Source organism: Lactuca sativa, chromosome 7 (assembly GCF_002870075.4).
Source record: "Lactuca sativa cultivar Salinas chromosome 7, Lsat_Salinas_v11, whole genome shotgun sequence".
Lineage (NCBI taxonomy): Eukaryota > Viridiplantae > Streptophyta > Magnoliopsida > Asterales > Asteraceae > Lactuca > Lactuca sativa.
The window spans coordinates 118,999,659-119,071,747 of NC_056629.2; positions in this window are offsets into that span (position 1 = coordinate 118,999,659).

Consider the following 72,089-nt stretch of genomic DNA (forward strand, 5'->3'; position numbering starts at 1 on the left):
TACCAACTGTGACAACCCCAAAATCACGGCAAAAAAAGACCGGTTTCATTTATGCTTTTGAAATAATTTCAGAGTAAATCCATTGATTTAAAAGAGTTGCGAAATTTGTCCCCAAAACATTACATGATAAAATAAGATTTAGCAAAACATTTCTTAAAGAAATGTATTTTCATTATATATCAAAACTCGGGATGTCATGTTTCGATACAGACACAAAAGCATAAACAATAAAACATAGACCTTACACAGTTATATACAACTACTGGTCTATAAACAAAAAAACATCTTCACAAGTTCTCCAACTTATGCTCTCACGCCACTACTTGTAATACAAAGAAACTAAGTGGGTCAGGCTTGTGAGCCTGGTGAGCATATAGGGTTTTCAACCTACAATAAATAATTATATTTAATTTCACCAACCAACAATAACCCGATTACCCATTCCCGTTATCCTCACTTTACGTCCCTATGACAACAACTATTACAAGGGACCTAATCCAGGATTTTCATCAGGACAGACACTACTGCGGAGGGGTTTCCTCAACAATGAATGTCCTAAGGGAATCATGAGGGGATAGAATACAACGAATGAACACCCAAGTTCACCAACACCTATAGGTTATGAGCCTTCCATCATTCCACAAAACTGTCTAGAATAGTCTGTGGTCATCATCCATATTCTGCTGAATGACTAGATCACAATCACATCGAGGCCTCTCATCATTTTATTTCATCACACAAAAACTGTCTACCCATGTTCTACCCAACATATTAGTAGATAAAAATATATACATTTATATATAGCCTAAAACCTGTACAAATCATTCATTCAATAATTATTTCAAATAAGCAAATAATATACAAACACATAACACGTATTCTGTAGAGAATACTTCGTATCTATGTGTTAGAAGAAAAGGAACATACACTCACTTGATAAGATGATTATCGGACAACACTACGGCTCTAAAAGCAGTATTCTTTGGTGAAACCGAGATGCTTTCTTGAAAACTGGGCTTCTCGTGGGCAGAGTTTCGGCTCGAAAACTTTACTTCTCGGGATCCTCGGGGCTTCAGGACTTGCTTCGGTTCTCGGGAATGATATCGGGGCTTCGGGGTATAATTTACACACAAAACGAGGTAATACGAAGGGAAAGAGTGAGAAAGGAACAACCAAACCCGGCTGCCCCTTTGATTTCTATTTATAGGGCAAAAATGCTATGTTCACGTCGTGAGCCTCTTATACTCACTTCGTGAGCTCGATCATCATCCAGTGCATCATTGCAACTTGCCTGCTCACGTTGTGAGTTCTGACAGACCTTGAAGTTTGTGTTCCGAACTTCGGAAATGCATATCTTTCGCGTACATTCACCGTTTTCGACGTTCTTTATATCCACGCATAGGTGAGATTATGCTCTACAACTCTGTTTTAGACGCCATCGGCTAATTTTGACTTTATTTTTATTATATTATTTTAGTAGGCCGGGACAGGAAAACTCCGTTAGAAAATCATATCTTCTTTATCTGACGTCTATTTTCGTCTGTGTTTTTACCGTTGGACTACTATTGACGAGACCTTCGATTCTCGTTTAGATTGTTTCGGCTAGAAATCACTCGATCTAATATTCGAACTTTGGGTAGCATATCGCTAAGTCGAAACTTCAAAAAATCATAACTTCCTCATACGCAGTCAGATTTAGACGTTCTTCTTATGCATGCTCTCGGTTTAACTTATTCTATGACTTTCGTTTCGATCACTAAGGCTAGATATCGTTCTATCTTAAATTCATATTTTACATCATTCATTGTCGTGCCGATTCTGTCAGGAAACTTTGACAGGTCATAACTTCTTCGTTATAACTCGGATTTCGACATTCTATATATATTCGGAAACCTCGTCACGACCACTACATAGATATTGGAAACTTCGATAGGTCATAACTTCTTCATCGATATCGGGTTTATCTAACATTTTATTTTTAACACTTAAATTATCCTTAATTCAATTTAGTCACAAGAATTAGGCATAAATCACATAATACTCAAATAATACATTTCTATAGTTTCAAAATGAGTTACAAGGGTTAACCTAGACTATTACATCGACATTAATGACTTGCCCAGAAATATATATATATATATATATATATATATATATATATATATATATATATATATAGAGAGAGAGAGAGAGAGAGAGAGAGAGATGGAAAGTGGGTTGAGGAACCCCCATAATGAAGCAAACGAACAATACCACTCTTGGAGGGGCAATCCGCCAGTGGTGCCGCTAGTACTGCCAACCCAAAAATGACCCTCCTGAGCCATTCCAACCACCCTAAGGGAATATTTTTAGAAAACATTTCTGACGATCACATTTAATTTCTAAATTCAACATACCAATATAGTCTGGGCTGTCAGCTAAGCACTTCAGATGTCAGCACCAAATCATTTAGGGACCCATAGTGTAACACCCACTTTCAGGTATGAATTTTATGATTAATCTTGTGATGTTTAGGTGGCCATAACGTGATGATGATGGATCACTACAATGTGGAAGAGCTACTTGAATTGTGTATTAAGTCACCACGATGTGGTCATGTATTGGCCACGACATGGTGACGACAGAGTTCAAAACCGGAGATTTTGGGCCTTGAACCCTATTTAACGGATATTATGGCTAAGGTTTTTTCTCCACCCTTAGTCTTCATCACTCCTTTGAGTGCCCAAGATCAAATCCTAGCCCCCTTTTAAGCTTTTAAGCTCATTTTAGTGATTTCGTGACCTTTGAAAGAAGAATAAGAAAATTGTTGGTGCAATGATCTATCAAGTAACTCATCTCCGTGTTTTTTATCAACTTCTAGACCATTGTAATTACTCACGACCTAATCTTTATGGTTTATTTCTAGTAGATCTTGTTAAGTTAGCATGTTAAGGTCCATTGTGGAAGTTTGGATGATTGAGTTTGATAAACTTGACAAATTTATCACACACTAAGGTCCCTAGAGTATTATATCTTCTAGGTCTAGATGCTAAGAGTGTTTTGAAATCCATTCATGAGATTTAGGTCATTTTCTTACATTTTTACCTGGTTTGAGTGAAGGACATGCATGTCCATAAAGTTTGGACTTTAATGAACATTTAGGGTTACAAGAAGCATTATGGAAAGTTTGGATAAAGGACTAAATGGAATTTGAGCTTAATCAATTATGTTGTCTTCATCTAGGAACGACGATTTGACACGATGCCTACCACAATGTGGTAAGTAGATTTTAGCGATTGTTTTTCCAGGTTGGTGCCATCATGTGGGGACATGTTTACTACGACGTAGTGGCATAACTGGACACGTCTGTTTTGAGTAGTCACGATGTGCCTAGTAGTTGGCCACGACATGGTGACCGTTGAGCATTGACTTTTGACTTGGTTGACTTTCTGTCAAGTTGCTAGTTTTAAAGGGTAGACTATGGTTTTAACCTTGGATATTTCTTTAGGTGGTGTGTTGTAACGACCCAAATTTCCCTACAATTAATGAGATTAGTATTCCTTCAATTTTATTTATTAAATTAACCATTTCTTTTGTTTAACGTTAAGTTATGGGACTCAAAGTGTAATAAAAATGATTTTAGATAATATACATGGGTTAAAACATCATTTTGTGATACTTAGAGAGAAAAATATGAACTTTATGGATTATTTAAAGAGTGCTAACCCTAAAAACAGTTATGTAACCTTATTTCTATCCATCATCTCCTTGTTAGAGTGTGTAGAAGTGAGGGTTTGCATTGGACAAGTTGATAGTGACACAAGCAAAGGAGAAGTTCAATTTTGAAGCAATTGTGAGAATTTGATAATGGATTTCTTTCATCCAATCTTTAATATGTATTCCTCAAGGGTTCTAGGAGGTAATGAGAAATTACTCAACTTATATTATGTTTTGAGTAATTTTAAACATGAATAATTGAGTTTATGCATAAAAATGACGATTATGATGAGTGTTGAAATTCTGCACAACAACGTTTTCCCAAATTGCAAGGGCTTTAGCAACCAAACAGAGAAGAATTGGAGTGCACACTAGAGAGATAATATTGTAGGAAATTGAGTCTAGTTTCAAGGGATTCTAATATCATTATAATTGGAGATGTAAATCACTAGATCTTCCCGAAATACTGAACAGTGGTCAGGCTTGGAAATGAAGATTATATTGCACTAAAGTGGTGTTTTTATAATATTGTTTTGTTCTTTGCATTTCCATGATTTCCAGGAGGTTATTACTTGATCCATAACTTCTTTTTCTATATTTAGGTAATGGGAATTGATAGGAACGAGAATTTCTTGGAATTATAAATCAGTTGCTTTAGTTTGATGTCATAATTCTTGTTTCATTTCTTCCCAATCATTGTGGTTTTGGTGTATCTGTATAATAGACCATGTTTTGAGCCTTCAAAAAGGTCTTCAATATAGTATCTAAAGCTCTTTATATGTGGCTTCATGGTGGGGGAAACTATAGCCCTAAATGGTCTTTTCTTTGCAGCAATGTACTTTGGTTTTCCCTTGAAAGCAACGTACTTTGAGTCATGGTTTGTGATTGAAATTGTTGTTTTGAATTCATGCCATTTTTTTTAACTCTTAAGAACTTAATTTCCATCTTTATAGTCGATTTTGATCATGGATTAATGGGTTAAGTTTTCAATTAACCCTTAAAACTCAAAGTTAGGAATTGTTGGAAGATTCCTATTATGTCCCTTTTTTTGTAAAAAAGATAGAAAAATCATCAAAGATTGGATTTAGGATCTGTAAACCCTAAAAGTTTAAATTTTTAATATACTTTGTCCCTAATTTTTCTCAGGACCTAATGTTATATCCAACCAAGGTGAAAACCAACATTTTCATTGACTAGTCGGAAACTAGCTACAAAGATATGCATTTTTTTTTTTAAAAAATTCATAGAAATTTCTAGAAAAATCATATGGACTTGTATGAGAACTTTCTGAAAAGCTAAAATCCTAATCTACCGGTGTATAAAAAATGATTTTAGTTTCTACTAGTATTAGTTGTGCTAAATTAGCCTTGAATAGGCTGCTATTTCAGGTCCAAATATGAGAATTTGGCCTAGTAAGTAGTTTACATGTTTGGGGTATAGAATAACTATATTTGTTCTTGTTGACTTCTAGTAATCTACTTTTTTGTGTTGTATTAGGGTAAATATTGATACCTTAACTATTACAAGATTTGAAGTGTGGAAAGGGTGCTTGTTCGACAAATGTGAGTCAATATTGGTGGTTATTTATAGTACTTGTTAGGAATTCCATATCGTATCAGAACTGGAATGAACCTAGGTTTTTTTAGGTTGTATGCACCCCAATTGTTAATGATATGTTGATGTTTCATTCATGCTATTCTTTTTGTTTGCTATTTTGATGTGAGGGATGTGACAGAAAGAAGGAATTGTGTTGGTTGTGCGTGGGATGTGCATGCTATGATTTTCTAGAAATACTTGTCTACGATGGTTAGGAAAATGCATGCTAGCGATATAATATGCCTTAATGATGAGGTGATGATATGTACATGATTATATAAAGTTGTAAAATGCCTTAACTTGTTATGTCTTGTTACATGTTTCCATATTATGATGTGTGGAAGTAGTATGTCGTTTAGTATTAATAGAAATTAAGCATGATTACCTAGGAAACTTTGTAGTCTAATCCTAATGTGATGAATTAATAATATATTAATTAAAAAAAGGAATACACTTAGTGGGGCATAAATGGTAGCAGCCTAGAATTAGGTGTGTGTACCTTATTCAAATGCTTGTGAGGGCCTTATGGGTTAAAAGATACCTAAAGAGAAAGAGCTTAAGCCGATAATGACGCATAGTGGTTTTTTCTAGACTACCATTCGGTACATGGTCCCTGGACACTAAGGTGTTAAAGAAATAGAGTGATATTGGTGTAGTGATGGCGCTGGATTAAATATCATGTTTGGTTGGGAAGTGTCTAGTGATGGGAAAAAATGATAAGTACCACTCTCGAACGACAATATGCATTCTTGTATGTGCAATGTCGGAGTAGACAATGCAACGAACTGGAAACAATGTTACCAGTGAGAATCACACGTCACTTAGTGCATTGGGTCAAGTTGGTCATGTTAGTATGAATGAGGTTTTTACCTTATGGGTTAGTGACGGACCCATGGTTAGTGATAGACCCAGTAAGGTAGGGTTGGGCCGGTCACTTAGGTGGTGTTTGTTTTTTATCCGCAGATCTTCCTGGCCTCTTTTATCTGCGCGTCACATACATTAGCCTTCACAAACTGTTTTTTTTTTTTGAAACTTGAAATATTCTAAAAATACGGTTTGGAAATTTCATTTTTAAAACATTAATAAAAACCATAATTCTCAATCATAAACACAACTCCTTATATCAAATCAGAGTATCATCTCAAAACATGTTCTTTTTATCAGAGTAAACATTCTAGGCAAAAACTTCTTAGTGTGTGTCATGCAGTCATCCCAAGCTCTTCCCCTTGCTACCGGAAGTACCTGAAACCAAAACTGAAACTATAAGTACAATGCTTAGTGAGCTCCCCTAAACTACCACATACCATACACATAGCATATCACACATGAATCAACTATGGGATATCGCCCAGCTGCATCGAGATGAACACGACATCGGACTCCTGTCCTGCATCGGGCTCACCCCGACATCCGACCGCATTGGGCATCAGGCTCACCCCGATATTGGGATTACCCCGACACATACATATCATAAAACATAATTTACATCGGGCTTGCCTCGACATCGGACCGAAGCACGGAACATATAACATATAACATATAACATACGAACTAGCATACATCAGGCTTTCCCCAGCATCGGGCCTACCCCGTAACATATAACACATAGCATATAAACTAACATACACCAGGCTTTCCCTAGCATCAGGCCTATGTCAGATACACATAACACATAACATATAATATACATGATTCACAAAGACATCACACATACATCACTACTTCTCGGGACCGCCCCGACATCGGATTGAAGTCCGGAACACATAAGTTGCATCGGGCTAACCCCGACATCGGACCGGAGTCTGGCATACTGTAACTACATAAATGGTCCAACAGTGGTGCCTTAGATCCATTCCTACTAAAAGAAAACTCACCTCGTATGACTGACTGCTGAAAAGCTGGGTGAGGGATCCCTATCTGCTGCTCTGGCGACTCTCCAGCTATAAATTCCATAACAACACTTAATCAAAATTTGATAATCCTTCTTAGGGTAAAATGACCATTTTACCCCTAGTCAAAGTCAACGTCCTAGTCATAGTTTACCTTCCAGGTTGACCTAAATCGCCGAGTCAGCCTACTGACTCACCGAGTTCTAGAACTCACAAACCCTAAAATTCGCGACTCGACTCACCGAATCTCCCTATGACTCATCGAGTTCCCAAACTAACCATCATCATGACTAAACGAACTAACTTTTTGAGTCGTCCTCAAACTCTTCAATTCCTAGCATAATCAGAAAAAGGGACAAAATCGCCGAGTTCCTAAATCAACTCGTCAAGTCCTATGAACATCATCAGGGTTTCTTCATCGGACTCGCCGAGTTCCCTTATGAACTCGTCGAGTCCCTTGTAGATCTAACCTAGATAACTGGTTTCACACTTCTACACCTCCAAATTACAGATCTATGTCATTTCCAAGGCCCTTTTCTATAAAGTTGGAGACTTGATGGCTTTGCACACTTCAAATGGACCCAAACTCAAGTTATAGCAATCTACTTCCATAAATATGACCATGGCTTGGATGAAAACGGATTCAAGATTCCTTTTATGACCCTAGAGGTTAAATACTATATGAAGAAGGTGTTACTTTGCATACAACCCATAGAAACTAACTCATCCTTCTCAAAAGGGTCTAAAGACCCAAAAACTCAATGTACAAAGAGATCTAAGCTATAGTTCACCAAGGTAAGAGCTTTTTACCTCAGAAAGCTACCAAAGATTAGTGTGTTCCTGGATCCTATTCTTTTTCCCCAAGCTTGATAGCTCCAAGCTCTTACAAGTACCTTTAATGGCACCAAAATACACTAAATCTAATGAACTAGGATTTCTGGAGGACAGGGAGGCTGATAAGGGAGGGCCAAAGGGGGTTTAAGATGTTTAAATAAGGTGCAAAACCCCAAAAAGAGGTTTTCCCTCTGGCATACCTAGTCGTCGAGTCCATGCTTGGACTCGCCGAGTAGACTCTTTAAATCCCGCGTCCTTTCTACCATATACTCGACGAGTTAGGGCTACCAACTCGTCGAGTAGCTCAACTAATTACTTGAATTATTTAAATAATTGTCTACCAGGAGCGGGGCGTTACAATTCTCCCCCACATGTCTTAGACTTCGCCCTTGAAGTCTATTGCGTCTTAAAACAACTCTAGGTAGTGCTCTCTCATTTCCTCCTCAGGCTCCCACGTCCACTCCGAACCCTTGTGGTGTTCCCACTGCACCTTCACTAGGTCGACCCTTTTGTTCCTCAACTCCTTAGTCTTGCAATCTAGAATTGCCACCGCTTTCTCTATCTAATTGAAGTTGTCATCAAACTGAATATCCTCTAAGGGTATGATTGCTGAATCATCCACCAAGCACTTCTGCAGTGGGAAACGTGGAATGTGTTGTGGATTTCGATGAGCTCTGCTGGAAGATCTAATTGGTAAGCAACCCGGCCCACCCGGGACAAAACCCTAAAAGGACCAATGAACCTGGGGCCTAGCTTGGCCCGCTTCCGAAACCTGATAACACCCTTCCAGGGTGACACTTTTAGGAGGACCATATCGCCCAGCTGAAGCTCCAAGTCCGAACGCCGCTTATCAGTGTAACTCTTCTGCCGACTCTGAGCAGTCTGAAGCCTGTTCCGAACCTGCTGGATCCTATCTGTGGTCTTGAGTACTAACTTTGTACTCCCCATGACCCTTTGACCAACCTCTCCCCAACAAATCGTGGTCCTACACTTCCTGTCATAAAGCATCTCCAAGGGAGGCCGGTTTATATTGGAGTGGTAGCTGTTGTTATACGAATGCTCCACTAACGGAAGATACGTATCCCAACTGCCACTGAAATCTAGCACGCATGCACGAAGCATGTCCTCAAGAGTCTGAATCATCCTCTTGCTTTGACCATCTGTCTGAGGGTGGAAAGCGGTGCTGAAATGGAAATGAGTACTCATCTCGTGGTGAAACCGCTTTTAAAACCTGGAAGTAAACCGGACATCTCGGTTTGACACCACCAAGACAGGAACTATGTGACGTGCCACTATCTCTTGCACATAAATCTCAGCTAGCTTCTCGCCCGAGATGCTCTCCTGCATCGGTATGAAATGAGCGCTCTTGGTCAACCGATCCACGATGACCCAAATCGAATTGACCCAACGTGTGGTCTTGGGAAGCTTAGTAATGAAATCCATGGTGATATCCTCCCATTTCCACATAGAATGTCTAATGGCTGCATCTTACCATGAGGCCTTTGGTGCTCTGCCTTGACCTTTTTGTAGGTCAGGCATCTCTCCACGTACCAAGCTACATCCCGCTTCATGCAGCGCCACCTATAATCGGGTCGGAGATCTCTATACATCTTCTTCACCCCTGGATGGATGGAGAACCGGGACTTATGGGCATCATCCCTCAATACTTGTCGTACTCCGCCCTAGTACATTACCCAGACCCTCCCATGCAGGGTCAAGAACCCTCAGCTATCATAATCAAAGGAAGCTACTCAGATCTCGCACTTCTGGCGATTCTCCTTCAGACCCTCAACCTGCGCCTCCATAATCTGCTCTAACAGTGGGGTAATCACTGTCATCCTCGAACAGATATCTTAGATCAGGGCCGCCACCACCTTGCAGCTCAGGGCATCGGCCACTACATTAGCCTTGCTCGGGTGGTAAAGGATCTCACAATCGTAATCCTTTACCATGTGTAACCACCGACGCTGCCTCATGTTAAGATTCGGCTGATCCATGAGGTACCTCAAACTCTTATGGTCTATGTAAATGATACACCGTACACCATAGAAGTAATGCCGCCAAATCTTGAGGGCGAACACCACAACCCTCAGCTCCAATTCATGTGTCGCATAATTAGCCTCATGAGGCATCAGCTGCCTCGAAACGTAGGCTATCACGTGACCTCACTGCATCAATAATGCTCCCATACCTGTGATCAAAGCATCACAGTAGACTACGAAGTCATCTACTTCCTCTGGTAGGGTGAGAATCGGTGCCTTACACAATCGCTGTCTAAGCGTCTCAAAGGTTGTCTGCTGCTCAAAACCCAAACAAAAAACCATCGACTTCTAGGTCAGTCGGGTCAACGGAACTGCTATCTTGGAGAAATCCTGAATAAATCTCCTGTAATACCCTGCCAGACCCAGGAAACTCTGAATCTTAGATGGAGACCTCAGAATCTCCCACCGCATCACGACCACAATCTTGGCCGGATCTACTAGAATACCCTTTTGGTTGACAAGGTGCCCAAGAAACTGCACCTCGCGCAAGCAGAACTCACACTTGGAGAACTTCGTGAAAAGTCTCCCCTTCTCAGTGTCTCTAGCACCTCTCTCAGGTGCTCGTCATGCTGCTCATGAGTCTTGGAGTAAACCAAGATGATGTCAATGAATAATATCACTGACCGATCCAACATCGGTCTGCACACACGGTTCATGAGGTTCATGAACATGGCTGGGGTATTGGTGAGCCCAAACGGCATCACCACAAACTTATAGTGACCATAGCGGGTCCTAAAAGCGGTCTTATGCACATCATCATCCCCGAACCGCATATGGTGATATCCGCACCGTATATCAATCTTAGAGAACCAAGATGCTCCCTGAAGCTGGTTGAACAAATCATCTATCCTCGGGAGTGGGTAACGGTTCTTCACCGTTTCCTTATTCAGCTCCCGGTAATCTATGCACATACGGTGCGACCCATCCTTCTTCTTTACAAACAGGATCGGGGCTCCCCATGGAGAACTGCTCAGCCTGATAAAACCCTTGTCTAGCAGCTCCTGCAGCTGTGTAGACAACTCCTGCATCTCGGAGGAGCCAAGCGATATGGTGCCTTGGCTATCGGAGTCGCACCAGGGACCAGGTCAATACAGAACTCAACTTGTCTCTCTAGAGGTATCCCAGACAAATCCTCCGGGAATATTGTTGGATTAGTGTCTAAGTCCATAACTATAATTGGTATATACTTGAGCCGACCCGGCATGGTCCATTTGGGTTGCATTCAATCTGAACATTTGGGTAGACCTTTTAATGAGAAGAAGATATTTGTGACATATTAATATATTATAAGTTCTAATATATTAATATGAAATCATATTATTTAATTATTATTGATCAAGAATTAATTTAGTGATCAAAAGAGACTAATTAAATATATGAGGATTGGTTGTGTAAATCATTGATTCTTATATATGTAGGCTTGTGATCCATGATTCCTTATGTTGGGTTTAACCCATGTGGTGGCCCATGGATACTCCATGGAGGTTAAAACCCATGGCTCATAAGGAATGGGTAAAGACATGGGTTACATGGTTTAACCCTAATGTGCACACTATATAAGGACCCTATTGTTGGTGAAATCGGCATTAGTGTACAACATAGAGGGCAAGCCAATTTCAAAGAGTGATAAGACTCATATCTTCTCTCATTGTTATTCCAAATGTTCATGGTGTTGTGTGAACCATTTGAGGTTTCACATTTGGGGCACTAGGCTCTTGAGCTCCATGGAATCAAGCACCAACAAAGAGGTATGTAATTCTACTAGATTTTATATTACATGTACTTCATAATATGCTAGTAAGGATAAATACCTTGGAAATTGGTATTTGAATATATAGTAGAGAAAACATAGATCCAACGTATTTAGGGTTGCATGTACACCATAGGAGTGTTAGTATGCTCATAACCCAACAATGGTATCAGAGCCTAGGCTTGTTTTCACTTATACTTGATGCAAACTTCTTAAATTCGAAGTTTTTTTTGCTGCTGGGACAGTGGACTCCTCGAGTTCACTGATTGACTTGACAAGTCCAAGGCAAAATTCAACCAACTCGACGAGTTGGTTCATGCACTCAACAAGTTAGACCCCCTGACAGCATATCTTCTAGTTTTGGTGCTGGAATTGGTCTAGAATCATTACCTTTGATTGTTTTGGACTTACAAAACCTGTTTTTAATGTGGTAATGATTATTTTAAACCAAATTCAATGATATAATCAAAGTTTCAAGTTTATATATGTTTATGTAATTCTTGAAAATTTTTGATTATGAATATTCATTCTTGTGAGTTTTTGTTAGATCATAGGAATTATGTGCAAATTGTTTTGTTAGTGTAATTCTTGATCCTAATGAAATTGTATGGACTCCATAACTTGTCCTCAATTTATGGATTGGCAAAAGTTTTGTGTTACCTTGTTTATGAGTTGATTTAGATTAATAAAAAAATGATGTGTTAGTTGTTTTCAAGCCATATTGATCTAAAAGAAGTTTATAAAGTGTGTTTTTGTAACTTGTCCTCAAGTTATATGAAAAGTCATATTTATGAATCTTAAAACTCATAAAAGTGTCATAGGTTACACAAAAATGAAGAGTCTTTTTCATTAAATTGTTTTATGACTCCATAACTTGTCCTCAAGTTATGGATTTTTAAGAGTCACTTCGTTAAAAGTGTTATTAAAGAATAAGGAGTTACATAAAATGAAGAGTCTTCATTTTAATGTACATTAAACTCATAAGTTATGAATATGAAAGGTTTTGAATAGTTTCAAAACTTGCCCTCAAGTTTTGGAATTTGTAAAGTCCTACACTCTAATACCTTAATTCCAAATTAAAACCTTAGAATTTTAAGAGCTTAAAATTCAAACTTATACTTCTATAATATTAAGAGTTTAATTATTATATATATATATATATATATATATATATATATATATATATGTGTGTGTGTGTGTGTGTGTGTGTATAAGAATAAGTCAGTCTTACTATTAGTAGGCCTCATTCACGAATCCGGTCTATAAGGGGGGTATAAGGTTACTTCCTATAAAATGGCGGTTTAATGGGTGTCCACTCTCACCCACCGCTTCCTTGATTGGTGGAGGGTTTTTAGCCGAACGGGTAGGATAGGACTAGAATTCTCCTTTCCTTAAAAGTATAATAATAAATACTAACTAACAAAACACTTATAAATTCCAAATCTTAGTTACTTAGGAAAATGTGAAAAGGTGCTAACCCATGTAATTGCACTTTGCACCTTGTTAAGTCGTTAGTGGAGCGTGTGTGGTTAACCGACACACTAACCTGGGATTGACCAAGTGTGGCAAAGGGTAACGTAAATTTATCATAGATTGGTGGAGCGTGTGTGGTTAACAGGCACATCGATTAGGTGATAAATACTAAGGGTACCAAGTATATTTGCATGGTTATTCACACCTTGTTTGTGATCCTCAGCATCCCAGTCACAAACTTGAGAGGGCACAATCGAGATTCAAACATGCCATTGAAAGTTCAATGTATCTCAAAAGATCTAGGAGCTTCAAATCCAATTAAAACTTAATTAGATTTCATTTTTCATGGTGGAAATTGGTAAATCGTCATTTACCTACCTTCAACTATTTTATAACTCAGATTACGACATCACTCTTCCAGTTATAAGTACGTTGTTGGGTCCTAGCCTTAATATTTCATATTGGGTGTTATATTAAGAACTTTAAATCAACTAACTTGAATTTCTCCCTTATAGATGTCTCCTTTAGACACCTATGGTCTTCCCAAGTCTTTAGGAACAAGCTTCCTAATGAAGATGATATCCCAAATGACAACCAAAGTGAAAGATCAATCCATTTGTTGTGCATTACTTGGACTGGAAATCATACTTCACTTCCTCCACCTCCTCCAACAAATCTCCCTATCGCACAAGTTTCAAGACTTGTTAAGTTCTAAGTTGCTCAATCCTTATTAGCAAGCAAAGTCAATATATGCTTACATCTTAGAGGTTAAGTCACATATTGACAAGCCAGGAGAGTCGGGTGTCGAAGTCTCGAGGTAGCTGGATGTTGACTTGGTTCTTCAGTCACTCCCTGATAAAAGATCACGACATGACCCTTAATGATCTTACCTATTTACTTGATGATGCTTAATCAACCATGATTTGGAGCGTTAGTAAAGCAAATTAGATTGGAAGATCTACTTCCCAAAATTTCATGGACATTAACAATGATAACACTAGAAGTCCAAAAAAACTTTCTCTTCCCAATGGAAAGGGATCGGCCAGGGTCAAGTCGTTTGAGCTAATGGTAAAGAGAAAGGCTAAGTTTGTGATGGTCTCGTGTACCATTTCCAAAGAGTCTATATGTTTCTTTTGCCAAAGGAATGGGCATTAGTTGCGAAGCTGCCAAATTTACCTAAAAGTCCATAAGGATATTAAAGTCAAATGTTTGACTCTACTTTAGGTAAAGCCGATTATCTAACTCTATTAAGATCCTGTTTGGAGATTTTTAATACATAATGCAATGTAATTGCATTTTGATGTTTTGGAAGAATCAAAGGAAGCTTAAAGAAAGAGTGTGTTGATTCTGATCACATGGTTCGATGACCTGAATTTTGAGCCACTGCATAAGAGTTATGAAATATTGCTTAGGAATAGATAACAAGTTTTCGTATGTATATGCATTGTAAAGATAAGTTTTTCCGCAAGTTTTAAAATAAAAGAAAAATTTTAGTTTTATTTTTTCTAAGTATCCTTACAATGACATTTGTGAAAAAACTGTTGTTTATATGTTTCCATTGATAAGCAATATTGGTAAATGGATTTGATTCTTTCATTTGTGGTAGTCTCATAATTTACCAAATAAGGAAAGATTCTCATCACCCAAGGTTCCAGTTGGATAGAAACTTGGAAATCATGCAAGTTGTATAGTATGCTGAATGAGCATTTACATCTTTGGAAAATTAAGACTAATTCCTTGTTCACATGTATATGTGAGTCAAGTGAAGGACTAAGGGATCGAGTACACATTCTTATGCACTGGTCAAGTTGTAACGCCCGTAGATCAGGGCTAGTCAATTTAAAGACGATAAGCGTCAAAAAAATGAGTTTCTGATAGAAGATTATTTAGAATGAATAATCTTAACTAGGTTATAGTATATGTTACAAGGATTCCGTACATATAAAGAACGTCGAAATCCGAATTATAACGAAGAAGTTATGACCTGTCGTAGTTTCGCGACAGAACCGGCACGACGTTGAATGACGTAAAAAGTGAATTTATGTTAGAGCGATATTTAGCCTTAGTGATCTAAACGAAAGTTGTAGAGTTCGTTAAACCGTGAGCGTGCATAAAAAGAACGTCCAAATCTGACTTCATATGAGGAAGTTATGATTTTTCTAAGTTTCAGCTTAGCAGTATGCAGCCCGAATACTCGATTTGAGATCGAGCGGTTTTTAGCCAAAACAATCTAAACGAGAATCAAAGATCTCGTCAATTGTAGTGAAACGATAAAAATATAGGCGAAAACGGACGTCGGATGAAGAAGCTATGAATTTATAACGGAGTTTTCCAGTCCCGGCCTACTAAATATAATATAATAAAAATAAAGTCAAAATTAGCCAACGGAGTCTAAACGAAAGTTATAGAGCGTAGTCTCACTTACACGTGGATATAAAGAACGTCGAAAACGGAGCTCGTATGCGAAAGTTATGCAATTTAGAAGTTCGACGAGTCAAATTACGCCCAGCGTAATTTGAGTACGCCCAGCATACTCAGTCGGATGCAACTTGTCTGACCAATACTCGAGTGCCACCAGTCGACGCACGCAATGACGTCAAAGTACGCCCTGCGTAACTTGAGTACGCCCCGCGTACTGAGTACACCCTGCGTAATTTGAGATTACGCCCCGCGTAATCCCAGACCCTCAGCCTATAAATAGAACTCGAAATCAGCCATTTTCTCTTGTTCAAACTCTTTCTTCTCTCTAGTTTTTGCCTCGTTTTGCATGCCGTTTATACCCTGAAGCCCCGGTAATATTTCCAAGCCCCGAAGCAAGATCCGAAGCCCCGAGGATCCCGAAGAGCGTTATTCCCGAGCCGAAGCGCTGCCCGCGAGGAGCCGGTTTTTTGTGAAGATCTTCCAGATCTACGGAGAAACACTACTTCTGCAAGCCGTAGTGCTGCCCGATCATCTTCTGATCAAGTGAGTGTATAGTCATTTTCATCTTACACATAAATATGAAGTATTTTATAAAATACGTGCTATGTGTTATATATTAATTATCTATTTGAGATGGATTTGGAATTGATGTTTTTATACGGGTGTTAAATGATTTAATTTGTGTTTGTATTTATATCTACAAAAAATATTGGGTAGAACATGGGTAGATGGAATAGTTGGTGACGATGCGACTTCGTGTCTATTGAGTAAGCCTTGGTGACGATGCGACTTCGTGCCTACTTGATAAACCTTGGTGACAATGTGACTTCGTGCCTTTTGTGTAAACCCAGGTGACTATGAGACGTAGTGCCTTTTGTGTAAACCCAGGTGACTATGAGACGTAGTGCCTATTGTGTAAACCCAGGTGACTATGAGACGTGGTGCCTATTGTGTAAACCCTGGTGACTATGAGACGTAGTGCCAATTGTATGAACCCTAGTGACTATGCGACGTAGTGCCTGTTGTATAAACCTTGGTAGCAAATGGACTGTGTGCCAGTTCCTTAGGTAAACCCTTAGGAATGAATGAAGAAAGTATAATCGATTCTTAGGGTAAAACCTTAATAAATAAAGAAGATAATGGGGATGGGTATTTGGGTTGATTGTTGATAATTGAATATAATAAATGTATTATTGTGGGTTGAAAACCCTATATGCTCACCAGGCTCCCAAGCCTGACCCACTCAGTTTTCTTTGTATCACAGGTATCAATACGAAGACATATTTCACTGAGAGAATAAAGGAGATGTAAATCATTAGTGTAAATAAATGTAAGTTCTGTTTATGCTTATGTGTCTGTATCGGAACATGACATCCCGAGATTTTGTTATATAATGAAAATACTTTTCTTTAAGAAATGCTTTGATAAATTCTTATCATATTTATTTTATTTTGGGGACAAATTCCGCAACAATTTTCTTTAAACGATTACTCTGATTTTAAAAACAAAGCATAAACAAATCGGTCTTTTTTGGCCATGAAATTGGGGATGTCACAGTTGGTATCAGAGCATTAGTTTAAGCGAACTAGGAATTGGTAGGAAATTTCTAGACTTAAACTTAGAATGCTAAGTAATGATTGTGAGGAGTGTGTCTAAAATATGTTAGGTAGTACACCTAAATTGACGCAAGCACTAGTTTGTTTTAGGAATGATGCCTAAAATGCTTTTATGTGCTAAATGTTTTGTGTGATAGCTATAACGATGCTATTATTTGTTCGGATCTATGGTCTGTTGCCGACCGGATCTGGAAACCTTATGTGTTTAGGATTCTAAGCGTATGGCTACGATATTAGAACTAGCATATAAACGTTTCGGAGTGATAAGGACGATTTGAATATCTATCGTGAATGAGGATCTAATTTCACCTTATTCGGTGTGTAGATCAAAAATGGTGAGAACAAGAAGTGGAGTTGGAAATGCTGATGAAAACAGGAATCAACCACCCGTGATTGAGCAAATACCTGTCGTAGCAGCAGCACCTGAGCCGATAACAATGGCTGGTGTACAATTGATGATTCAGACGATGTTGGATCGTCAGATGGAAGAAACTAGACGTCTGCTTCAACAAAATCGTGAAGAACTTTCAATCCAAGTTGAAGAGCCAGAAGTGAATGGAGGGCCATCGGAAGGTGGAAACTTCAGTGGTACTGTTGGTCAAGCCAACCCACCAATTGTTAGACAAAACAATTGTGAAGGAGGAAATGATAGAAGAGGATGTAAATACAAGGATTTCATGGCATCCAAACCACCGTGTCTATCTGGGAGCCCGACGCCGGTGCAAGTCATGGACTGGATCTCCGAGATGGAGACAATGTTTGAAAGTTGCGAGTGTAGTAACAGACAGAAGACCGCACTTGCAATTCCTCTATTAAAATCGGGAGTACTGAGCTGGTGGAAGTTACTGGCCGGTTCGATGCCCAAGGGGGAAGCTAGCAAGATGTCTTGGGAAGAGTTCATGGTACAATTGAAAATTCAATACTGCTCTGAGCAGGATCTCCTGGAAATCAACAATGAGTTCCAGAATCTGAAGAAGGGAAAATTGAGCATCACTGAATACGCCACAAGCCTTACGGAAAAGATGAAGCTTATTCCATACCTACTTCCAACTGAACTTTCCAAGGTCAACAAGTTTTCCAATGGATTACCAGCGGACTTTGGTTCGATAGTCAAGCAAGCAACCACTTTGAAAGCCGCCATCTGGGCAGCCAAAAATGTTGAAACCCAAATAAAAGAAAAGGGTCTGGAGAGAGCTGAAGTTAGAGAGAAGAGGAAACATAAAGGATCTTCAATAATCAACAAAGAAACCAAATTCTCGAAATCTGGAGGAAGAGATGAAGCTAAGTGGTGTGAGAAGTGTAAAAAGAAACACTTCGGGAAGTGTAGCGAGGATATGACTTGCTACAAATGTGGGAAGACAGGGCATTACGCCAACAAGTGCGCATCCAACAAAAAGGTGTGCTACGGATGTAACGAGGAAGGGCATATTTCTAGAGACTGCCCAAAGAAAAACGCACCGCCACAGCCAAGGGCATTCCACATGATCCTCGACGAAGCGAATCAAGGATGAGGAATTTATATCCAAGGATCAACTTATGATGTAGCCAATTAAAGGCATAGTATAGGGTGAACTTGAACTTTTGTGTAATCATTTCAAGTTATAATGTAAACCCTGGTTTTGATATTTATGTGATATTTATGATTTTAGTACCTGATGTGTTAAATGATTGTGTGATCTTTGTATAGTGACTTGGTTCGACTGAGAGACAATACTTGGGACGAGTATGAGTAGGTGTGAAAGGTAGTAGATCATATACTACCGGAAGCACTGGACTCACACTTTGATCAGGGAAAGTCACAAGGTTACCAAGAAGCTAGTGATTGATTCCCTTTTATTCAGATATGTCATTACCCTTGTTTCGGAAATGACTAGTAAGATGGTTTTAGTTCCGACCCTAGTGGTAATATCCAATTGGAGTCTGACTACGGTGAGTATGTTACGTGGTTCGGAGAACCTAGTTTGAAGTAACATCGGACGTAAGTCAGAAGATTGAAGTTAATGCGATCATTGGTATCGTACTCGTTGTTCATAAAGTTTGTAGCTAGAAATGCTACATGCTAAAATGTTATCGTATCACATTAGAATATGAAGGAAGGTATATTCCATTCTAGAATTTAACTTTAAAAAGACCAAGTCTAAGCGTCGCATCGTGCGATGAGAGGCCAGTAGAGCACGACCCATCGGTCTGTTACAATAGATAAAGGAACGTATTTATCCTGAGAAGAAGAAGGAGTCCTCAATAAGGACCTATTTTGTAACTCGAAGGTTACGATTGAAAGCCCAACATAGTACGAAGAGCAGGTGCAAGATTGAGCATCACGGTGATTACTTAGGATGGAAGGATGACATATGGAATCATTATACAAGCCCTATTTCGTTGATGATTCCGGGACGTAATCATCCTAAGGGGGAGATAATTTTAACGCCCGTAGATCAGGGCTAGTCAATTTAAAGACGATAAGCGTCAAAAAAATTAGTTTCTGATAGAAGATTATTTAGAATGAATAATCTTAACTAGGTTATAGTATATGTAACAAGGATTCCGTACATATAAAGAACGTCGAAATCCGAATTATAACGAAGAAGTTATGACCTGTCGAAGTTTCGCGACAGAACCGACACGACGTTGAATGACGTAAAAAGTGAATTTATTTTAGAGCGATATTTAGCCTTAGTGATCTAAACGAAAGTTGTAGAGTTCGTTAAACCGTGAGCGTGCATAAAAAGAACGTCCAAATCTGACTTCGTATGAGGAAGTTATGATTTTTCTAAGTTTCAGCTTAGCAGTATGCAGCCCGAATACTCGATTTGAGATCGAGCGGTTTTTAGCCAAAACAATCTAAACGAGAATCGAAGATCTCGTCAATTGTAGTGAAACGATAAAAATATAGGCGAAAACGGACGTCGGATGAAGAAGCTATGAATTTATAACAGAGTTTTCCAGTCCCGGCCTACTAAAATTAATATAATAAAAATAAAGTCAAAATTAGGCAATGGAGTCTAAACGAAAGTTGTAGAGCGTAGTCTCACTTACGCGTGGATATAAAGAACGTCAAAAACGGAGCTCGTATGCGAAAGTTATGCAATTTAGAAGTTCGACGAGTCAAATTACGCCCAGCGTAATTTGAGTACGCCCAACATACTCAGTCGGATGCAACTTGTCTGACCAATACTCGAGTGCCACCAGTCGACGCACGTAATGACGTCAAAGTACGCCCTGCGTAACTCGAGTACGCCCCGCGTACTGAGTACGCCATGCGTAATTTGAGATTACGCCCCGCGTAATCCCAGATCCTCAGCCTATAAATAGAACTCGAAATCAGCCATTTTCTCTTGTTCAAACTCTTTCTTCTCTCTAGTTTTTGCCTCGTTTTGCGTGCCGTTTATACCCTGAAGCTCGGATAATATTTCCGAGCCTCGAAGCAAGATCCGAAGCCCCGAGGATCCCGAAGAGCGTTATTCCCGAGCCGAAGCGTTGCCCGCGAGGAGCCGGTTTTTTGTGAAGATCTTCCAGATCTACGGAGAAACACTACTTCTGCAAGCCGTAGTGCTGCCCGATCATCTTCTGATCAAGTGAGTGTATAGTCACTTTCATCTTACACATAAATATGAAGTATTTTATAAAATACGTGCTATGTGTTATATATTAATTATCTATTTGAGATGGATTTGGAATTGATGTTTTTATGCAGGTGTTAAATGATTTAATTTGTGTTTGTATTTATATCTACAAAAAATGTTGGGTAGAACATGGGTAGATGGAATAGTTGGTGACGATGCGACTTCGTGTCTATTGAGTAAGCCTTGGTGACGATGCGACTTCGTGCGTATTTGATAAACCTTGGTGACGATGTGACTTCATGCCTTTTATGTAAACCCAGGTGACTATGAGACGTAGTGCCTTTTGTGTAAACCCAGGTGACTATGAGACGTAGTGCCTATTGTGTAAACCCTGGTGACTATGAGACGTAGTGCCAATTGTATGAACCCTGGTGACTATGCGACGTAGTGCCTGTTGTATAAACCTTGGTAGCAAATCGACTGTGTGCCAGTTTCTTAGGTAAACCCTTAGGAATGAATGAAGAAAGTATAATCGATTCTTAGGGTAAAACCTTAATAAGTAAAGAAGATAATGGGGATGGGTATTTGGGTTGATTGTTGATAATTGAATATAATAAATGTATTATTGTGGGTTGAAAACCCTATATGCTCACCAGACTCCCAAGCCTGACCCACTCAGTTTTCTTTGTATCACAGGTATCAATACGAAGACATATTTCACTGAGAGAATAAAGGAGATGTAAATCATTAGTGTAAATAAATGTAAGTTCTGTTTATGCTTATGTGTCTGTATCGAAACATGACATCCCGAGATTTTGTTATATAATGAAAATACTTTTCTTTAAGAAATGCTTTGATAAATTCTTATCATATTTATTTTATTTTGGGGACAAATTCCGCAACAATTTTCTTTAAACGATTACTCTGATTTTAAAAACAAAGCATAAACAAATCGGTCTTTTTTGGCCATGAAATTGGGGATGTCACAGTTGGTATCAGAGCATTAGTTTAAGCGAACTAGGAATTTGTAGGAAATTTCTAGACTTAAACTTAGAATGCTAAGTAATGATTGTGAGGAGTGTGTCTAAAATATGTTAGGTAGTACACCTAAATTGACGCAAGCACTAGTTTGTTTTAGGAATGATGCCTAAAATGCTTTTATGTGCTAAATGTTTTGTGTGATAGCTATAATGATGCTATTATTTGTTCGGATCTATGGTCTGTTGCCGACCGGATCTGGAAACCTTATGTGTTTAGGATTCTAAGCGTATGGCTACGATATTAGAAATAGCATATAAACGTTTCGGAGTGATAAGGACGATTTGAATATCTATCGTGAATGAGGATCTAATTTCACCTTATTCGGTGTGTAGATCAAAAATGGTGAGAACAAGAAGTGGAGTTGGAAATGCTGATGAAAACAGGAATCAACCACCCGTGATTGAGCAAATACCTGTCGTAGCAGCACCGGAGCCAATAACAATGGCTGGTGTACAATTGATGATTCAGACGATGTTGGATCGTCAGATGGAAGAAACTAGACGTCTGCTTCAACAAAATCGTGAAGAACTTTCAATCCAAGTTGAAGAGCCCGAAGTGAATGGAGGGCCATCGGAAGGTGGAAACTTCAGTGGTACTGTTGGTCAAGCCAACCCACCAATTGTTAGACAAAACAATTGTGATGGAGGAAATGATGGAAGAGGATGTAAATACAAGGATTTCATGGTATCCAAACCACCGTGTCTATCTGGGAGCTCGACGCCGGTGCAAGTCATGGACTGGATCTCCGAGATGGAGACAATGTTTGAAAGTTGCGAGTGTAGTAACAGACAAAACACTACTCTTGCAATTCCTATATTAAAATCTGGAGTACTGAGCTGGTGGAAGTTACTGGCCGGTTCGATGCCCAAGGGGGAAGCTAGCAAGATGTCTTGGGAAGAGTTTGTGGTACAATTGAAAATTCAATACTGCTCTGAGCAGGATCTCCTGGAAATCAACAATGAGTTCCAGAATCTGAAGAAGGGAAAATTGAGCATCACTGAATACGCCACAAGCCTTACGGAAAAGATGAAGCTTATTCCATACCTACTTCCAACTGAACTTTCCAAGGTCAACAAGTTTTCCAATGGATTACCAGCGGACTTTGGTTCGATAGTCAAGCAAGCAACCACTTTGAAAGCCGCCATCTGGGCAGCCAAAAATGTTGAAACCCAAATAAAAGAAAAGGGTCTGGAGAGAGCTGAAGTTAGAGAGAAGAGGAAACATAAAGGATCTTCAATAATCAACAAAGAAACCAAATTCTCGAAATCTGGAGGAAGAGATGAAGCTAAGTGGTGTGAGAAGTGTAAAAAGAAACACTTCGGGAAGTGTAGCGAGGATATGACTTGCTACAAATGTGGGAAGACAGGGCATTACGCCAACAAGTGCGCATCCAACAAAAAGGTGTGCTACGGATGTAACGAGGAAGGGCATATTTCTGGAGACTGCCCAAAGAAAAACGCACCGCCACAGCCAAGGGCATTCCACATGATCCTCGACGAAGTGAATCAAGGATGAGGAATTTATATCCAAGGATCAACTTATGATGTAGCCAATTAAAGGCACAGTATAGGGTGAACTTGAACTTTTGTGTAATCATTTCAAGTTATAATGTAAACCCTGGTTTTGATATTTATGTGATATTTATGGTTTTAGTACCTGATGTGTTAAATGATTGTGTGATCTTTGTATAGTGACTTGGTTCGACTGAGAGACAATACTTGGGACGAGTATGAGTAGGTGTGAAAGGCAGTAGATCATATACTACCGGAAGCACTGGACTCACACTTGGATCAGGGAAAGTCACAAGGTTACCAAGAAGCTAGTGAATGATTCCGTTTTATTTGGATATGTCATTACCCTTGTTTCGGAAATGACTAGTAAGATGGTTATAGTTCCGACCCTAGTGGTAATATCCAATTGGAGTCTGACTATGGTGAGTATGTTACGTGGTTCGGAGAACCTAGTTCGAAGTAACATCGGACGTAAGTCAGAAGATTGAAGTTAATGCGATCATTGGTATCGTACTCGTTGTTCATAAAGTTTGTAGCTAGAAATGCTACATGCTAAAATGTTATCGTATCACATTAGAATATGAAGGAAGGTATATTCCATTATGGAATTTAACTTTAAAAAGACCAAGTCTAAGCGTCGCATCGTGCGATGAGAGGCCAGTAGAGCACGACCCATCGGTCTGTTACAATAGATAAAGGAACGTATTTATCCTGAGAAGAAGAAGGAGTCCTCAATAAGGACCTATTTTGTAACTCGAAGGTTACGATTGAAAGCCCAACATAGTACGAAGAGCAGGTGCAAGATTGAGCATCACGGTGATTACTTAGGATGGAAGGATGACATATGGAATCATTATACAAGCCCTATTTCGTTGATGATTACGGGACGTAATCATCCTAAAGGGGAGATAATTTTAACGCCCGTAGATCAGGGCTAGTCAATTTAAAGACGATAAGCGTCAAAAAAATGAGTTTCTGATAGAAGATTATTTAGAATGAATAATCTTAACTAGGTTATAGTATATGTTACAAGGATTCCGTACATATAAAGAACGTCGAAATCCGAATTATAACGAAGAAGTTATGACCTGTCGAAGTTTCGCGACAGAACTAGCACGACGTTGAATGACGTAAAAAGTGAATTTATGTTAGAGCGATATTTAGCCTTAGTGATCTAAATGAAAGTTGTAGAGTTCGTTAAACCGTGAGCGTGCATAAAAAGAACGTCCAAATCTGACTTCGTATGAGGAAGTTATGATTTTTCTAAGTTTCAGCTTAGCAGTATGCAGCCCGAATACTCGATTTGAGATCGAGCGGTTTTTAGCCAAAACAATCTAAACGAGAATCGAAGATCTCGTCAATTGTAGTGAAACGATAAAAATATATAGGCGAAAACGGACGTCGGATGAAGAAGCTATGAATTTATAACAGAGTTTTCCAGTCCCGACCTACTAAAATTAATATAATAAAAATAAATTCAAAATTAGCCTACGGAGTCTAAACAAAAGTTGTAGAGCGTAGTCTCACTTGCGCGTGGATATAAAGAACGTCGAAAACGGAGCTTGTATGCGAAAGTTATGCAATTTAGAAGTTCGACGAGTCAAATTACGCCCAACATACTCAGTCGGATGCAACTTGTCTGACCAATACTCGAGTGCCACCAATCAACGCACGCAATGACGTCAAAGTACGCCCTGCGTAACTCGAGTATGCCCCGCATACTGAGTACGCCCTGCGTAATTTGAGATTACGCCCCGCGTAATCCCAGACCCTCAGCCTATAAATAGAACTCGAAATCAGCCATTTTCTCTTGTTCAAACTCTTTCTTCTCTCTAATTTTTGCCTCGTTTTGCGTGCCGTTTATACCCTGAAGCCCCGGTAATATTTCCGAGCCCCGAAGCAAGATCCGAAGCCCCGAGGATCCCGAAGAGCGTTATTCCCGAGCCGAAGCGCTGCCCGCGAGGAGCCGGTTTTTTGTGAAGATCTTCCAGATCTACGGAGAAACACTACTTCTGCAAGCCGTAGTGCTGCCCGATCATCTTCTGATCAAGTGAGTGTATAGTCACTTTCATCTTACACATAAATATGAAGTATTTTATAAAATACGTGCTATGTGTTATATATTAATTATCTATTTGAGATGGATTTGGAATTGATGTTTTTATACGGGTGTTAAATGATTTAATTTGTGTTTGTATTTATATCTACAAAAAATGTTGGGTAGAACATGGGTAGATGGAATAGTTGGTGACGATGCGACTTCGTGTCTATTGAGTAAGCCTTGGTGACGATGCGACTTCGTGCCTATTTGATAAACCTTGGTGACGATGTGACTTCGTGCCTTTTGTGTAAACCCAGGTGACTATGAGACATAGTGCCTTTTGTGTAAACCCAGGTGACTATGAGACGTAGTGCCTTTTGTGTAAACCCAGGTGACTATGAGACGTAGTGCCTTTTGTGTAAACCCTGGTGACTATGAGACGTAGTGCCAATTGTATGAACCCTGGTGACTATGCGACGTAGTGCCTGTTGTATAAACCTTGGTAGCAAATGGACTGTGTGCCAGTTCCTTAGGTAAACCCTTAGGAATGAATGAAGAAAGTATAATCGATTCTTAGGGTAAAACCTTAATAAATAAAGAAGATAATGGGGATGGGTATTTGGGTTGATTGTTGATAATTGAATATAATAAATGTATTATTGTGGGTTGAAAACCCTATATGCTCACCAGGCTCCCAAGCCTGACCCACTCAGTTTTCTTTCTATCACAGGTATCAATACGAAGACATATTTCACTGAGAGAATAAAGGAGATGTAAATCATTAGTGTAAATAAATGTAAGTTCTGTTTATGCTTATGTGTCTGTATCGGAACATGACATCCCGAGATTTTTTTGTATAATGAAAATACTTTTCTTTAAGAAATGCTTTGATAAATTCTTATCATATTTATTTTATTTTGGGGACAAATTCCGCAACAATTTTCTTTAAACGATTACTCTGATTTTAAAAACAAAGCATAAACAAATCGGTCTTGTTTGGCCATGAAATTGGGGATGTCACACAAGTCCACCACAAAAGATCGATAGGACTATTCGTCATGATTTACTAACGTTTAGTAAATATGGTTATACTTACAAGTTTAAGTATAATTATGAAGCTTTGGAAAAGTTTCAATGTATGACAGAACGAATAAGAAGAATGAAATAAGGCATGAAGATAAGAGAAATATACATACCCATCACCACGTCAGGAGCTGCTCGTGGTACCTCTACAGTAAGCCTAATAGCCTTGTTCCACGCCATTGGCGCCTCTGCCCGGCCCTAACGGCCATCTGTAATCCTCAATGTGGCAGGAGAATGTGCCACCACTTTCCCTGCTACTGCCAAACTCAGGTACTGGGACCGCTTGTTTCCCCTCTGATTGCACTGAAAGCAAATCAGATCTGCTGCTGTCATGGTGGTGGTAGTGGCTGTGCAATCACGACTCATATGACCAGTTCGGCCGCACTTGTAGCAGCCTGAACTCCCCTCCTTACACGTCACCTTGTGCATCCTGTCTCATTTTCCACAACAACCGTGGCTTTGCTGGCTCCGAGATCTGTGATCTGATACCTTTGGCTTCTTGCCTGAACCTCCTGACTGAATTCCCTCTGGTTTCCTTTTCCTCCCAATCTCCAAATCCAACTCCCTCTCCCGAGCCCTATCAATCATGTCCTCCAGTGTCTTGTAGCTGGAGCGGCTCACAAACTGTCTAATGTCACTCCTCAGCATCTCATGGTATCTGGCCTTCTTCATCTCTTCGTCCACCGCATACTGTGGAACAAGTAGGGCTCTCTCTCTAAACTTGGCAGTGATCTCCACCACTGTCTCCGTCGTCTGCTGGAGGTCCTGAAACTCCCTAGCAAGCTGCTGCACCTAAATGACAGGTGCGAACGCGGCCCTGAACCTGGTCATGAAATCACCCCAAGTCATCACATCTAGAACTGTGTCATCTCCCATGGCTCTCCCAACCCCCTCCCACCAGTCACATGCCTTGTCCTTCAGGAGACAGGACATAAGGCTAACTTTGTCCCCCTCGAGACATCTGCTGGTGCGGAATGCGTTGGCGACATCCGCCAACCATCTAGTACTGTAAGGTCCCAAATATGCTTGTGTATCAATCAGATCCAATTGATGGTTTGGAATTCCAATCAATTGGATGATGTCAGATCAAATAGAAGAGAAGGAGAAGAAGAATAACTTGAATCTATGATGTATTAAAGATATGAATGAAGATCATTACAATAGATTCACACATACTCTCTTCTTCTCTCTTGTTTCTCTCTCTAAAATCACCTTGGAATACACACACTTAAGCTCCTTGTTCTTTCAATTCATATGCACTCCTCACCAAATATATATAAGACATGGGCCGTGAACAGGTTCACGGCCGTAAACACAGCCGTAAACTCTTAAAACATTACAGAAAAATACAATTGCTTAGAAAAGCAAAGTATAAACCAGAATTTTGACCCAACAATCTCCCCCTTGGTTTATAGCTTTCTTTTCTTAATTGACCCAACAAGCCCCCCGTAAAAAGTAGCTGACTTTTCTTGTCAATCTTCATCGAGAGCTTGGCTTCAACATTAATCTTCAAATTCTTCACGACTTCAAGATGAACTTGATGAATCTTGAGTAGTTGGGTTTTTCTTCAGGATTTGACATTGAACACACATTGGGTGAGGAGGCTTCTTGTACTGATTCTTGAAAGATAGTGCTTTCAGCTTGAGAATATCAGAGAGAACTAATTTGCTGGATCACTTCAGCAGGTTTAAGATAGCAGCAGACTGATTGAGGAGGATTCAATGCAATCCGTCACATAATCTTCAAGTGCAACTTCACCTTGCTTCTGGGGTTGAATGACTGAATGTTGAAAGAATAATCTTAATTTATTAGTCCTTTGAATGAGAATTCTTCGATGATCACGGATGAAACTTTCACTCGGAAATCTTGATACAGTCTCCATGAGTCTCATCTAAACATGAATTCACTTTTCAAGAAAAAACAAAACTAAAAGAAAACTTAGCACACAAATTAAAACAAAAACAAAAATATTTTTGGATTTTTGATTTCTCTGAACAAGAAATAAAAATATTTTTGGATTTTGAATTTTCTGATATTGGTTTGATTTTTGAATATATTTTTTTAATTCTCCCCCTAAATTTGTGCATAGAGGAAAACTATGAACAAATTTAACAAAAAAAAAATATTTGGGATCAAAGTTGTGAGAGAGCTTGAACTTGTTTATCGGTACCTTTACCTTCATGAATAGATCTGGTCAGTTGACGATATTGTGGTCCACTTAAACATGGAGAATATTGACAAATTTTTCTAAATACACCATTTAGCTGACGACGACCACGTGTATTGTTGTCTACTTAAATTAAGCAGCGAGATCTACAAACAACCTCTAAATGGTTCAATTTTAGTTGCACTAGAACGTGTTTCCCGCTTCCTGATATACCTAGTTATGAAGAACTTCCTAAGGACTCATTAGCTTAAGTGAGTAAACAATTATTAAGGAGGAAGTTAGATTTAGAAATAGGTGCATATGTTGTGTCCCAGGTCGGATATATTTCAATCACGCAGAGGGGACAACATATGGCTAACTAGGATAGAGGGATTGAGAGGTAGAATGTTGCATATGCTATGTCCCAAGTCAGATCTTCCGATCACACAGAGGGGACAACATATGGATAACATATAGAAATAGTTTCATAGATAAGAAGGTGTGTAGAAATAGAGTTGCATATGTTGCATTCCAGGTCGGATATTCCGATCACGCAGAGGAGGCAACATATGACTGACAGATAGAAATCAAGAAAATAATTTCCTATAGACCTACTTTATCAGAACCCCCAGTCGTCCTATCAGAACCTGAATTAAGGACATAAGTCTGTACATCAAGGAAAAATTGAGCGACAGTTCTAGATGCGCATTAATTTAGTGTATGCTGTGAATTCCCGTGTTTATCTCACTGCTCAACCTACCTGAGCATCGTATGGTCAATCGAAACGATCCTATCCAAATCAACAATGTCAAATCCTTCGTGCCTACCAGTAGATTGAACATAGAGTCTAGCCAATTCAGATTCAGTCCCTTACATTGGTTTTTGACTGCCCATTATCACTTTCTTTATATCACTTCCCAAATAATGCCTACTAACGAAAAACAATAAGAAAATGAAAAATTGTCTTTGAAAAGAATCAGTTTAAGATAAACCCAGGAGTATAAAGAACAAAACCCAAACCATAATTCACCGATTGAATTTTCATCCAGGAGGTCTGAGAACAGCACGCATAGTATCATAAAAGATCCAAAAATTCTTCATGTCATTAAGCACTAACCCTATTTGTGATCTCTTCTTTTCTTCCTTTCCCGCAAAGGACACATACTCTCAAACAAAGTTATGAATGTTGCACAGTTGAAAGATGCCTCCTATCATATGCCTGGAACAGCCACTACCAACAAACCGAAGTCTGATGATATGCCTTCATAGCAACTCCAGCACAGAGCGGGATCAGTTGGTCTTTGGAACCCAATCCATTTTGAAACTGGGTTGACCTTTGTCATCATTGCAGGCTACTCTCTCCCATGACATATCCTATTTATGACAAACAGAAGATGAAGAAATATTAGAATCGTTAGAAGATTTGGGAGAGTGATCCTTTGGATCCCATTTGTAGTTGGGTTTAACCCATTTCTTTTTCGATCTGATGGGTGGCTCAGTACTTGCTTTTGATCTTGATGTCGGCCGTTGAGATGACTTTGATTTTGGCTTCACGGGAGCATCTCTTAGATTTAGATTCTTGGCCGGCATTCCCTTCTTGCCCTTGGAATTCAGATTCTTGGCCTTGTAGGTTTGATTCTTGGCCTTCTGTGCGTTCCATTCACCATTGTCTAAACGTGACCTTGAGGGGTTTCTTTTGAAGTATCTCCCACTTGGCGCGTTCTGCTAGCCTTGTGCATAGTAGGGAACATATGTGCGATTAGGACAATTTCTGGCAATGTGTCTAGGTGTTCCACAGTGAAAACATGCCTTTTTCTTCACTGTGAAGTTGTTTCTTCCTACCCCTGGTGGCGTATCCTTGCCTTGTCTCTTATTTCTCCCACAAGCACAATTACAACAAACACTTTGTTTCATTGGAATTGGTGGCCTGTATTTCTCAACAGCAGGTTGATCAGAAGCAGCTGAATTCGAAGCAACAGATTCAGAGTTCAAGGATATATTCGTTTGTTCAATGGTGTTCTCCTTGTTCTCATCCTCTGCTACTTTACCTCCTGACACAAATCCAGCTGGTTTGCCATATTGAAGATGTGCCTCCCTTTCAATTTCTTCCTGTGTCATAGGGATGGATGTGTAGCTATGATTGAAAGGTGGAGCAACACCATCATACCCTAGACCTTTTTTATGGTTATTTTTAAATTGCAAACAATGGTCTATCATGTTCGCAACTACTTCACTTGACACATCCAATTTTCTAAAATCAAAATCTGCAGTTTCAAATTTGATTTTTAATGTGTCAAGCTCAGCAGTTAATTCAGCAAGCTGTCTCTTAACATAGTCATAATTTTCACATTTATTACTATAGTCTTCCTGCAGCCTCCTAAAGTCTTTGATTTTTTATTCTAATTCAGCCTTTAGGGGTTTCTGTCCTTTCCTGAGTTGATATCCTTCGTATATTAGGTCAAAGCGTCAAGTTCTTCAGTTACAGCAGCAAGATTAAGACGATTGAGATTTTTTGTCTTCTTGATGACAGCCACGTTCATATCCCACGATTTCGGAAGTGAATTCAGCAGCTTTTTGTTTATCTCAGATTTAGTTAAGAAGATCTCAGCTATACTCATCTCAGTAGTAAGTGCAATAAATCGTTGCAACTGAGCTTCCAGGGTTTCTCTAGGAATATAGTTGAGCATGTTGAATTTTTGTCTTAACATATCCTAACTCTCTTTCATGTCTTCATTTCACTCGTAGACCTCAAAAGCCATTAAAAGCACAACTAGCAGTCAAAATCAAACTTAAAAGTCAAACCCTTTGACTACAAACCTCAAAAGTCAACCTTAGAAGTCAAATTTAAAAAGTCAAATCTGAAAAGTCAAACCGAAAAGCTAAATTTGAAAATTTAAAAGATAAATGAGAAAGTCAAAGTTTAAAGTCAAAGGTCAAATTTTAAAAGTCAAAGTCAAAATTTTAAGTAAAAAATCAAAAATTAACAACTAAAATTTTTGTTGAAAATGGAATATAAAATTAAAAGAAATTTGAATGTTGGGCTAAAAGTGCAAAAATTGCGAAACCGGGTGCGAATGGGAGTGTGTTTGAATTAAATCGGGAATGAATGGAATAAATGTCTTGGTAGTTCAACTGGTTTGATGTGTGTGATGATAACTCAAGGGACCCGGGTTCGATCCCCGGCACCCCCAATTCGTCTACCTTTTTATTGGACACTGCAGGCTACCGAGTCGTATTCCCTAGCCGCACACGAGAGAGCCGTATTTCGAGCCGTCTACCGCCGAGCCGAGGCCGCAAACTCCGAGCCGCAAACCACCGAGCCGCACACGTCCGAACCGTAAGCCGCCGAGCCGTAAACTCACCGGCCGTAAACTCCGTCCGTAAACCCTTCAAAGGTAGTAAACATTGCTTCAGATCGCGAAAAAAAAAGACGTTTTTCACCATTTTGCTCCAAAACTCAATCCAGAACTCGTTTTTATGAAAAGCACGAGAAAACAAACCCCCCTAATTTTCAGAGATCTATCCAAAACCGCAAGAATCCTTCCAAAATAAGATCAAATAAGCTCCAGATCTGACAAAATTGACTGATACAACCCATGCTCTGATACCAATTGTAAGTCCCCAAGTATGTTTGTGTATCAATCAAATCCAATTGATGGTGCGGAATTCCAATCAATTGGATGATGTCAGATTAAATAGAAGAGAAGGAGAAGAAGAATAACTTGAATCTATGATATTGAAGATATGAATGAAGATCATTACAATAGATTCACACATACTCTTCTTCTCTCTTGTTTCTCTCTCTAAAAACACCTTGGAATACACACACTTAAGCTCCTTGTTCTTTCTATTCATATGCACTCCTCACCCTATATATATATATATATATATATATATATATATATATATATATATATATATATATATATATATATATATATATATATATATGTGACATGGGCCGTGAACAGGTTTACGGTCGTAAACACAGTCGTAAACTCTGAAAACATTACAGAAAAATACAATTGATTAGAAAAGCAAAGTATAAACCATAATTTTGACCCAACAAGTACTAGCAATGTGGTCCTGGGCCCCATGGTAATCGGGAGCTCCACATGCTCTGAACTCCATGAAGGTGAGCGTGCGCGACCCCATCATGGCTGCCACCTCAGTGCGGGACGCACTCAATCTCTCATCCATCAGCTCCAGAATACCCTCTTTTATCGAACCGAAGATCACCGGGGTCTGCTCAAGTATAATGCGAGTGATTTTTGAGGAGAGAAACTCCCTGGTCTGCACATCTAGATGCTCAGCTCTAGAGCCTGAACCCGATCCCTCTCCGACACCTGAACTATAGACTGCTGGTCTAGGGCGTAAAACCACCATTCGGAAAAACACAACATAACAACCTCAGAATACTGAACTTAACTCGAGGGATCTCATACACCACAAGTTCCCTAGATTCATCTCAGCCTACCTTTCTTCGAGTACGGATCCTTTGCTTTCTGTAGTACGGGCCCAGACTAGCTTCCACATCTATCCGTACTTTCCTCAAGAACTGCCTTGACTCCACCAAGTCCGTTCTACTACTACTGCTGATCTTATACTATCTCTTCCTAGGCTTGTCCTAGGTTAACCACCAACCCACACTCTGCTACCAGCTTTATAAGAAGTCCCTGCTACCTCCCCTAACTAGCTCGTGAATACTATTACATACCACTAAGACTAGATAATTCTTCGAATGAGAGATCCTACCCTACAATGGTTGGACTCAGACAAGAGCTGCGCAATAGAGCTAGACCTAACATTTTGAAATTATTTAACCCTTCCAATATGTAACGTAACATATTCATTTACTAGTTAGTAAAAGATAACTAAGACTTCTAAAAGCAGAAATCAAGAAAAATTCGAGCATCGAGTACACATAATCCAACATATACTAGTCTAGCTATCATATTGACCAATCTATACTAGCATGCAGTTCTCATAAAGTTGAAACACATATAATAGGCACATAAGGCATCCTTCCTTGATCCTTAGTCCAAATCTAGCATGTTGTTCTAATAAAGCTGATAATCATAACATAGCATAAACTTGTACGGGTAATTTGGGAGTACTTACTTGAGCTCAGATGATTGCATACACCACACCCTTTTCCTTTTTCAAAGCTCTTTTTCTATTTTCAAAATCCTTTTTGTAAAAATGATTTTCTTTTGAAATTTTTATACCACTTCCTTAGTTTGAGTTCAGACACACCCGAAAGTGTACCTGAATCCCTCAAACAAAGGCTCTGATACCAACTTGAAACATCCTAAAATACGGTCCGAAAATTTCATTTTTAAAATATTAATAAAATCCATAATTCTCAATCAAAAGAATAACTCGTTATATCAAATTAGAGTATCATCTCAAAACATGTTCTTTTTATCAGATTAAAAATCCCAGGTTAAAACTTCTTGGTGTGTGCCATGTAGTCATCCCGAGCTCTTCCCCTTGCTACTGGAAGTACCTAAAACCAAAACTGAAAATGTAGGCACGATGCTTAGTGATCTCCCCCAAACTACCACATACCATACACATAACATATCACACTTGCATCAACTATGGGACACTGCCCAGTTGCATCGGGACGAACCCAACATCGACTTACCCGACATCGGACTCCTATTGGGCATCGAGCACACCCCAACATCCGACCGCATCGAGCATCGGGCTTTCCCTGACATCGAGCTTACCTCGACACATACACAACATAAGACATAATCACATATTCTCCATCGGGTTTGCCCGTACATCGGACCGAAGCCCGGAACATATAACATATAACATATAACATACGAACTAGCATACATCGGGCTTTCCCCGGGATCGGGCCCACCCCGAAACATATAACACATAGCATATAAACTAACATACTTCAGGCTTGCCCCGACATCGGGCCGATGCTCGGTAAACATAACACATAACATATAACATACATGAATCACAAAGACATCACACATACATCACTACTTCTCGGGTCCGCCCCGACATCAGACCGAAGTCCGGAACACATAAGCTGCATCGGGCTAACCCCAACACTGGACCAGAGTCCGACATACTGTAACTACATAAACGAGATGACATTGGTGCCTTAGACCCGTTCCTACTAAAAGAAAACTAACCTCGTATGACTGAATGCTGAAAAGTTGGGTGAGGGATCCCTATCTGCTGCTTCGACGACTCTCCGACCATAAATTCCATACTAGCAATGGGGTCCGTAACAACCATGAAAATCTAGAGCTTCACAAGCTCTGAACTCCCGAAACGTCGATGTAAGCGTCCTTATCATGGCTGCTATCTTAGTCTTGAATGCACTCAGCCTCTCATCACAAATGTCCACAATGCCCTCCTTAACCATATTGAAGATCACAAGAGTCTGGTCAATGATATTGCGCATAATCTTAGGTGGAATGAACTCCTTCTCTTGATTATCGAGCTGCCCGGCTCCAGAGTCCTAGCCTGATTCCTTGCCGGCACCATAACTGTCATCTAGTCTACCACGTAGCATCACCATACTCAAGTATACTATAACAATATCAGAATACCTCATCATAAATCGAGGGATCACATACACTACAAGTTCCCTAGTTTTATCTCAGCCTTCCTTGATTTGAGTACGGATCCTCTGCGTTCAGTAATACGGGCCCATACTACCTTCGATTTCTATCCATACTTACCTCAAGAACTGCCTTCACTCCACCAAGTCCCTTCTACTGCTACTATTGTTCTTATGCTAATCTCATCCTAGGCTTGCCCTATGGTAATCACCAACCCACTCTCCACAATCAGCTACATAAGAAGTCCATGCTATCTTCCCCTAACTAGCTCGCGAATACCATTACATATCACTAAGACTAGATAATTCTTCGAATGAGAGGTCCTACCCTACAACGGTTGGACTCAAACAAGAGCTGCGAAATAGAGCTAAACCTAACCTTCTGAAATTATTTAGTCCTCGCAATATGTAACTTAACATATTCATTTACTAGTTAGTAAAACATAACTGGAAATCCTAAAAGCACAAAGCAAGTAGCATTGGAGCATTTTGTAAACATAATCAAGCATATCCTAATCAGGCCACCATATCATTGACTAATCAGTACTAGCATGCAGTTCATAAAGCTCCTACACACATAAGAGGCCATTAAGGCATCCTTCCTAGACCCTTAGCCCTAACCTAGCATGCAGTTCTCATAATCATATCATAACATAAACTTATATGGGTAATTTGGGAGTACTTACTTGAGCTCGGCTGATTGCATGCACCACACCCTTTTCTCTTTTCAAATTTCTTTTCTCTTTTCAAAATTCTTTTCTATTTTCCAAATTTTTTTCTCTTTTTAAATTTGTTTTTATAAAAAAGATTTTTTTTGAAAATTTTCATACCAAGTCCTCAGTTTGAGTTCAAACACACCTAAGAATGTGCTAGAATCCCTGAAACCAAGGCTCAGATACCAACTAGAAACATCCCAAAAATATAGTCCAAAAATTCCATTTTTAATCATTAAGAAATCCATAGTTATCAAAAATCGTATAAAAATCAGAAGTAGTGTATCTCAAAATATCATAACACCTGTCAAATATATCAGAGTATAAATATCCCAGGTTGAACATATAGTGTGTGCACTAAAATCATCACGAGGTCTTCCCCATGCTACCTGAAGTACCTGAAAGCAAAACTAAAAACTATAAGCACGAAGCTTAGTCAGTCTCCCCAAACTACAACATACCATACACATAATAACATACATTGGGTCTTGCCTGCTAAATCTGGCCCCGCCCGGTATTGGACCGAAGTCCGGCATCAGGCCCCGCCCGGCATCAGAACAAAGTCTGGTATACATATAAACATATCAACAAAGTATATAACATAAACACCTAACGTAAGCATATAAACATTCCTCGGGCCCTTCCCGACATTGGACCGAAATCCGAAAACATATAACATAACATATAAGTTACTCATTCCTCAGGCTTTCCCTAGCATCGGACGAAGCCCGGAACAAATAAACAAGCACATGCAAGAGTCACGAAGACATGAAGCATACAAACATTCCTCGGGCACTCCTCGACATCAGACCAAAGTCCGGAAATATATAACCTACATCGGGATAACCCTGACATCGGACCTAAGCCCGAAACATACTTGTGTACATATATGAGCTGAAATTTATGCCTTCGACCCGTTCATACAGGAGGAAACTCACCTCGCACTGCTGAAGTTGCACGAATAAATCTCTGGTTGCTGGCAGACAGATCCCCGAACTTTTAATCATCAAACAAAACCATTTAACAATCAGCTTCCAATACATAACCATGAGTCCACACTTGAGGTGACCATTTTACCCCTAACCTACCTTGGTTCAATGCGAAGGCCTAAACTCAAATTCTGGAGGCCTAAAAGCTAAATAATAAATCAAGGCCCAACCTATGGCCCAATTTTCCAAATTGGGTCCAAACCTCTACATAGTCTTAACTTAAAGCCCAACCATTTATTCTAGTCCAAACATTTGGCATTCCGATGGTCCAATGTTGCGTAATCATCAAGGCCCAATAATGGCCAATCTATGGACCAATTTTCCAAATTGGGCCCGAACCCCTCACATGGGTCTTACCCTAAAGTCCATCAAAATATTCCAGTCCATATACTTGTTCATGGATGGCGCATCAATAACCCAATCACCAAAACCCAACATAAGGCCCAACTTATGGCCCAAACAAAATTAGGGTTTTCACATAAAATGACAGTTAGGGTTAATTAGAGACACTTAACCCATTAAGGACTTAATGCATTAAGTTAATCATTCTACTAGGTAACTCATACAGTGTGGTTGGGCGTAATTCTTTAGAAGCTCAAGACTGGCGCACCATTAACCAAAACCGTTAACCGACAAAAATCATTAACAATAACCAATACTAACCATACCCAATGGTTATCAAAATTCATTAACCAATCATAATGGTTATGGTTCGGTTTTGACCAATAACCGAACCAAACCACCGCATACACACCCCTACCACACGGCGGATGGTGGTGGTAGAATGGTGGTACAAGGGGACAACTACCATGGTCGGCTTCCATGGTGGTTGTTCTCGATTTTCAGGCCAAAAAAACACACCTACAACAAACAATGACACTGAAGAATACACATACATGTGACTTACACACTGAGATGTACACAATAGCCTCCCTCAGAGTGGGGAGTGTTGACCTGAACGGCTAGTACGAACCGTATGGGCGGCGGTAGAAATGCCAGCTGAGGCGTAGCACAAAAGGATGGAGAGAAAGGTTGTGGTAGATAACATCAACAACAGTAGCATCAACAGGAAGGACGCCCGCTCACAGTCCTCGTCGTTGTCGGTAATACGAGCAATGACGGTGCTAGATGATGCTCAAATCGGTGGTAAGGGCATCGACTTGGAACGGTAGTGCTTGGTGGCCTTGCCCGATCGAAAAACAAGAAGGAAGGATGGTGGTGGCTGAAAGGGTCATGCATGGTGGCGGCTGAAGAAGTTCTCCTACGTTTAGGGTTTTATGATGCGACGAGGGGAAGGCACGGGTTTAAGTCCTATGCTTTCTTTTTGAACTTTAAGGCCAATATTACAACTATGGTCTCTCCTTACTGAATTAATTTAAACATGAGTCCATACATTACCATTCAGCCCCCAACGTTTAAGAATCTTTTCATGATAAGTCCATAATTTACCATACACACCCTGACTTCTAAAATCCTTTTCAAATTAAACACATAATTTACTAAGCAACCGCCAGCCTTCAAAAATGTTTACAAATTATTCCGGAAATTACATTTTAACCCCAAAACTCTTAATTATGACCTTTTAACTCCCAAAAACCAACGCCTTGCTAAATTATTCCGCATTTAGGGCTGCTATTCATTTATTCATTTTATCTATTTATCTATTTAATAAACGGGATGTTACAAAAAGACTAATTGGACTTAGTCAAAGTAGATATTTGGATAAAGTGTTAAAGCGTTTTAGCATGGAAAATTCCAAGAAAGGATAGTTACCTATCTAGAGTAATACCAAAATGTAACGCTTGGTTTCTGGCATGAATTTATTTCCAGTTATTTACATTTTCTTGGAGGACTCGTCGAGTTGGAAGCCTCAACTCGACGTGTCGAATTTGTTTTGGCCGCGAAGTTTATTGAGTCAGCTTGCGAGTTGAGGTGCCTCAACTCGGCGAGTTGGCAGATGGGAAGAAAACACTAGCTTTTAGGGTGTTGTACCCTATTTAAAGGCCTTAATTCCGTTAGTTGGTGTTTTTATATGTTCGCAGATAGTTTGGATGCTTGATGATGTAATTGCTTTGGGAGATTTCCTGAGAACACAATGACAGAAGAACCGTTAGAGGACGACCGGGTGTTCTCCCAGGATGTCGCTTCGATGATCAAGTTAGTCTAGGTTGAAAGAGATATCTTAGGGTAATATTCATGAGAAAGAAGATGGATCCCTCCCTTGAGACGGAAGAGATCTTTTCATACATATTACTAACAAATCGTGGGGACCATCTCTCGTAAGTGATACGTGGCCTCCTCTGACTGGGAGAGTTATTCACGCTAACTAACTGCTAGGTGACGTTAATTCTTGGCGTCACCTATGCTATTTGTAGCTTTCTCATTGGTTGTGGGTGAATGAGGAGATCACATGGAATGTTCTTTCCTTGTGTCGAAAAATGAGTTGTCGCTCCGGCTTTGGCTCTCTGAGGCCAAGACCGAGTCTCAGCCAAGGAAGTGACGTCTCTATGACATTTAACATGCCCATTAGGTAACGTTAACAAGTCCTTTTGACCAATAGGCCTTTGTGTTAATGACGTATCATAGTTGTTCTGGTCTACTTATAGATACATGGCGAACTGCTATTGACAACTTGTGTAGTTGCCAGGTCAAAATCTCCTTTGTTCGGCGATTTCATCATAAGGATGGTTCGTTGCCTCATTGATGACATTAAAAACCCAGTTCACCCTAGATTTTTCCTCATTGCCTTCTATTTTCTCTTGAGAAAAACTATTTAAACCTTTAATTCATATTTTCCATGGCCATTGCTCGCACATTAGGAAGAGATCTTACCACCGAGAAATGGGAGTCTTTCGAGTTCTAATTCGGGTTCATTCTCGAACATGGCATGTAAATCCCTTGCCTAATGCCTCTTTGTAACAGTCCTCATGAGGGCAAAGTCGGGATCCCAATCTCCTTGTTTGAGGCAGGTCTGCGCTTTCTTGCCACCGATTTCTTCAACTTGATAATCCGGGAATATGCGTTTTCAGTGAGGGAGTTGACCCCTATCGCTATAAACAAGATAGTCGGCTTTGAAATCCTTTGACGTGGCCTAGGCCGCTTGCCAACCATTCTTGCTTTCAAGCACTTCTTTAACTACTCCACTCAGTCGGGAACTCGAAACCTTTCTCGCTGCCGGGGCGTCCCTACTCTTATCCACGATAAGAAGTCTAAGAAGAACTTGCAAGAGAAATTCTTATGGGTGAACAACAATCTCGTGGTACTCAGTTACCCAAGGAACTAAGGTGTACATAAAATGTGCCCCTATGTTGTTTGGCACTGACAAGGAACTGGCTGATGCCCTGGAGAAGATCAGTGTCACCAGTGATGATTGGCTTGATTGTTTCTTCGCCGGCGGTGGGATGAGTGCTGCTTAGAGGGCTCGTAGGAAGATGCCTTAATTCTTTGTTAAGAAAGAGGGTATATCTTTTGCTTTTCCTCTCTTCCTCCCCCCTTTTTTATATATTGAAAAGATTGGAAAGTTATGTTTATAGCGGTGCTATCTGCTGAATCGACATTATTTCCTTTTTTACCAGGTGTGGAGGAGACTGTTTCTTTCGAGAAAGCTCTGCGGGGTCTGTTTGAAATCGAGCTTCAGGTTCGTGACGTTGACCTGGTGGAGGCTCTTCCACCTCCTTTTTCTGGCCAAGGACTTACGGTGACTGCCACTTTTGACAGTTTTACCGGCGTTGATGAGGATCCGTAGCTACAGGACATTGTAGTCACTGGTGCTTCTCAAAAGGATTCTACGACGTCTGGATCATCGAGGAGTCTTCTTCGGGTTAAGAGGCATTTTGCAGTCTTGGTAGCCTCTTTCGGCGCTCGAACTACAGCAGCTAGCACCAGGCCCCCTCTATGTAAGAAGCATAATTTAAGTCTCTTACTGGGGGGTTCTAAGGATCCCAACGATGCCCCTGATGAAGGTCCTTCGAAACTACTGGAGGGAGCACAAACCAGGGTGATGAAACCGCCCTGTCATACGGGAGAGGAAAACACAAAGAAAACCAACCCCGTTCCGACAATCGAAGGAGTTGGGACAAAGACTGGGTCTTCACTTCCTCACGGTCTTGCATCCACCTATTTTGGAAAGACTGCAACCACCCCCTGTTGATGGGTTCTCATCCGGATGCTTATAGCCATCTTGGAGACTAACTGCTCAAGATCTTGTCTCTGATCATGGCACCACTCTTGAGTGGTGTCAACACACATTTCCTCCTGCCATGACTGAGGCCTTAACTATCCTATCCAACAAGCATATGGTTGATGGCTTGCGTTACACTGCCGCCTAAGTGTTGTCTTATTTAGTCGCGGCCGCTGAACATATCTATGAGATGGATACCCACCAGTCCGATTCGGACAGAAGGAACATTGAATGCGACGAACTAAAGGACTAAGTGGTGAAGTTAGAAGCTGACAAGAGCAACTTCGAGGCTAGACAGGAAACGGCGTTACTCGAGAGGTCTAGCTTGGCAGATCAATTGGCGAAGCTAGGGAAAGAGGTGTAGGGCCTGAACGCTCGTTTCGGGGTCCTGACATTGGAGAACTCCAGTCTGAGAAAGCAAACGGCGGAGCTGGAGGTTGATCTGGTGACCGAGAACGTTGCAAGGGGAGCACTAGAAAAGGGATAGTTCTTAGATCATTAGTGATGGGCTCAGTCTGGCTGTAGATAGGTTGATTGAAAGTCCATACTTCCACCAAGGCTTGGTTCTTGTGAAAGAAGCTTGTGTCGTTGCTGTTTTAGAACAAGGTAAAAGGATTGTTTGGGACCAGGTATACACCAGGGAGGTTGACCCAAAGTCTGAGGAGAATGTGGTGGCCAGGACTCAAGAGATGGAAGATGCCCTGGTGACCTTCACGGAGACGAACTTTGTTCGCCATCTTCACTTGGGTGCCCTGGACATAGTTGGGCTTTGTAATCTCTATCAGGAGTCTCAGAGCAAGGAATCAGTCCCTGGTTGAAGCTTTACTTCTGGTGATGATAACACTCCTATTGATAAGTAGTTTGTGTTTGGCTTGTTTTGATGTAACCCCCTTGACAATATTTTCCTTATTTGTTTGTTTTCTTTACTACCCTTTATGGCCGTCTTTTAAGTCTGGGAGTCTGACAGTTTGAACAACGTTTGCTTTTTATGGGTGTGATTGTTTTTCTTTATCGCACATACTCTTTTACCTGGTTACTCTGTGTATGGTTTATTTTGGCCTTCACATGATATGTATACAGGGTTTGTTTACAACCTTGGTCATAGTTCTCTTGCTAGTGAACTCTTTGTGCTTTACTGAAGTTGGTCTTTGAGAGATGTTTTCTAATCTGCTGCTTAAAAACCCTTGGTGTAGCCAAGATGTCATCTTGAGGCTCACCCAGTTTTATTTGCTTTGTTTTTTATATTCGTGGAAGGTTATGACCCTTCTACACTCATGTCATATGTTCTGTAATTGATGAAAATGTTTTGGGAGGAAGGTTTTGAGCCTTTCTAATGTAAACTCTCTGGCTGGTTTCTTATAACAATTTTGCTCGTGTAACGTTGGATGATCAATCCTTGTTGCCACACGATAAATCTACACAACCTTTTTGTGTCTTAGATTCGGATATAAGGAGCATCTGAATTGCCCTTTCTATTTACTCTAGTTTTGGTTACACCATAACATGATTGAAAAATAGTAAAGTAATTTATGCTGCTTACAATTACATATTAAAATTAGCACACAATGTGTTAGCTAGTACTGGCTCTACCTTGAACACTTGTCTTAAGAGTAGAGGTGGCGTAGGATCTGCAAATTTCACATTCTTGGAATGGTGCGCCAGTCTTGAGCTTCTAAAGCATAGGCACCATTCATATGTGCTTCTACGATTTTGTATGGTCCTTCCCAAGTGACATTGAGTTTCCCTAATGGTTTAGTGTGGATAGATTCCTTCGTTTTTAGTACCCATTCTCCAACTTTAAAGCTCTCGGCCCAGACTTGGTGGTTGTAATAGTTCTCGTGTAACACCTATTCTAAGTATTACTTAATTAAGTTATAGGGTTTTGTGCATGGACTCGGCGAGTTGGGAGTCCTACTCATCGAGTAGAGACATTTTGGTGGACGCAGGATTTTGATCCTACTCGACGAGTTGGAAGGCTCGACTCGACGAGTAGGTGCTGTAGAGGAAAACCCTAAATTTTAGAGGCTGGTACCCTATTTAAAGGACTTATGGTTCACTGTAGCCTCCCTTATCGTCCTTACAGTCCAGAAAGAAACCCTAGCCACATATTTGAGCTTCTTTGAGTGTGTGTGGACCTTAGAGAGTGAAATTTGTGCATTTAAAGAAGGAAACTTGAAGATAGAAGAGCTTGAAGGAGGGAGAAAGCTTGTGATCTAGCATCTACGGGTTGTGAGCATTCATTCAGAGGTAAAAAGTTACCACCTTGATCTCTAATTACTTAGATCTCATTTCATGGTAGAATGTGGTCGCTTTTGGGTGCAAAATGAGGTCAAAATCAGATCTGGACTTATCATTGGGAAATGGTTCCATATCTGGACCTCTCTAGGTCCCCAAGGACATATAGTTACTCACTTTAACCAGCATAGCCCATTTCCATGTATGAGAACCTTGTAGGAAGCCTAGTTTTGAAGTTATAGCCTAGGAGGAACTTGGCACGTAAAGTTTGCAACTTTATGTGGTATCTGCACTAGGAGAGTTTGGATCTCGAGTTTGGGACCTTAGATCCCACTAGAAAGGGTTGAACTTGAAGGAGACTGAAGGAACTCCTCGAGTCCCTTAGTTGACTCGATGAGTCGAATAAGGTTTACCTGTTTTTGGGTTTTCCGAGTGAGTTTTAGGTTTCATGAGTTTTCAGTTGCATGAGTTTTCAGTTAGGTATTCATGAGTTTTCGGAGGGACTCAGCGAGTTACACAGGTAACTCGACGAGTGGAGGAATTACTCAGAAAACTCGACGAGTTGATGCACACACTTGACGAGTAGAGTTCAACATGGACTGTTAACCTTGACTATTGACTAGGGTTGACTTTAAGGGTGTCTATGTGATTTTGACGAGTTAGTCACATGAAGATTATAGGCGGTTGATTTGGAGCAGCACGTGGGGGATTAGCTAATCTTAGCTTGTCAGGTCTACATTCACGAGAGGTGAGTCTTCTCACCATACCAGTCGGTCTAAGGCACCAACGTCGGACCATTTCATTATAGATGGTATACTTGTTGTATAGAGATATGTGGTATTCTTACTATAGAGACATGTGGTATGATAGTTAAATATGTTTGGTAATGTGCTAGCTATATATGTGATACTTGCAAGGAAAGACCATGGGTGGAGCCCATAGCACTTGGATGTAAGACCATGTGGGGGAGCCTATGGCTTTTAAAGCAAAGACCATGGGAGGAGCCCATGACACTTGGATGTAAGACCATGTGGAGGAGCCCTTTGCTTTTTAGCTAAAGACCACGGGGGAGCCCATGACACTTAGGTGTAAGACCATGTGGGCGAGCCTATGGCATCCTGGAGTACTAAGACCTTAGGAGGAGCCCACGACATCCTTATATGTTTGTATGCATGGCTTATGTGGTAGAGATAACATTTATAGCTAATATGATATGTTGATTGTGGATTGTGTGTGGGGTATTCTATGGGGAACTCACTAAGCATTAGCTTACCGTTTTTGGATCTGTTTCAGGTACATCCGAGCCCAAGGGCAAAAGCAAGTTTTGATGGCGCGTGGTGCACTCTCTCGGGCATTTTATGGGACACTCTGATGATTTTAAATAAATTTTTAATGGTTATGAATTTTGGAAACAATTGTATTTGGAGACCTTATGGTTGTTGAAATATTTTAGTTAATTAAAAACAAAAAATTTCTTTTAAAAAATGGGTCGTTACAAGTTGGTATCAGAGCCTTGGTTTGAGGCATCCGGGCACACCCTCGGGTGTCTCAGGACTCAAACTAAGGAAATGGTTTTAGACTTATCGGCAAGGTCAGAGTTCGACAGCGGCTTTTGAGAGCTACGATTGCTAGTTGGTTCTTATCCAAGTGGGAGACTGTTGGATTAGTGTCTAAGTCCATAACTATATTTGGTATGTACTTGACCCGACTCGGCGTGGTCCATTTGGCTTGCATGGCCTCATGCATTTGGATTGACTAAAAGGAGAGAAATAACACTTAAAGTTTGGTAATATATTATAAGTTCTAATATATTATTAAGATTATTTAATTAGTATTTATTCAAGAATTAATCTAGAATTAATTAAGTGATCAAAAGAAGACTAATTAAATATATGGGTTGATTGTATAAATCATCCATACTTTTATAGTAGGCTAAGACTCCATGGATTATCAAGTTGGGCTAAAACCCATAGGATGCTCCATGGTGTATTTGAACCCATGGATCCAAGGAAATGGAAAGCCCTGACAATTAGGGTTTACCCTAATTATGACACTATATAAAGATCATATTCTTGGAAAAAATTGGCCACTATGTGTGATAGAAAGGGCTAGCTGATTTTATGAAGTGTTCCATTTCTCTCAAGCCATTCCATGTGCAATTGGTGTTGTGTGAACCATTTGATGTGTCACACTTGGGGCACTAGACACTCAAGCTTCATGAAGAAAAGCTACATCAAACAAAGGTATGTATTCTATCCATTTGATTACCCAAGTATCAATTGTTGTATGCTAGATAGGGTAATACCTTGGAAAGTTCATAATTGCATGTATAATAGAGAAAACGTAGATCCAAGGTATTTACGGTTGCATGTAGACTTAGGAGTGTTAGAATGTTCATAACCCAACAGTGGTATTAGAGCCTAGGCTTGCTTTCTCTTATACTTGATGCAAATAGATTTTTCGAAGCCAAGAATCTGTCAGGGCCTAAAACTCGACGAGTTCTGGTAGAAAACTCGACGAGTTCATGTTTTAGAACATGAACTCGATGAGTTCCATGAAGAACTCGACGAGTTTGGCCTCCAGACATCATATTTTTGGGGGTACTTGGCTGGAATTGGACTAGGAACATTAACCTAAGTCGTTTTTGACCTTACAAACTTATTTTTGATGTGGTAATGTTCATGTTAATCCAATTTCAAAGCTAATTTTCAATAGATTCATGTTTTCTATTAGCTTAAAAGTTATGCTAATTACATGAAAATGTTTGATGTGAATTATCTTTGTTCATATGAGTTGCTTAGATTAATAGATAAGTTGATTGATTATGTGTTTTCAATCCATTTTAATCTAAGGGATGATTCTAAAATATGTTTGTGTAACATGTCCTCAAGTTACATGAAAGGTCACATTTAAGTTTCTTAAAACTCATAAAAGATGGAAAAGGTTACAAAATGAAGAGTCTTGTTCTCATTAAATGGTTTTATGACTCCATAACTTGTCCTCAAGTTTTGGAGGTTCAAGAGTCACTTCATTAAGTAATAAAATGTGTAACCTTAATTAATTCCATAAGTTACAAAATAAAGAAAAGTTACATTTTTTTATTAGTTTAAAGTCTTCCATAATTTGTCCTCAAGTTATGGAATTAATTAGTTTTGAATATTTTCAAAATTTTCCCTCAAGTTTTGGACTTTGAAAAGTTTTCTCTTATGAATACTTTAATTCCAAATTAAGACCTTAGAATTTTAAAATTTAAAATTCAATCCTTATACTTTATAATATTATAAGTTAATAATATTTATATGTATAAGAGAAAGTCCGTCTTACCATTAGTAGGCCTCATTTACGAATTCAGTCTATAAGGGGGGGGGGGGGGGTATAAGGTTACCGCCTATAAAATGGCAGTTTAATGGGTGTTCACTCTCACCCACCACTTCCTTGACCGGTTGAGGGTCGTTAGCCGAACGGGTAGGACAAGGACTATAACTCTCCCTTCATTAAAAGTATTAATGATAAATACTAAGTAACTAAACCCTTATAAATTCCCAATCTTAGTTACTTAGGAAAATGTGAATGTGGTGATAATCCATGAAATTACACTTTGCACTTTTTTTAAGTCGGTTAGTGGAGCGTGTGTGGTTAACCAGCACACTAACTCGTATTTAACAAGGTAGGCAAAGGGTAACTTAATGTTTATCATAGTATCGATGGAGCGTGTGTGGTTAACCTGCACATCGATTGAAGGGTAAACACTTAAGGGTACCAAGTAATTTGCAGGTTACTTCACACCTTGTTTTGTGATCCTCGGCATCCCAGTCACAAAACCTGAAGGGAACACTCGAGATTGAAACATGCCATTGAACAGTTCAATGAATCTCAAAGGATCTAGGAGTTTCAAATCCAATAAAAACCTAATAATTTATTTTGGTTTTCATGGTGGAAATTTTCAAATATTCTATAGCTTGGTTTACGACATCTCTCTTCCAAGTTATAAAATATTGTGTTGGGTCCTAGCCTTAATATTTCATATTGGCTGTTATATTAAGGACTTTAAATATACTATCTTGAATATCTCCCAAAAGATGTTTAATTCAGACATCTATGATTTTCCCAAGACTCTTGAAACTTCACCTCCTCCACCTCCTCCAATTATTCTCCTTTACCCACAAGTTCAAGGTCACTCAAGCCCTATTGGCAAGCAAGGTCTATGTGTGGTCACATCTTGGAGATGAAGTCACATATTGACAAGTCGGGAGAGTTGGGTGTCAAAGTCTTGAGAAAGTTGGTGGTTCAATCACTTTCTAAGTCATATAATGAGTTCCTTTGGGACTCCTATGAAATAGACTATGAAAAGACCCTTAATGATCTTATCTATTTGCTTGGTGCTGCTGAATCAACAATGATTTGGAAGGCTAGTAAAGCAAATTTGATTAGAAGATCGACTTGCAAAAACTTTATGGACATTGACAATGGTTACATTGGAAATCCAGAAAAAACATTCTCTTCCCAATGGAAAGGGTTTGACCATAGTCAAATCGGTTGACCAAATGGTAAAGAGAAAGGCTAAGTCTGAGAATGTCTCATGTACCATTCCCAAAGGGTCTATATGGTTCTATTGCCAAAAGGAAGGGGCATTGGTTGCGAAGCTGCCAATTTTACCTAAGGGTGTTAAAGTCAATAAGTTTAACCCTACTTCAGGTAAATTCCACTATCTAACTCTGCTAAGTTTCTATACTGAGATTCTTGATACATGATGTAACCGGGTCACATGTTGATGTTTTAAGAATCAAATAAAAGGGATGAAACTTAAAGAAAGAATATGTTGAATCTGATCGCGTAGATGGATTTCTATCGCCTAGTTTGAAGATCGGATTCTTGAGCTACTTCTTAGGAGTTATGATATATTGCTTAGGAATAGATAAGAACAAAGTTTTCATGTGCTTTTGCACTATAAGGATAGTTTTTACACAAAGTTTTTAAAATAAAAGGAAAATTTTGATTTTATTTATTTTAAAATATCCTTACAATGGCATTTGTGAATTTTTTTTTTTTTTGCTTATAAGATTCCATTAATAGCAAGAGTGGAAATATGAAATTGATTCTTTCATTTGTGGTAATGTCTAAATTTACCAAATAAGGAAAGATCCTCATCATCCAAGTTTCAATTGGACAGAAACTTGGAATCATGCAAGTTGTATAGCATGATGAATGAGAATTTTTCATCTTTGGAAAATTAAGACTAGTTACTTGTTCACATGTATATGTGAGTCAAGTGAACGACTAAGGGATCGAGTACACATTCTTGTGCACTGGCCAAAGTCCACCACAAAACATGGATAAGACTAGTTGTCATGATTTACTATGTCTAGTAAATATGGTTATACTTATACGCCTAAGTATAATTCTGAAGCATTGAAAAGATTTCAGTGTATGGCAGAATGCATGAGAAGAATAAAATTAGGCAGAAGGATAAAACTTTCTCAAATCTAAAAATATGGGAGAGTACTTTAGTATCATGATATATGACCATCTTAAAGATTAAGAAACTTTATCACAATTCATCCTCTAAGTGCATTCTGATAGCTAAGAAGAGGAGTTATGAATTGTTGAAGTGGTTAAATCAAGAAGATGATTCATACTTCGTTCCAAAGACAATTCTTAGAGTTATACTCTAAAATTATAACTTGAGTGACATATCTTAAAAGAAGGTTTAAAACACTTATCAAATGTAAGAGTAAAAGTTTTCTACTTTTGTACATTTGAAATTGGTAAGTTGTGATGTTTTGGATAAAACAAAGACCAACTAAGGCCAATTGTGTGAAGTGTTTGTCTTGATTAGAATCCACACTATCTGTTGAATATCTGACAAGAAAGTCTTATATGTCAAGAGGACAGTGGGAGTCTTAAAGGTCTTCAAAGTATCAAGAACTAATCAAGAATAAAACCTGAAGTTCTTCACTAGCACACGACTTGAGGTTTATAACCTATCGTGTCGACATATTATGTGCTCATTCCAGTTAAAGTTGGCTTTGCATATGAGTTCTTAGAGTTCTCAATTGGTTGCATAACAACTTGGAAGCAATGGCTGGCCCTTGAGCTGCCAGGTGGCAAGAAATTAAGATTGAGTTCAGTCCATATGAGTTTGGATTTGTCATTATCCTTGTCTTGTGACTTTAGTTTGACAATTCACATGGATAAGAACACATACACCATTAAATCTAAGTGTGATAAGGTTTCTCTCCGATTCATGAAAATGATGGTGAGGAAACACTTTCACTAAGTAGATTTTAGCTAGATAGAAATTGTGATATTTGCATTCTCAAAGTCGTTAGTGGAGCGTGAGCGGTTAACCGGCACACTAACATGGACTTGTGAGAAGTGGCAAACGTATAAACAATCAATATTATGATTACGAAATCCCTTTTCATAGTTCTTAAAATTGTTTAGACACGCCTGTGAGCTATCTAAGATAAGGTGTATGATATTGATAAAGTTTTATCAAAGCAATCTAGTATCATAAATCTGGACTTTGGTAACAAAGTCAATAAAGTATGATAATTATGAGTACATGTCAAAGCTAGTGGGAGCATAAGTGTTATGCTAATAATCATCAAGTTAGTGGGAGTGAATGTTAATTATAATAAAGGTTGCAAGTTAGCAATGTTAAGTATAGAAAACAAAAGGTTTCAATTGGGAAAAAGTTGTTATGCTATAATTAAGGGAGAGGAAATTATACTTCATCTCAAATCTATAAGCTTAGATCGTGAGATTTTAATCAAATTTGGTCAAGTATATATATATGAATGATATGTTGGAATGGCTCAACATAAGAAAATTCTATATATGGGTTCATTATTTGCGTTCTAAAATTCGATTATGATTACGACATCCTTTTTCATAATCTGAATTATGAGAACTTGGCAAATAGAAATGGAAATATAATAGCAAAAGATTGGTTTAGTCTTTATGTGAGACATCATGAATCGTCTCCCATATGCTTCGAATATAGGATCGATTACGTGTTCTATATTCACATTTTCTAAAATTTTCCAAATGCCTGGGACATTAAGAAGGGAAAAGGTATAGAATTGGATATGACTAAAAGGATTAAGAAATTGTTGAGGACAATCTAAGGTTTACCAAATATTGGTTGCTCAGGGACAGTTGGAAGTATAGTGTTAATTGTTGGAAGGACCATATTGACATATTCTGAAAAGGGGCAACTCTTGTTCAGAAGTGATAGTCAAAAGGGGAATATGGAAATGATCCCATAGGTGGAAGTTGTTCAATAAATTTGTGTATGATTAGGAAACTTAATGAGAGAAGGATGTTTCCAAGGAGTTGATCTCCTTTGGAATGCACTATAATGTTTGTTGTTAAGTCTTTGTGACTTTGTGCATAATCATTATAAGAGGATCAATGCATATAAGTTTAGAATCTAACAGATGTCAGTAAATGGCATGAATTTGGAATTCTTGCATTTGCAGTAAGGAATTGGGAATATGAAATGAGAATCATTGGAATTATGTTCAATCGATCTCTTTCACAAAGTAAAGATCTTTGACAAACATAGAGTGCATACTTGGTGTATGGCAAAGCTAGTGTTTAGAAAACATAGTGTACATGCTTGGAGCATGGGACAACTATTGTTTTAATTCAAGAATAAAGTTGATAGCTGAAATAGTATGTAATGAATAATGTGTAATCATATGGTGATAAATAAAAGGTGTTTTATTTATATTCATAAGTTCTGAGACCATATTGGATTCAATTATTCTTGTGTTTCATTTTGCATGTTTTGACTTCCAGAATAACTAGGTCGTTCTTCTTGAATGACTAAGTTATTCAAACCATCCAAAGTCGGTCATATGTTGGAAGTAGATATGAATCAAGACTGTCATGGGTTGGGCTTGTAAAGGTCTAAGATTTTGGACAAGGTGATGCTACAACACTCATGAGTGATCATGAGATGATTGTTGGGTTTTGAGCATTCTAACACTCCTAAGTGTACATGCAACCCTAAATACCTTGGATCTATGTTTTCTCTATTATACATACAAATATGAACATCCAAGGTATTATCCTAATCTAGCATATAAAATAATGAATATAACAAGATAGAATACATACCTCTTTCATGTAGAAAGTCTTCATGAAGCTTGAGTGCCAAGTGCCCCAAGTGTGACACCTCAAATGGTTCACACAACACCAAATACACTTGGAATAACTTGAGAGAAATCCACAACTCATGAAATCGGCTAGCCCTTCTCTAGATTGATACTAGTCGCCGATTTTGTCAATAATAAGATCTTTATATAGTGTTACAATTAGGGTAAACCCTAATTGTTATGACTTTCCATTTCCTTGGATCCATGGGTTCAAATACACCATGGAGCATCCATGGACCATCCTATGGGTTTTAGCCCAACTTGATTATCCATGGAGCATTAGCCCACTATACAAGTATGGATGATTTACACAATCAACCCATATATTTAATTAGTCTTCTTTTGATCACTTAATTAACCCTAGATTAATTCTTGATCAATACTAATTAAATAATCTTATTATTCTTATTATTAATATACTAGAACTTATAATATATTAATAACCATAAGTGTCTTATTTCTCTCATTATAGTCTATCCAAGTGCATGATGCCATGCAACCCAAATGGACCATGCCGGGTCGGGTCAAGTCTTACCAATTATAGTTATGGACTTAGACATTAATCCAATAGTCTCCCATTTGGATAAGTCTAAAACTAATATTGCGTATGACTTCAGGAACCAACTGACAATCGTAGCTCTCAAAAGCTTCTGTCGAACTCTGACCTTTCGATGAACTCTGACCTTTGTCAATGACTTGTCCATTAGATAAGGGATCATATATTCCTCCATTCTAGATATCATATGGACTGAGACATGGATTATAATCATTCTCTCTGTCCATTTGTTGTTTCCCGATTTCTGATTTATGACGACTGACTAATTGAACAAATCAAATCAGTCCTGGCCCGGCCGAGCACTTCCATTTGTCAACATCAAATCATCGAGGGGCCCACAGATATCGCTTTTATCCCGAAGGTAAAAGGAATGGATAAACTTCGACTCATATGGCTTGTTCTACTACTTGTTGAATCATACACAAAGGCACGTTTTATAGCACCGAGTTACCAAATGTGTTTTCGTGCAATCAATGTACAACCAACTCATAGTAACAACTCATATCTCTAGGTTTGAAGAATATAAGATATTATCGTCTCATGATCACTTGTGATAAAATCCATGAAGTGATTCCAATGAGTGCGGGTTGAATCCAATACTCAGAACTTATGAGCACTCAGGAGTGTTGTAGCCCTTTGTCCAACACCTTAGACCTCTACAAGCCAACCCATGACAGTCTTAATTCATATCTACTTCCAACATATGACCGACTGTGGATAGTTTGAATAACTTAGTCATTCCGGAAGAATAACCCAGTTTATTCGGGAAGTCAAAACATGCAAAGTGAAACACAATAATAATTGAATCCAATATGGTATCAAAACCTATGAACATAAATAAAACACCTTTTATTTATCACCATATGATTACACATTATTCATTGTATACTGTTTCAGCTATCAACTTTATTCTTGAATTTAAAACAATAGTTGTCCCATGCTCCAAGCATGTACACTATGTTTTCTAAACACTAGTCATGCCACACCCCAAGTATGCATACTATGTTTGTCTATGATATTTACTTTGTGAACTAGATCAATTGAACATAACTTCAATGATTCTCTTTCCACACTCCCAAATCCTTACTGCAAATGCAAAAATTCCAAATTCATGCCATTTACTGAAATTTGTTAGATTCTAAACTTATATGCATTGATCCTCTTGTAATGATTATGCACAAAGTCAGAAAGACTTGACAACAATCATTACAGAGTATTCCAAAGGAGATCAGCTACTTGGAAACATCCTTCTTGCATTAAGTTTCCTTAATCTTACACATATTGAAAATTCTAACTTTGAAACATTTCCAGATTCCATTTTGACTATCACTTCTGACCAAGAGTTGCCTCCTTACAGATTATGTCAATATGGTCCTTCCAGAATTATCACTATACTTCCAATTGTCCTTGAGCAACCAATCTTTGGTAACCATAGATTGTCCTCGACAATTGTTTAGTCCTTTTAGTCATATCCAGTTCTAAACCGTTTCCCTTCTTAATGCCCCAGGCATTTGGAACATTTTAGAAAGGATGAATATAGCACATGTAATCGATCCTATATCCGAAGCATATGGGACACGATTCATGATGTCTCACATAAAGACTAAACCAGTCTTTTGCTATAACATTTCCATTTCTATTTGCCATGTTCTCATAATTCAGATTATGAAAAGGGATGCCGTAATCATAATCGAATTCTAGAACGCAAATAATGGACCCATATACAGAATTTCCTTATGTTGAGCCATTCCAACATGAAATTCATATATATATATATATATATATATATATATATATATATATATATATATATATATATATATATATCCTTGACTAAATGATTAAAACCTCACGATCTAAGCTTATAGATTTGAGATGAAGTATAATTTCCTCTCCCTTAATTATAGCAAAACAACTCTTTCCCAATTGAAACCTTTTGTTTTCTATAATTAACATTGCTAACTTGCAATACTTTATCATAATTATCATGCTCCCACTAACATGATGATTATTAGCACAACACTTATGTTCCCACTAGCTTTGACATGTACTCAGAAATCAGCTGACTTTCTTACCAAAGTTCAGATTTCTGATACTAGATTGTTTTGGAAAAACTTTATCAAAATCATACACCTTCCCTTAGAAAGCACACTTGTGTGTCTAAAAAATTATGAAGAGGGGTGCCGTAATCATATTGGTTAGACATTTTTGCCACTTCTCACAAGTCCAGGTTAGTGTGCCAGTAAACCACACACGCTCCACTAACGACTTTGAGAATGCAAATATCACAATTGCTATCTACCTAAAATCTACTTAGTGAGAGTGTTTCCTCACCATCATTTTCTTGAATCGGAGAGAAACCTTATGACACTTAGATTTAATGGTGTATGTGTTCTTATGCATGTGAATTGTCAAAACCATAGTCACAAGACAAGGATAATGACAAATCCAAACTCATATGGATTGAACTCAATCTTAATTTCTTGCCACCTGACAGCTCAAGGGCCAGCCATTGCTTCCAAGTTGTTATGCAACCAATTGAGAACTCTAAGAACTCATATGCAAAGCCAACTTTAACTGGAATGGGCACATAATATGTCGACACGATAGGTTATAAACCTCAAGTCGTGTGCTAGTGAAGAGCTTCAGGTTTTATTCTTGATTAGTTCTTGATACTTTCAAGACCTTTAAGACTCCCACTGTCCTCTTGACATATAAGACTTTCTTGTCAAATATTCAACAGATAGTGTGGATTCTAATCAAGACAAACACTTCACACAATTGGCCTTAGTTGGTCTTTGTTTTATCCAAAACATCACAACTTACCAATTTCAAATGTACAAAAGTAGAAAACTTTTACTCTTACATTTGACAAGTGTTTTAAACCTTCTTTTAAGACATGTCACTCAAGTTACAATCTTAGACTATAACTCTAAGAATTGTTTTGGAACGAAGTATGACTCATCTTCTTGATTTAACCACTTCAACAATTCAAGTTCCTCTTCTTAGTCATAAGAATGCACTAAGATTTCCTTAGAGAACTAATTTTGATATGGTTTCTTTATCATTAAGATGATCACAAAACTGATACTAAAGTACTCTCCCATCTTTTCAGATTTGAGAAACTTTTATCCTTCTGCCTAATTTGATTTTTCTTATTCGCTCTGCCATACATTGGAACCTTTTCCAATCTCTCAGAGTTACACTTAAGCTTTTATGTATAATCATAATTACTGAGCTTTAGTAAACTATGACGAATAGTCTTATCAATCTTTTGTGGTGGACTTAATCAGTGCACAAAAATGTGTACTCGATCCCTTAGTCCTTCACATTACTCACACATCCGTGTGAAAAGTAATTCGTCTTAATTTTCCAATACTTGAAAGTTCTCATTCATCATGCTATACAACTTGCATGATTCCAAGTTCCGGTCCAATTGAAACTTGGGTGATGATAATCTTTCCTTATTTGGTAAATTTAGACATTACCACAAATGAAAGAATCAATTTCATACTTCCACTCTTGCTATTAATGGAATCATATAAGCAACAATTTTTCCTCAAATGCCATTGTAAGGATATTTTAAAATAAATAAAATCAAATTTTTTCTTTTATTTTAAAACTTTACAGAAAAAAAACATTATCCTTACAATCCATATGAAAACTTGTTGTTCTCTATTCCTAAGCAATATCTCATAACTCCTAAGAAGTAGCTCAAGAATCCGATCTTCAAACTACGCGATAGAAATCCATCTATGCGATCAGATTCAGCATATTCTTTCTTTAAGTTTCTTCACTTTTCTTTGATTCTTAAAACATCACCATGTGACCCAGTCACATCATGTATCAAGAATCTCAGAATAGAAACTTAGCAGAGTTAGATAGTGGACTTTACCTGAAGTAGAGTCAAACTTATTGACTTCAACATCCTTAGGTAAATTTGGCAGCTTCGCAACCAATGCCCCTTTCTTTGGCAATATAAACATATGGACCCTTTGATAATGGTACACGAGACTATCACAGACTTAGTTTTTCTCTTTACCATCTGGTCAACCGAGTTGACTATGGCCGATCCCCTTCCATTAGGAAGAGAATGCTTTCCTGGATTTCCTGTGTCACTATTGTCAATGTCCATCAAGTTTTAAGGAAGTTGATCTTAACACATAGATAAGATCATTAAGGGTCTTGTCATAGTTTGTTTCATAGGTGTCCCAAAGGAACTCACTATGTGACTTAGAAAGTGATTGAACCACCAACTTTCTCAAGACTTTGACACCCAACTCTCCCGGCTTGTCAATATGTGACTACATCTCCGAGACGTGAACACACCTAGACCTTGCCTTGCCAATTGGGCTTGAGTGACCTTAAACTTTTCAAGAAATTGTGGGTTGGGGAGAATAATTGGAGGAGGTGAATGAAGTATGATTTCCAAGGGACATCATCTTCATTTAGGAAAGCTTGTTTCAAGAGATTTGGGAAGATCATAAATGTCTAAACCAGACATCTTTTGGGAGATATTCAAGATAGTTGATCTTAAGTCCTTAATATGACACCCAATATGAAATATTAAGGCTAGGACCCAACAAACTATTTTATAACTTAGAAGAGGTATGCCATAATCCAAGCTATAAAATATTTGAAGGTAGGTGAATGACGATTCACCAATTTCCACCAAGATAAACGAAATGTATTATTAGGTTTTAATTGGTTTTGAAACTCCTAGATCTTTTGAGATTCATTGAACTGTTCAATGGCATGTTTCAATCTCGAGTGTGCCCTTCAGGTTTTGTGACTGGGATGCCGAGGATCACAAAACAAGGTGTGAAGTAACCATGCAAATTACTTGGTACCCTTAAGTGTTCACCCCTCAATCGATGTGCTGGTTAACCACACACGCTCCATCGATACTATGATAAACATTAAGTTACCCTTTGCCTACCTTGTTAAATACGAGTTAGTGTGCCGGTTAACCACACACGCTCCACTAACCGACTTAAACAAAGTGCAAAGTGTAATTTCATGGATTAGCACCTTATTCACATTTTCCTAAGTAACTAAGATTGCGTATTATTAAGAGTTTAGTTACTTAGTATTTATCATTAATACTTTTAATGAAGGGAGAATTATAGTCCTGTCAAACCCGTTCGGCTAATGACCCTCCACCAGTCAAGCAAGCGGTGGGTGAGAGTGGACACCCATTAAGGTTCCATTTTATAGGCAACAACCTTATACCTACCTTATAGACCGGCTTCGTGAATGAGGCGTACTAGCGGTAAGACTGACTTTACTCTTATAAATATATATATATATATATATATATTATTAACTTGTAATATTATAAAGTATAAGGGTTGAATTTTAACTCTTTAAAATTCTAAGGGCTAACTTGGAATTAAATTATTCGTAAGAGAAAACTTTACAAATTCCAAAACTTGAGGGCAAGTTTTGAAACTATTCAAAACTAATTAATTCCATAACTTATGTGTTTAAAGTAGTTTTAATCCAAAAACTCTTCAAGTTCCATAACTTGAGGACAAGTTCAGGAAGACTTTAAACTAATAAAAGAATTAACTTTTTCTTTATTTTATAACTTACGGAATTAATTAAGGTTACACTTTTTTTTTAATTTATTATTTATTGAAGAGACTCTTGGTCCTCCATAACTTGAGGACAAATTATTTAGTCATAACACTATTTAATTAGAACTAGACTCTTCATTTTGTAATCTTTGCCAACTTTTATGAGTTTTATGAAACTTAAATGTGACTTTTCATATAACTTGAGGACAAGTTACAAAAACACATTTTAGAATCAACTCTTAGATTAATTTGGATTGAAAACAACTATTTCACTCAACTTTCTATTAATCTAAGCAACTCATAAGAACAAGATAATTCAAATCAATCTTTTTCATGTAATTAGTCTAAACCTTAAACTAATACAAAACATGAATCTATTGACAATTATCTTTGAAATTGGATTAGCATGAACATTACCACATCAAAAACAAGTTTATATGTCCAAAAACATCTTAGGGTAATGTTCCTAGTCCAATTCCAGCCAAAAAAGTCGAATTTATGCTATCTGGGGGTCCAACTCGTCGAGTGCACGAACCAACTCGGCGAGTTGGATGCTTTTTGCCTTGGACTCGGCATGTCCATTCATGGACTCGGCGAGTCTGCTGGGCAGACAGCACCAAAACTCGATTTTCCAGCTTCTTTTGCAAGTATAACAAGATAACAAACCTGTCTCTGAGACCACTGTTGGGTTTTGAGCATTCCAACACTCCTAAGTGTACATGCAACCCTAAATACCTTGGATCTATGTTTTCTCTATTATACATACAAATATGAACATCCAAGGTATTATCCTAATCTAGCATATAAAATAATGAATATAACAAGATAGAATACATACCTCTTTCATGTAGAAAGTCTTCATGAAGCTTGAGTGCCTAGTGCCCTAAGTGTGACACCTCAAATGTTTCACACAACACTAAATACACTTTGAATAACTTGAGAGAAATCCACAACTCATGAAATCGGCTAGCCCTTCTCTAGATTGATACTAGTCGCCGATTTTGTCAAGAATAAGATCTTTGTCAAGAAACAATAGATGGACGGAGAGAATGATTTATAATCCATGTCTCAGTCCATATGATATCTAGAATGGACGAATATATGATCCCTTATTTAATGGACAAGTCATTGACAAAGGTTAGAGTTCACCGACAAGGTCAGAGTTCGACAGCGGCTTTTGATAGCTACGATTGCCAGTTGGTTCTTGAAGTCTTTCGCAATAATAGTTTTAGACTTATCCAAGTGGGAGACTGTTGGATTAGTGTCTAAGTCCATAACTATATTTGCTTTGTACTTGACCCAACTCGGCGTGGTCCATTTAGGTTGCATGGCATCATGCATTTGGATTGACTAAAATGAGAGAAATAACACTTAAAGTTTGGTAATATATTATAAGTTCTAATATATTAATAAGATTATTTAATTAGTACTGATCAAGAATTAATTTAGAATTAATTAAGTGATCAAAAGAAGACTAATTAAATCATCCATACTTTTATAGTGGGCTAAGACTCCATGGATTATCAAGTTGGGCTAAAACCCATAGGATGCTCCATGGATGCTCCATGGTGTATTTGAACCAATGGATCCAAGGAAATGGAAAGCCATGACAATTAGGGTTTACCCTAATTGTGACACTATATAAAGCTCATATTCTTGGGAAAAATCAGCCACTATGTGTGATAGAAAAGGCTAGCTGTTTTTATGAAGTGTTCCATTTCTCTCAAGTCATTCCATGTGCATTTGGTGTTGTGTGAACCATTTGAGGTGTCACATTGGGGCACTAGGCACTCAAGATTCATGAAGACAAACTACATCAAACAAAGGTATGTAATCTATCCATTTGATTATCCAAGTATCAATTATTGTATGCTAGATAGGGTAATACCTTGGAAAGTTCATAATTGCATGTATAATAGAGAAAATATAGATCCAAGGTATTTAGGATTGCATGTAGACTTAGGAGTGTTAGAATGCTCATAACCCAACAGTCTATGGGATGTGATTTATTTTGGGACGTATTGGAGTTATTAGGTAGAGCATTGGGAAAGGTATAGGTAGGTGTGGAAGGTAGTATTGGGCCCGTACTATTGAAAGCATAGGACCTATACCTGAACCAGTGTTAGACTTGGAAGCTCTAAGGAGGACCGATGCGGCAGGATCCCTCTATAGACATCCTGATCATTATGTTTTATGGTATCGCAATATAGTATGATGGTGACACGACACAGAGTTGGGGGATCAGGATCGGGATCTAGATCTAGGTCGGGCGATGGTACTGAGCCTATTAACGAGAGGTTGCGCGAGCTCATTGCAGCTGAGGTTACAAGAGGTATCCTTGACGCCACCCCAATTATCTTTGGGATAGTCAAGGAGGACATGATAGAGATTATGGAGGAGAGGCCTAGGGCATTCAGAGTCGAGATTGTTGCAGGCCAGGTCGGGGCCCAAACTTCCTCGTTCCGGGATTTCAAGGCATATGGGGCCCCAGAGTTCTTCGGGGTCAGTGACCCCATTGTTAGCCGACGCTGGATGGCGGATATCGAGAATGCCCAGCGCACGAGTTCTTGCCTCGATGCGGCAAAGGTGGGTTTTACGTCATGCATGCTGAGAGACAGAGCCCAAGACTGGTGGGGCGAGGTGACTAGTCACATGGGAGCAGCCGGTGTGGCTAAGATGTCGTGGGCCGAGTTTGTTTGGCAATTTGATTTGGAGTTTGCACCAGCCATTGAGGTGCAGAGGATGGTAAGGGAGTTCCAGGAGCTCCAGCAGACCACCGAGACTATGGAGGAGATCACCACTAAGTTTCGGGAACGAGCATTGCTGATCCCACAATACGCTACCAATGAGGACATGAGGAGGACACGGTATCATTCCATGTTAAGGGATGATATCATGGAGTTTATTAGCTATACAGCGTATCAAACCTTGAATGAGATGGTGGAGAAGGCCCGTGAGCGGGAAATATAGTTGGACTTCCGCACCATGCGGAAGCCTGAGCAGGCACAGATATCAATAGGTCGGGCTAAAAAGCCTAAGACCTCGGATTCGTCTAGTAGGGGCCATCAAAGCCGGTTTCAGTGTGCCGTGTGCGGTAAGCCGCACATTGGAGCTTGTCGGATAAAAGGCTTGGGATGCTATGCATGTGGCCAGTAGGGCCACTTGAGCAGGGCTTGCCCGAAGAAGGGCTTGATTTGTTTTCATTGCAACCAGACCGACCATAAGCAAGGCGATTGTCAGAGGTTGTAGGGAAGGGGAGGAGAAGTGGCGGCGCATGCGCCCACCACGATGAGGATTACCGATGGTTTCCCTGTAAAGGCAGATGCTCCAGTGGTGAAGAGCCACGCATTTCAGTTGACTACCGAGGAGGCTCGGGCAGCACCTGACATTGTGGCTGGTACGTGTTTATTCTTCTTTTCTCTATAATTAATTGCATTGATTATGTGTACATTGTGTGTACGTATAGGGACCTTATTGGTTAATGGTATGTCTGCTCACGTTTTGTTCGACTCGGGAGCTACCCGATCATTTGTGTCTCTTATTCTTAGCAAGAAGTTTCGGGATGCACCGAGAAGTTTGGATTCCCCACTCAAGGTAGAGATTGCAGATGACGGCACTGTAAGTGCTGCGAGGGTGTATCAGGATTGTGTCATGAACGTGCTTGGAGAGAGGTTTCGGGTTTATCGAGTCCCGATACCGTTGCGAGGACTGAAGGTGATTGTCGGAATGGACTGGTTGGGGGCCAATATGGCCATGATCGATTGCGAGCACTAGTTGGTAAAGGTTCGAACCCTAAGTAGGGGAGAACTGGTTATTCATGGAGAGAGGGACTCGTAGGGGCCGATCCTCTGTTTGGCAGCGAGGGCTCGAAGATTTCTACAGCAGGGTTGTATGAGATTTCTGGTATATATCTCTGATATGAGGACCGAGAAAATGAAAGATGTTGGTGGTGTGCCAGTTGTATAGGAGTTTCGGGATGTCTTTCTCGAGGAGTTACCAGGAGTGCTTCCGGAGAGGCAAGTGGAGTTTCGTATTGACTTGATGTCTGGTGCCGCTCTGATAGCAAAGGCACCGTACTGGCTAGCACCGCCTGAGATGCAGGAGCTATCTACGCAGCTTTAGGAGTTGCTAGACCGAGAGTTTATCTGTCTGAGCAGTTCCCCGTGGGGAGCTCTGATCCTATTCGTGAAAAAGAAAGATGGATCACACAGGATGTGCATTGATTACCGAGAGCTGAACAAACTAACGGTTAAGAACCAGTATCTGTTACGAATGATTGATGATTTGTTCAATCAGCTGCAGGGCACGTCTTGGTTTTCCAAGATTGATCTTTGGTCGGGATACCATCAGATGAGTATTTGGGATGAGGATACACTGAATACAACTTTCAGGATGCGGTATGGGCACTATGAGTTTGTGGTGATACCATTTGGGCTCACCAACGCCCCAACAACATTCACGGATCTCATGAACAAAGTGTATAGACCGATGTTGGATCAGTCAGTGATCATTTTTATTAATGATATTCTGGTTTATTCTAAGACCAAGGAGTAGCATGAGCAACATTTGAGATAGGTGTTGGAGACCCTGAGGGCGGAGAGGTTGTATGCCAAGTTCTCCAAGTGTGATTTCTGGCTACGAGAAGTACAATTTTTGGGACATTTCATCAACCAAGAGGGAATTTCGGTTGATCCCGCCAAGGTTGAGGCAGTCATGCGGTGGAAAGTATCGAAAAATGCTTCCGAGATCCGTACCTTCTTGGGTCTAGCGGGCTATTATCGGAAATTCCTTCAGGATTTCTCCAAGATTGCTATGCCTTTGACCCGATTGACCAAGAAGAATGTGACGTTTCGATGGGGCATGGATCAGCAGTTGGCTTTTGAGACCCTGAGACGAAGGTTATGTGAAGCTCCAATCCTAGTACTACTCGAGGGGTTAGACGATTTGGTGGTGTACTGTGACGCATCGATTTCGGGGTTAGGCATGGTACTGATGCAGAGTGTGCACATGATGGCTTATGCCTCGAGGCAGTTGAAGCCTCATGAGGCGAATTACCCCACTCACGACCTGGAATTGGGGGCAGTGGTGTTCTCCTCAAGATCTGTAGGAACTACTTATATGGAGTCCGGTGCACCATCTATACTGCTTACAAGAGTTTGAAGTATTTGATGGATTAGCAGAACCTCAACATGCAGCAGAGGAGGTGGTTAGACGTGCTGAATAATTATGATTGTGAGATCCTATTCCATCCAGGAAAGGCCAACGTAGTGGCCGATGCTTTGAGCCGCGTGACGGCAGGGTCCCCGATTGGGAACAGTTGTATGAGGATGACAATGATCTCTCCATTGTTAGAAATGATCAAGGAGGCCCATGTTGAGGGAGTGAAGAAAGAGAATTGGATGATGGAGCGGATTTGAGGACAACATCCTTTATTTGTTAAGGATAGCTATAGCCTTTTGACCTAGTGTGGCCGAATGTAGGTACTGGTGACTGGAGGCATAAGATAGAAGATATTAGAGGAGGCACACAAGTCCAAGCTCTCCATACATCAAGGGGCTACGAAAATGTATACAGATTTGAGACTGAGTTATTGGTGGCCCTACATGAAGCGGGAGATCACCTGGTTCGTGGAGTGGTGCTTAACCTATAGGAAGGTCAACGCCGAGCATCAGCGACCTCATGACAAGGTTCAGCTGCTACCCATTCCCATGTGGAAACAGGAAGAGATCATTATGGACTTCATCACAAACCTACCAAAGACGGCGAGGGGTGTGGACGCCATATGGGTGATTGTCAACAGACTGACGAAGAGTGCCCACTTTATTCCGATTTCTGAGAGTATATCTAATGAGAATTTGGTGGATATTTATGTGCGGAAGGTGGTGGCTAGACACGGGGTGCCAGTGTCAGTAGTCTCTGACAGGGATGTTCGGTTTACATCTAGGTTCTGGAAGAAGTTCCATGAGGAACTAGACACTCAACTGCATTTCAGCACAACTTACCACCCCCAGATAGATGGCTAGAGCGAGAGGGAGATCCAAGCACTTGATGATATGCTTCGAGCATTCGTGTTGGATTTTGGAGGGAGTTGGGATACATACCTCCCGCTGGTAGAGATTTCGTACAACAACAGTTACCATGCAAGTATCGACCGACCACCATTTGAGATGTTGTATGGTAGGAGATGTAGAACCCCAGTTTGTTGGGGCAAGGTTGGACATCGGGTCATGGGGAGCATTGAGGTAGTGCTCAAGACCACCAGGCTTATTCTTCAGGTGCGTGACATACTGCGGGTCGTGCAGAGCCGTCAGAAAAGTTATGCTAACCAGTGACGATCAAATCTTGAGTTCCAGGTGGGGGACTTTGTGTTACTAAAAGTGTCACCATGGAAGGGGGTCATCATGTTTTGAAAGAGGGGCAAGCTAGGACCTTGATATATAGGCCCGTTCTGGATTACGGCCTGGGTGGGCAAGGTAGCATATCGTTTGGATCTATCGGATGAGCATAGCCAGATTTACAACACCTTCCATGTGTCACAGCTTCGAAGGTGTGTCGCTGACGAGGCCGTAGTTGTTTCGTTGGATGACATTGATGGATGAGAGCCTGAACTACATTGAGAGGCCGATTGTAATCTTAGATAGGAAAACCAAGGTTCTTTGGAACAAGGAAGTGAAGCTGGTGAAGGTGCAATGGCAGCACCGTAGGGGCTCCGAATGGACTTGGGAGCCGGAGGACAAGATACGAGACACCTACCCGAATTTTTTTTTGGTCAACAGACTTCAAGGACGAAGTCTAGTTCAAGTGGGGGAGATTTGTAATACCTGTTCCAGGTATTAGTTAATTAAGTTTTAGGGTTTTGTGCACGGACTCGGCGAGTTGAGAGTCGAACTCGTCGAGTAGAGACAATTTGGTGGACGCAGGATTTCGACCCTACTCGATGAGCCGGAAGGCCCGACTCGAAGAGTAGGTGTTGTAGAGGAAAACCCTAAATATTAAGGGCTGGTACCCTATTTAAAGGACTTATGGTTCAATGTAGCCTCCCTTATCGTCCTTAAAGTCCATAAAGAAACCCTAGCTGCATATTTGAGCTTCTTTGAGTGTGTGTGGACCTTAGAGAGCTTCTTATCGTCCTCACGTGATGTGGACTGGGAAGGCTCCTACATTAGACTACATCAAGGTTTCGGGTTGCGAGGCTTTCATGAGACACGAGACTCATGACAAGCTCGAACATCGGAGTGAGCGGTGTATTTTCATCGGCTACCCATAGAAATCCTTTGGTTATCTCTTCTATAGAACGAATGACAATGTGGTCTTCATTGTGAGCAGACGAGTCTTTCGCGAGAGAGAGAGCTCATACGCCAAGGAGACAGTGGGAGGCAAATTGACCTTGAAAAACTTCAAGATTCAAGCGGTGAAGGAACCTCAAACACTAGCGATCAACCTGAGGAGGAAACTCCTGCTAAGCCGATTAACGAGACTATACCTCTGAGGCATTCCTGTAGAGTTAGTGGTCCACCTGAGTTCTATAGTTTCCATATTATTGCAGCAGGTGATACATCTATCAGTGATAGCTCATTGGTAAATTTGCATGAACCTAACAACTATAGGGAAGCCATGGCAGGCCTCGACTTTGCTAAATGGAAAGAGGCTATAGACAGGGAGATTTAGTTCATGTATGACAATAAAGTTTGGAACTTGGTTGACAATGTGTCAGGTCATAAGACAATCAGGTGCAAATGGATCTTGAAGAAGAAGAACAACATGGATGGAAAAGTACACACCTATAAGGTGTGAATGGTTGTGAAGGGCTTTACTCAAACTCCAGGAGTTTATTATGATGAGACCTTCTCGCCAGTAGCAAAGATTAAGTTTATTTGGGTTATGCTAGCCATAACTACATTCCATGATTATGAAATATGGCAAATTGATGTCAAAACCACTTTCTTAAATGGAAAGTTGGCTGTGAATTTTTACATGAGTCAGCTAGAGGGTTTGGTCGATGCAAAGTACCCTAATAGAGTGTGTAAGGTTGAGAAATCAATTTATGGATTGAAACAAGCATCTCGTAGATGGAATCTTTGTTTCGCTGAGAAATTCAATGAGTTTGGCTTTTAGAGAAGCGAGGATGAGTCCTATGTATATGTCAAATCTAGTGGGAGCATAGTTAGTTTTTTAGTATTATATGTGGATGACATACTACTCATAGGAAATGACATCCCAACCTTGCCAGAGGTTAAGTCCTGGCATGGGAAGTGTTTTGCTATGAAGGACCTTGGAGAAGCTGCCTATATTCTAGGAATAAGGATATTCAGAGACAGGATTAAGAGACTAACTAGACTTAGTCAAATTACCTACTTGGATAAGGTGTTGAAAAGCTTCAGCATGCATGATTCCAAGAAAGGTGACTGACCGATGTAGAGCAACACCAAACTGAGTAAAGCTCAGAGTCCGAGTACAGAGGCTGAGATAGATGAGATGAGTCGAACACCATATACTTCCGCTGCTGGCTCGGTTATGTATGCTATGAATTGTACTCGCCCTGATGTGGCCTTTGCTTTGAGCATGGTCAGCAGGGAATCTGGGCAAGGCTCACTGGACTGCCGTAAAGAACATTCTTAAGTACTTGCGGAGGACTAAGGATTGGGTCCTTACCTTCGGTGGGAGTGATGACTGGAGAGAGGTGGGGTATAGAGACGCTAGCTTTCAATCTGATAGGGATAATTTATGCTCTCATTCGGCATGGGTCTTTACCCTGAATGGATGAGCAATAATTTGGAAAAGTTCCAAGCAGGAGGCTATAGCTGATTCAACTTGCAAATCAGAGTACCTAGCAGCAAGCGAGGCGGCAAAGGAGTCAATATGGCTGAAGAACTTCATTGGAGACCTTGGAGTTGTACCAGCTATAAAGAAGCCTATGGAGATTTTTTGTGACAACGAGAGTGCAGTTGCCTTAGCCAAGGAACCAAGGGATCACGGAAGATCCAGGCACATCGACAGAAAATACCACTTCATTAGACATCAAATAAAAGGACTCCTCGTGGCAAAGAGGGTATCATCAGATGAGAACCCAACATATCCCCTCACGAAGGGATTAAGTAGGGTTAAGCATTTACAGCATGCGAGGCACATTAGGCTGAAGGATGATATTAGTTTTAATGATTAGATAGATTTCGAAACTTGTAATAGTTGAAATGTAATTAACATTTGATGATTAAATAAAAAGTGTTTTTTATTTACTAGTATGGTACTGTCTTGTGTAAATCATTTACTATTGTTTCAATTTGCATGTTATGACTTCCAGAATAATTATGTTATTCAAACTATCCACAGTCGATCATAGGTTGGAAGTAGGTATTAAATCAAGACTATCATGGATTTGGTTTGTAGATTTGTCGGAATGGTATTAGACATAGCAAAGTTTGTTGCAACATTCATGTGTGCTCATAAGGTTTGAGTATTGCATCCAACCCGCACTTAGTTGTATCACTTCATGGAATTTATCTCGAGTGATCATGAGATGATAATATCATATAAGTCTTCAAACCTAGATATATGAGTTGTTGATTGTGAGTTGGTTGTACATTGATAGTACGAAAACGCATCGGTAACTCGATGTTATAAAATATGTTGTTGTGTATGATTCAATGAATAGTTAGTACAAGCATATAATGTCGAAGTTTATCTGTTCCTTTTAGTCCTTGGAGGATTATAAGCGATATCTTGGGCCCCTCTATGATTTTGTTTTGACTAATGTGTCAGGCCCGGTCAGAACTAAATTGATGTGTTCGATTAAGTTCTATGTCAAACAAATCAGAAATCGGGAAAAAAACTGTTGGACAATAAGTATGACGTTGTTCAATGTATTTGTCTGGCTGAAAATCTGTCATTTTTGCATTTGAATACTCACCAAGATGTGGCAACTTTTACCATGACATGGTGATGCACCTGTGAGCAAAATTTCGAGTTTTGGCTTGCAATTGGATTAGGATCATTACCCTAAACTGTTTTTTGAACCTAGAAATGTGTTTTTCAAGAGGGTAATGTTCATGCTTGTCCAATTAATAGATAATTGTCAAAGTTTCATATTTTGTAATTGTTTATATGATTAATTACATGAAATTTGTTTGATTTAAATTGTCTTGCTCATATGAGTTTAGTTGAATCTTCTATGAATTATTTGATTATGGAGTTAGTTAAAGAATGTTTTAAATGCTTTTTAATGAACTCCATAACTTGTCCTCAAGTTAAGGATGTTATGGAACATTAAAGGTTTTTTATTTAAAGATGTCATTAAACTCATATATTATGGACTAGAAGAGTTTTGACAAATTTGAAAACTTGCCCTCGAGTTTTGGAATTTGTAAAGTCTCACTAATTGAAGAATTTTAAAAGTTAAAATTCAACCCTTATACTATTATACTATTATACTATTATAAGTTAATAATATATACATATGTATAAGATTAAGTCAGTTTTACCATTAATAGGTCTCATTCACGAAGCCGGTCTATAAGGGGGTATAAGGTTACTGCTTATAAAATGGCACTTTAATGGGTGTCCACTCTCACCCACCGCTTCCTTGACTGGTGGAGGGTCGTTAGCTGAACGGGTATAACAAAGACTATAATTCTCATTAAAAGTATAATGATAATAAAGTAACTAAATGTTTTTTATTAAATTCCCAATCTTAGTTACTTTAGGAAAATGTGAAATTGATGCTAATCCATAAAAATTGCACTTTGCACTTAACCAAGTCGTTGATGCAGCGTGTGTGGTAAACCAACACATTACTTTGGACTAGTAAGGGTGGCAAAGGGTGGCTCGATGTTTATCATAAGATCAATGGAGCGCGTGTGGTTAACCGACACATTGATTGGGTGATAAATTCGAGAGTTCCAAGCACATTTTGCATCGTTATTCACACATTGTTTGTGATCCTCGGTATCCCAGTCACAAACCTGAAGGGCGTAATCAAGATTTAAACATGCCATTGAATTGTTAAATGAATCTCAAAGGATCTAGGAGTTTCGATCCAATTAAAACTTAATAAATATTTTGTTGTTCATGGTGGAAATTGGTAAATCGTCATTTACCTACCTTCATATATTTTGTGAGTTAGATTACAACATCCCTCTTCCAAGTTGTAAAATATTGTGTTGGGTTTTGGCCTTAATATTTGGATGTTTTATTAAGGACTCTTTATCTAATCTAAACTTGTCTTTCTTTCTTTTTAGATGTCTTCCAACACTGTATTTGGCTCAAAACCTACTGGCTCCTTCTCTCTCATGAACCTTTGTAAGAGAGTCATCTTCGATGGTTTCAACTTCAATGATTGGATTAGGTACCTCAGGATGGTCACTCGCTATGAGGACATGGAATATGTCTCGACAAGGAGCTAAAGGAAATTGATGAGTCTTCTGCTAATCCTGAGGAGATTGCTGAGTTTAGGGCACATGAGAAGGATGCCACCAAGGTACCTTGTATCATGCTTGCCACTATGTCAGCTGAACTCCAAAAGTCCTATGAGAACTTCTACCCTTTTGAGATATACTAGGACCTGATGGAAAGATACCATCAGAGTGCTCCTCAAGAGTGGTATGAAATCATCTACTCCATGATTTCAAAAAATATGAAAGATGGTGAACCCATCTGTTGGGTCTAGAGTGTTGCGTCATATGGGCTTAATGTTAATATTTTGATTACCCAGTTTGGGCCTGTCCAACCGTGGTTTAAGCATTAGCGTTAGCTTATATGTTTTGCATGCATGTATAGCTTTAAAAGAGGTTCTCGTTAATAGATTTTGCATTTTAACCCTAAACATACCTGTACAGTCGAAGTTCTTCATCGAGCTCTTCTGAGGTGTGAGATATTAATAATTCGACATCTTTTGCTCCATCCTTGTGTTCTTTGATTGATTCATTCCTGTTTATCTGTTTTGAATCTATCGATCTAATAGCGTAACAATCTCATCAATTGGTATCAGAGCAGGAGACTGTGTAATATATACGTATCTCTTCTGTTTGAAGAATCCATTAGGGTTTCCGTTGTTATCGAAAGTATAGAAGTCATCTTCTTCTTGTCGACGGTGTATCTGGTGTTCGATAAAACCCTAGTTTCAACTTTACAAGTCTGATTCAAGCAGATTAAAAGAAGAATTTTTTCATCATATCTCACGACGATTCTCAAGTCAATCCAATCAACATCTCCAATAGTATAGGATCCACTACGAGGGTTCTCATTCTCTATACTCAAGATTATGAAGTATGGGTGCATCACTTTGAAGACTACGTCGTTGGATTTGAAGACAATGGCTATCTTATATGGGAAGCACTAACATTGGGTCCATTTGTTCACTCTGGAACGAACAAAATGATCAAGACTCAAAAAGAGTATAACCAACTCTTGGTGGACGTAGAGAAGATCCCTCAAGATGAAAAAGACAAGGTCTTATGGAACGTTAAAGCCATGAGAATGATCAAATTCACTTTGCAATCCAATACTTTCTGTTTAGTAAGTCCATGCACTACACCTAAAGAAATATGGGATAGGTTGAAAAAATTATATTCGACTGATGAGGATCTAGAGCACTCGATCCAAACCCTATTGCTCTCTGAGTTCGGTGCTTTCAAACAAAAACCTGAAGAGAAACTCATTCAGACATTTGATCGTTTCAACCATCTTCTTATCAAGATGATGAAGCATGGTATTGAAAGGAAGGTGATCGAAAAAAAGGTCACATTCATGAATGGCTTAAGACCCAAATGGATGGCAGTGGTCTCGACTGTGAACGCACGTGATCAATTTAATTCCTACTTGCTGGCGAAACTAATGGGTATACTTAAATCTCATGAAAGTGTGGTAACTAAGGAAGCGAAGGTAGTTTTGGGTGTGGGTTCTCTGGCCCTTGTTTCTAAAAGCAAGAGTGTGGTAGACGAAGAGGAAGAATTTGATATGTCAGAGCACGATCTGATTAATGAAGAATATGTAATGATGGTTACGAACCCAAAGAAGTTTGCTCGTAAGAAGTTCCCTGTCAACAAGAACCTAAACTGGCAGGGAAGCTATAGCTCTAAAAAAGACGAAATAGGAGAGCAAGAACATTACTCATAAGGACAATGAGAAGAAGGAGAGCAAGCTTGTGGGAGATTTAGGATATGACTGCAACTACTGTCACGGTAAGAACCACTTTACTAAGGATTGGATGTTGAGAAAGATGTCTGAGAAAATGGATGATGAAGATGACGGACCTTACCACATGCAAAAGTTGGAGGATATAAAGAAGAAGAAAGCAACTAATGTTTCTATGAATGTTGTAATTGTGCAGGAACATGTTATCGGTAACGAGTTTGGTGGAGTAGAAGTCTGGTCTACAGACTCTAAAGATGAAGAGGTACGCAGACCCTCGCATGGAAGAGCTTATGTGGCGAGAGAAGGAGTTACTGAGTTGGTTGGGAGATGCTTAATGGTGACAGCTGGAGTGTTACAAACGAGAGGATATACAACCAAAGGTAATCATGAGGAAGCGAAGCTTAAGGAAGACAAATGTTTCGATGCCAAGCCTGTGAGTGAAAAGATAAGTGATTGTGATCAGTTGATCAAGAAGGTACAATCTATCCTGGAATCACTTAAAATACCAGTAAAAACTACGAAAAAGAATTAAATGAATTAAAATTCAAGTTTTCTAACTTAAGTGGCAGTCTTATGCAAACTTGATTAGCAAATTCTATCCTAACTGACCAACTCAGCAAGAAGTCTTCCGAGAGTGAGGAGAGAAGGATGTGGATACTGCAGAAGGAGTCAGAGTTAGTTAGGGCTAGGGATGAACTTATTTAAGTGCAACGAGACAATTTGAAGTTTTTAAAACAAAGAAATGTTTTTTGTTTGATTGCTAAACGCTTATATACTAATATCACCCAGTTGCGTCTAGATTGTGAGATAGGTAAAAAGATTCATAAAATGATTTTGCCTTTCCTTGAATTTAAGGAGGGCGAACTCATTGCTGAATGTGAATCTTTAATGTCCTCAGATGAGATTTATGTGACCTACAAATATGGACTGGACAAAATTGAGGCTTTTATTGAGTCCAAAGAACATAAATGTATGTTAAAGAATTTGCAGGACGAAAGTGATAAATTAAAAATCAAAACCGAGACCATACAGAAGTTTGACTCATCCAATGCCAAATTAAGTTTAGAAAATAAAATGAATTTAGAAACCACTTCTGAATTTGATAAGGAAAGTGAAATGAGCGAAATTTGAACAAAGGACGAGATTGATTGTTCAGAATTTCTCAAGAGAAAATCTGAAACAGCAAAATCGCTTGTATCTGAAAATTCCATTGAGTTCACTCGCATTTCCAAGGATAAGTCCAA